Source organism: Xenopus laevis, chromosome 7L (genome assembly GCF_017654675.1).
Source record: "Xenopus laevis strain J_2021 chromosome 7L, Xenopus_laevis_v10.1, whole genome shotgun sequence".
Lineage (NCBI taxonomy): Eukaryota > Metazoa > Chordata > Amphibia > Anura > Pipidae > Xenopus > Xenopus laevis.
The window spans coordinates 114,815,279-114,885,774 of NC_054383.1; the positions used below are offsets into that span (position 1 = coordinate 114,815,279).

The 70,496-nt window shown below is 41.8% G+C and overlaps 1 protein-coding gene across 1 annotated transcript; it reads left to right on the forward strand.

The window, feature by feature from the left end:
• Nucleotides 1-11,689: 11,689 nt before the first annotated feature.
• nectin2.L (nectin cell adhesion molecule 2 L homeolog) lies at nt 11,690-43,160 on the forward strand (the record flags this gene model as incomplete). The annotated part of the gene is given in 6 exon segments (NM_001094175.1): nt 11,690-11,900; nt 30,880-31,206; nt 32,080-32,367; nt 33,687-33,804; nt 34,371-34,522; nt 41,954-43,160. Coding segments are annotated over 6 exon segments (1,392 nt in total). The 3' UTR covers nt 42,421-43,160.
• Between the last annotated feature and the right edge of the window lie 27,336 nt (nt 43,161-70,496).

Below are 70,496 nucleotides of genomic sequence, written 5' to 3' on the forward strand. Positions count from 1 at the left end.
GAAGCAGAATTTTAGGGGTACCGCTCCCCTGGGCCCACCCAGATCCTGCTGCTGGGGTTGCCACCTTTTATGGAAAAAAAATACTGGCCTTTGTATATGTTTACCTTTCTTTCCTATTAATAACTTTGGGTGCAAACTTCATTTTTATCCACCAGGCCAGTAAAATAACAGCAAGGTGGCAACCCTAGATGTTTTAGATGTGCCCAATAATAAGCCTGGACAGCTGTGGTAGCAAAAGACTGGGTTACAATTAAATTTTGCCTCATATAACAGCAGATACATCTGAATATGTGTCTGTTACAATAATCATAAATCAGGGACAGGCTGGGGATATGTCTTAATATGATCGACTAATAAAGATTTTGGATTTTAACTATTTTCAGTGTGCGGAAACTCCATTCTCCTCTCTTGTGATTCAATACGGCGTGGGACGCCAAGGGACTCCAGCACCCGATACTACATCCATGGGCAGCCTTAGTGCGAAAAAGACCTGCGGTGAGTCTGAGCGGTATTCTTCTTTAATGAGCCCAGACCACAATGTTGCCTCATGGTAGAACTATAGTCTGAAATGTCCTTGTGATGCATTTTGTCTCTGAATTCACTGACAAGTGAATAGAGCTGGTCATGCAATATCAGCCAACTGGGCCAATTTTGACCAAGTCACCAGCTTATTGACCCATGTATATTTGATCAGGGCTCAGCCAGATATCAACCAGACTATCTATAAATTCAGATTTCAGAATTCATTATCAGGCAAAAACATGGCCAAGCAAAGATCAAACCAAAGATCTGTACATGATCTGCCTACCCTGATAATGGGTAAACAATTAATACAAATGTTTTGGGCTTCTGTACCAGCCCAAGGCAACCACAGCCCTTTAGCAGTAAAGATCTGTGTCTCCAAAGATGCCCCAGTAGCTCCCCATCTTCTTTTCTGCTGATTCACTGCACATGCTCTGTGCTGCTGTCACTTACTGAGCTTAGGGACCCACTCACAATATACAGTACATATAGAATAGAAATGTCACAATATAAGGCTGATTAGTAATTAATACAGATAATTACTACATGGCAGCACAGAAACCAGTGCAATTAGCATCAGAATTTAATAATCAGCCCTGTAGCATCAGTTTATATTACAGGCCAACCTCATTTTCTGCTTGATAATTTGTGACGACCCCTAAGCTTAACTTCTCAACAGCTTCTCAGAGCCCACTGAGCACCATCCAAGATGGTGACCCCTGTGTTTGAAGTCCTGGATCATTGCTGCTATTGAGAAGCTGAAACTTTAGGCTGGTGAAATAAGTTCAGTATATAAAATATGGCATTTTTAGTCACATAAATATTTAGTTTTCCTTTAAACACGTTAAAAAACACCAATGTATAAGAGCCCTTCCTCTTACTTTTATTGCAATACCCTTGGGAAATTGGGCTTATTGTATATCTGACAAATACTATGGGGCAGATTTATGAACAAAGGTGCTACATTGATAGCAACCAATCATAAAATAGTAATAAACAGGTTGAAAAATGCCTAATTGGTGGATAATGGGAATTGCACTTCTGCAGGTCAACACATATATAGTAATTAAGCCCTTGTGTGCTTATTAACATGCTACCAACCAGAAATAAAACAAGTGAATACCGAAAATGTAGCCATATTTATAAAGGCCGTCAAGGAAATGTGCTGCGGTTGGCCTGCAGGAGGGCAACACTTAGGAATGTGGAAGTGAAATCCCAAGTGATACTTGATATAGACAGGCCTTTTCCAATTCAATTGGATGGAGAGCATCTGTTTGCGGGGAAGGCTGGTCCTTCTCTGTTTTACTTGGGGGAGCACAGTAATCCTAAACATCTTTGACATGAGCCTAAAACTGATCTGTCTAGTGTCACACAATCAGAATGGCAGTTAAGGTGGCCATAGACTCCAAGATCCGCTCGTTTGGCGACATCGCCAAAGGAGCGGATCTTTCCCCGATATGCCACTAAACTGCATGGCTATATCGGGGGTAATTCGAACGTTCGGCCGTATGGCCGAACGATCGAATTACGATGCGCCAAGCGGCTCCGACGGGTCAGTCGGGTAAAAATCCAACCTTCCCGATCGATATCGTGGCCAGATATCGATCGGGAAGACCCGTCGGAAGCCCCCATACACGGGCAGATAAGCTGTCAAATCGGTCCAAACGACCGATATCGGCAGCTTTATCTGCCCGTGTATGGCCACCATTACACTTTTAGCCTTGCCCTTCTTGTACTCACATAGTTCCTCTAACTGCCATCAATCTGATTATCAAGTAACCTGAACAATCACATTGCTGGAAATGTCAAAACCGACTGTACCCCTTCCTCTACCCCAGAACCAGTAAGGCAACAAAAAATGATGTTTCTCTGCTTGAGAAACTGAGCTGGTTGGACGAATGACCAGGATTTAGGAAAGATCAGAAATGTTGGGGGGGGGGGGAGGGTAGGGACAGGTCATGCAACAGTCACATAGAATTTTGGAGGGTGGGAGTATTGCTGCAGTACCCTTGCTTTTTTTCACGGCAATCTAGTTATGTAAACAAATGATAATAATAACATAAACGTCTTCAAGGACCAACTAGAAGGTGACCCCAAAACCATTTTCAGTTTCAGTTTGGATGCCGATAGACTAGAAAGGGGAATTAAAAGGGAACTCCTCCCCCAAAAACTGTGTTTTGCCAAATGAAAGAAAATGTAGATCTCAACAATTTTCCAATATACATTCATTAAAAATGTTCAAAGATTGTTAAGTTATTTGCAAATCTGTCCGTCTCTTCCACTTCCCTTCTCTCCTTCTGATGAAATTCAAAAAACATCAATTCCCATAATGCCTTGCATGTTCCATAACAGACTTGAGAATGAGAAGGATAATGTCTAGCTGAGTTCTGATACATTTGTGTCTGTAACCTGGCAAATTGAGAAGGGAATAGCAAAATAAACACTGATTTTAATTGCCATTTAATTTACAAATACAAGGATGGAATCTGTTATCCGGAAACCTTTTATCCAGAAAGCTCCAAATTACAGGAAGGCCATCTCCTATAGACTCGATTTTAATAATTTTTACAAATGATTTCCTTTTTCTTTGTATTACTATAACAACACCTTGTACTAAATCCTAACTAACATAAAAGGATCCATATTGGAGGCAAAACAATCATATTGGGGTAAATTCATGTTGTTCACTTTTAAATTAGCTTTAAGTATGATGTAGAGAGTGATATTCTAAGACTATTTGCAATTGGTTTTCATTTTTCATTATTTGGGGTTTTTTTTAGCTTTTTATTCAGCAGCTCCCCAGAGACTGTAATATGAATAGGAGAGGTCTGAATAGAAAAATGAATAATAAAAATCAGCAATAACAACACATTTGTGCAACATTTGATGGGGTTAGTGATCCCCATTTGAAAGCTGGAGAGAGTCAGAAGAATAATGCAAATAATTAAAAAAAGACAAAAAAAATAAATAATGAAAACCAATTGAAAAGTATTTTAGAATTAGCCATTCTGTATTATATTAAAAGTTTACTGAAGGGAGCTAGAACACGGGCAGATTGACTTCCCCCTGCCTGCCGCCTGCTATAATGAGAAAACGGCAGCACCAATGTATTCGCGGTGCTTCGATTTCCGACGTTGCCCGAAATTGCCTCACAAGGAAACTTCGGGCAACCTCGGAAATCGAAGCGACGCAAGTGCATTGGCGCTGGGGTTTTCTCATTATAGCAGGGGGAAGGCAGTTCAGGGAGATTGTCGCCCCGCAGAAGAAGCGATTAGTCGCCAGGCGACTAAATCTCCCCGAATGTGCTTAAACCCTAAAGGTGAACCACCCCTTTAAATGTTATTAGAGTAGAGGTATGGAGATCCAAATTACAAAAAGATCCCTTATCCGGAAAACCCCAGGTCCCTAGCATTTTGGATAACAGGTACCATACCTGTATCTTTAAAATGATAGAAAATGTGTAATAAATGTATTTTGGAAACTGGCTTAGAATGACATTTTCTTTCATTTTTGTTTTGACGTCCCCTTTAAATAAAAAGCGCGTATTCTCAGGGTGTCAGTGAAATGTATATATATATATATATCTTGCTTAGGTGAACTCCACTAAGGCACTTATATCATAAACTTCATTATTTCCCAAGTGATTCCAACTGACCTCAGCTGTAAATCTGTATGGAATCAATAGGATTGTACAGGTGGGCCGGTAATATATATGTGACCCTGAACATATTCTTGCAATAAATCAATGACCTTGGCCAATACACGTGACACTAAACAACCCAGCCAACATATAAACAGACTGCATCCTGCATAGGACTGGGGGAACCTCACAAAACGTAAACAGAGAAACACAATGAGGAAATGTATTTATAGGGCCCATTGTGTTCAATGCCCAGACTGGGGCGGCTATTGTTCACTGGGTTTCTGTTGACACTTGTTAATCCCCCAATGGTTGCTCTTAACCCTAGAAATTGAAATAAGTATATGGCGGACAGATAAACTATTGCAATATGTATTGATGTCACAATGATGTGCGTAGGAATGCATGCGTTTGCATGCACTTGCATGTTATAAGTGTGTCTGGTTTTGGTATGTGTGCCCGTGCATCTATTAAACTCTCTGTGTGTTTTTTTCAATCAGTCTCAGTGATACAGAAAGTAAAAGCAGACGGTGAGATTCCCTGGCAGAGACTCCCCTTGACTGGAACAGGATCTCCTGACTATTTGGTAACCTAAAACTATAAGGAGGTATTAATAAAGGTGATGGGGAAATACTCTTCATTCTTGGAACAAGCCTGTGAAGGACACAGTAGAGAGAAAGGAGAACATTGTATTTAAAAGGGCTGGTTCACCTTTAAGTTAACTTTTAGTATATTATAAAATCGCCAATTCTAAGAAACTTTCCAATTGGTCTACATTATTTATTTTTTATCGTTTTTTTTTTTAATTTCTTCTTCTCGCTCTTTCCAGCTTTCAAATTGGGGATCACTGACCGCATCTAAAAATGCTCTGTAAAGGTACAAATTGTTATTGCTCCTTTTTTATTAATTACTCCTCTCTCTATTCTGGTACTCTGCTATTCATATTCCTGTCTCTTATTCAAATTAGTGCATGGTTGCTAGGCTAATTTAGACCCTAGGAACCAGAATGCTGAAATTGCAAACTGGAGAGCTACTGAATAAAAAGCTAAATAACTCAAAAACCTCAAAATATGAAAACCAATTGCAAATTTGTCATAGAATATCACTCTCTACATCATACTAAAAGTTAACTCAAAGGGGAACAAACCCTTTAGGGTAGAACTACACAGATAACTTCTATGCGTTTTTGGCGGATCTGACACTTTGCGCCAAAACGCAGGCGTCAAATCAGAGAATAAGGTAAGAAATAGCAATGTCAGATGTTGTTGCAGCGTTCATCCGACACGACTATCGTATGCAGACACTGCATGCTGCGTCTGCATCCGACAGTCATGTTGTGTCGGATGAACGCTACGATAAGATCTGACATTTGGATTTCTTACCTTATTTTCCATCGCATCCAATTTGACGCCTGCATTTTGGCGCTGTGCGTCAGATCCGACGAAAGTTCATAGAAGTCCGTGTAGTTCTACTCTAAAAATAAACAAAACACCATCTCATATCTTACTTTTTAAGTGTACCCCCTTAATGCCCTCAGCTGCCCAAACTGGCATACATATTAAATATATGACCGAATGATCGTCATGCATGAAACTGACAGCTGGTCAGATATTCTTGCAATTTGCATACTGGGATGGTTCATGACGCACACATACACATACACACACACAAGTTTCTGTCACATACAGCAGCATGACAGATGAATAGCAGCATACAGCATGTTCTGTTATTCAAAATGAAAGTTGAAAACACTTAGGGGTGTAAAACAATTAGAGAAAGTTTGCTGCAGTTCAAGCAGCCCAAGGCAACCAATCAGAATGAGAAGGTGGAGAGTACAATGGACGTTGGTATGAAACAAAGTTCATTGGGAGATATTGCCGTCAGTCCAGTTGTGTTGCATTACTTTAGTTATTATGGAGGTGTCACATAGGGTGATTTGTGATGCTTTAAAAGTTGCATCTGATTTCGCCCAGGCACTTATTTCAAAAGCATTTGAAACATATTGACATCTAGAGAATTGCCTGAAAGCACTTGTGAAAACACAGACTGCTTGTGCAAATGTTTGTCATGTGATGACTAGGCACTATGGATCCAAATGGTTGACCTACTTAAAGATTCAAGATTCAAAGCTTAAGGTCCCCATACATGGGCAGGTACAAGCTGCCGACAGATTTAAGTCAGCAGCTTATTGGGCAGTGTATGGGGCACTCCGACAGGCTTCCCTGATAGATATGTGGCCAAAAGTTGGGCAGATGTTGATTGGGCCGGTTTAAAAATCCCGTCGGATCGAGGGCAGCATTGGTTTATTGATGCAGTCCTCATTCCGACTGCCCATATTCTCCTCGTTGTGATCTAATCGTTGGGCCCTAGGGCCCATGATTGGATCAGCCCAATATGGCCCAGCTCAAGGTGGGCATATCAGACGACCTCGCTAAAATGAGCTGATCTCCGTATGTATGGCCAGCTTTAATGTCATATGTACAGTTCTGTGTACACAATACAATGAATTCCTTACATGAATATACTGTAAATTATATCCTTATAAACAGTGACTAGTGATGTCATCAGTTATAAATGGTGAGTAGTGATGTAATTTTTGTCACATGACTCACTAAAACTTGTGTATTATAATAAATAAAGTACCCCTTGTTGGAAAATATGAGGATATTAGAAGTAACATCAGAATTCCATGGAACTCCTCGATGACTTACAATATCCTTATATTTTACAATAAGGGGTACTTTATTCACTGTATCCTCTTACAAATCCACACAAAGTGCCTCTGTCAAAGCTGCCAATGTATTTCCTACAGCCAATCAATATAATATACAATACAATAGAAAGTGCAACACAAAGAAATAACCAGTACCAGGATCAGGGGGTGTAACTTAAGAGGAAGCTGACCCTGAGGCTGTAGGGGGCCCAGGACGTATAGGGACCCCATGAAGTCCTAATTTATCTACAGTACAATTTAAATTAAATTAAATATTGGTAAAACTGGTCAACCTGGGGGCATGAAAAAGAATCTGCGGTGGGGCCCAGTAATATCTAGTTATGTCACTTACCGGGATGAATATGACCTGGCAGTGGCAGGGCGTAAAAAGAAGCATATTTTGGTAACGCTGCCCTTTTTCCAATCCAAAGGCAAGGCTGTGTTTATTTCTACTACGCTGGCACGTGTGTTTTAGCGCATTCAAGCAAGATTTACGCTCTAGTGGCGACTGATAAAATAAATGCCATTTTATTTGCATAAATTGCTGGTTGTGCATCTGTTTTCCTTGCACTTGTGTTTGACATGAGAGGATATGCCGTCTCCCCTTATATTTGCTGATTGCACTCCTGTCGCTGATTGGAATGCTGCCAACTGGCGAGGGAACCCACCCATAATAATAATAAGGAACGTTGTGCCTACACCCGTTGGCTGTTGTTAAGCTCTAACTGCACACACACACATAGAAACAATGTTTATTCTCACCTATATTATCAGTATTATTTTTTAAAAACACACATTTTAATCAGTCGTGCCATCAAGCAACATCACTAAGCACCAGTGATACAGATAACAGCATTGAGCACTAAGGTAACTCACGGCTCTTGTGTATTATGATGCCATAAATATATTCTGCACTTCTTAAGGCCAGACTACATGAACTGGAATAGCAATAATTCAATAACAAGAGAAAAGGAATTAATGCTTACAGTCTATAGGGTGGATTTCATCTATCCATTCACACGCCATATTAATATCTGATCAGACTCTTGCTGGTACTGACCAGACCTGGGGTCAATAAGGGGGTCATATATATCGTGTGATTTAAAAAGATCCACTTGCTTGGTGACCTATACAAATGAATGCAAAGCACTAGTATAGACACAGCATATAGCGTGCGCTGAAGCTAATCAGATAGGTATTTGCATACATACATGTTCCATTGCAGATTTGTGTTTAGCACCAGGGTGCCCTTCAGACTCTCAGATTAAGCGCACACATTGACAAAAGAAAATCCCGAGATTCCTAGCACCCCGGACCTAGCGATAATTCCAGTTTCCCAACTCAAGTGCCTGTGGAAATTGAGCCATTCCATCTAGTGTCGGACTAGGACACCAGGGGCCCACTGAAAAACCTTTGACTAGGGGCCCACCAATTAATCTTACACCAGGGGCCCACTCTTAGTACTATTATTCGTCCTTTCCTCACTCATCTATTCTCCTTTTCTTTACATACTATAATCTATTATTCCATCTATTTAGCCAATTTGTTCTCATAGAAATAGGGAATGGCCATGAAATAGGCTAAATGTTTAGCAGCATGAGGGGCCCACTGACACCTTGGGCCACTGGGACTTTTCCTGGTATCCCTGTGGGCCAGTCCAACACTGATTCCATAACAAATGCACAGGCCTGATTATTTTTTCGCTGGGGACCCATTTTCTGTGTTAGGGAACCCAGGTGGACAATGAGCAGGGCCATACTTAGCATATAAGAACTGGAGGGCCCATGTCTAGGGTGGCAGCTTTATGGGTAGCCAATATGCATTTAAAAAAACAAGTTTCCCCAGCCCACCATTGCAAGGCATACCTCTAAATTCTACAGCAAAGCTTGACCCCTTGATTCCAGTCCCTTCCCAATTGTTACATGTGCAGTAGAAGCTTTATGCATGTGCCATTCAGGAAGGGAATGCTGGCAGTGCCAGCTCTAATACAAGCCTATTAATGAGCTAATAATTGGGGGCTCCTGGGATAATGGCCCTGTCAACTTATAAGTATGAGCCCCTAAAATTAGTGATGACAGCCCTGGTCCACATTAATGCCCTCATTTATACTACAATACAGACTGCTGATTTGGGTTTGAAAACACACTTTTTTTTTGTCTTTGCATGTATAGTGTTCCCCAGACTCAACTTCTAATCTGCACAGACATAGCGTTCCTTCCAATAAGCTCTCCTGCTCATGTGACATGTGCATTTACCGGAAACGAAAAGAGAAACCCATCTATAAACAGAGCACGACTTCCATTTAATACCTGTCTACAGCTGACAACATTTTATTGGTGCTAAGTCAGTTCAGTTCCGCATGAGTAATGGTGCCAAGGAGCGCCTGTATTTCTGGAGCGCACACATTGCACAGTGTATGAGTAATGAGTGCAAGGAAGTGGGTGTCAACAGAGAGTAATAGTGAGTATCACCCTGTCGAGAGTGAGTAACACACGCAGGCAGAGGTGTATGAGGAAGAGTGTGCAGGTAGGGGAGGTGTCTCAGCAGTTTCTCCCTACATACCGGAAGCTGCACAGAAAGAGAAAAAGTATTTCTTGGTTTTTTTTTTAAATCATCTCAGCAGGGAAAATCCTGCCCTGTCACTTTTCATCTTATCCCAGAGTTAAATGTCTTCTCACTGCCTGGGGCCACAGCAGCCTTTTCTGCTCTTCCCACCCAGTGTTACATTATATCCCACCCAGTGTCACATTATATCCCACCCAGTGTCACATTATATCCCACCCAGTGTCACATTATATCCCACCCAGTGTCACATTATATCCAGGTGAACAGTTCCCAACTGTTATTTTAGCCCCTGCCGTGACCCTTCTTTCCCACGGCCCATTTCTCCCACGGTAGCCACAGACACAATAGGTGGAAAAATAATGAAAATTGAGGATAACGACAGACAGAGATGATTTTTAGCATTTTGTCACCAAAGCAACACATATCGGGCTCTTGCTTGCGACCCCTGTGCAGAAAGGGTGATTTCAAGCCTTTGGCTAAAAATTGCACTCTTAGAAAGGCATAGGCTCCCTAAAAACCCCAAATGCTATATATTCCTGTTCAGGTCTGGACTGGGGGTCAAAATAGGTCCTGGCATTTAAAGCATACAGAGGACCAAACAGCCCCCACCTGCCCACTAAATAACGATTTTCTATGGCCAGTGTCAGACTGGCCCACAGGGATACCAGGAAAACTCCCGGTGGGCCAAGGTGTCAGTGGACCCTCTTGCTTCTAATTCTAACCATTTGCCTATTTCATGGTCATTCTCTATTTCTTTATGGTAAAAAGGAGGCTTAATAATGGAAGAATAAAGAATAGTAAGTAGATATAAAAGACTAGGAGAATAAAGAGCTTGACTGAGGAAAGGAGGAATAATAGTTAGGAAAGTGGTCCCACCGTCAAAGGTTTTCTAATGGGCCCCTGGCATCCCAGTCTGACACTGTCTATGGCACCCCTCTGGCATTTACCAGAACCCACAGATTGCCAGTTCGGGCCTGTTTAATTATAAGTTATCCAATGCAAATCCCATTGGTTGCCTGCCCAAACCAAAAAATGTCACCGTCCTCCCCGGTGTCCACTCCTCATGTGGACTAATCCTCAGATGATTACCGCAGGTGCCATTATCCATAAGTCTAGTATTGATCACTGATCAGCTCAGCTCGTGCTGATTGACTGCCCCACAGGGAGAATTAAAAGGGTCTAAGATATGAGACTCAATTAACATATATGGATTGTTACAATTTAATTTTTTTGCAAGCAACTGGGTGAAAAAGTGCTTATTTGAGTGGGTGCATGGGGGTCTGACTGTATTCAGCTGGGATACACTGTACCTGCAGTCTACAATCATTAGGGATCAAGGGCACCCTAGTATAACCCTTCATTTATACTGCATTGAGGGTCCCAAGTTGGAAAGTGAGAATCCCCACCACCCCTAATGTTTTGCCAACAGTCCTTGATATTATATGGATTAGATTACTGATTACAATTAGTAAGATTTCATTATTCTGCCATGTCCCACAGGAAGGGGAGGGTAATATCTATTTTGTTATTAGCTGCCCTATTTCCCCTTGTTGCTTCCATTCTCTTATCCCTCTAAACCTCCCCAATCTATGCCCCACCACCAGGACCTATAGGTGCCCACATGGGGTGACATATGGGGTGAACACTTGCTATACCGGATACAGTTGAGGCTGATGAATTGGACCATACAGTATTTACACATCTCTGCAGAGTACCTTCTTTAAATATCATAAGGGGGGAATCTGCTGGGGAGGGGGGGAGAAGCTGCTGGGGGGGGTGACCAACTGTTGGACCACTAAGAGGGCCCCCCAAAAGAATAAAAACCTCTGATTTAGATTGTAAGCTCTTGTGCGCAAGGGTCTCATATTTTATATCCATACAATAGTCTATTATATCTACCCTACTTGTATTGATAGCAGCATGCTAGTGTATTCCAGTGCAACTGTATTTGTGTTGCAGGCAGTAACATAGAGGCAGTAACATAGAGGCAGTAACAAAGCGAATCGTTATCCCCAAGCCTAGCGCCGATTTTAATTCGCACAGTCGCAGTGATATCCCTCATTTCCATTCACCTCGCGTTGCACTAACCTCCCCCCCACCTTGGTGGTTTGCTCCGGCCCAGGAACGGGTTAATTCTGCTGGAACAGGTGAACGGTGGGCGGGTCCCCGTATGCTAATTGAGGAATGATGTCACCAGCTGGGAGCAGTGGGGCGAGCGAAACCAGAGCTAGAGGCAGGGAGTCGGGAGAGAGAAGGGGAGCGGAGACAGTGCGCGGGGCACACGGAGCGGAGCAACAGATATCGGAATACGCGACTTGGTTGCACGTTCTATTGCTGAGACGCAAGGGAAGAACAAGGGGCCCCAGGGAAACGAGCGACGGATAAGAGGATCGGGGTAAATGGTGATTGGAGCCCGCAGGATGCACCGCCTTTGGTCTTTTCTCTTGGTGCTGTGCCCAGGTAAGTGCCAGCCTTGTGCCTCTCTCAATATTAACCCCTCGCTGAACGCTGATATCCTAGGGGGGATTGTGTTCCTCTCCTGAATTATTTAGTCACAGTCATTCTCTGCGGCTCAACTGGTGTCTCCAAACCCAGGAGCAGCTGTGCAATATGGCCTCTCCCGTGCCCTGCCCTATCCGCATTGGTGTGCTGAGACTCACCTGGATCACTAGTACACAGTCCCCTGGATCACTAGTACACAGTCCCCTGGATCACTAGTACACAGTCCCCTGGATCACTAGTACACAGTCCCCTGGATCACTAGTACACAGTCCCCTGGATCACTAGGATCACTAGTACACAGTCCCCTGGATCACTAGTACACAGTCCCCTGGATCACTAGTACACAGTCCCCTGGATCACTAGTACACAGTCCCCTGGATCACTAGTACACAGTCCCCTGGATCACTAGTACACAGTCCCCTGGATCACTAGTACACAGTCCCCTGGATCACTAGTACACAGTCCCCTGGATCACTAGTACACAGTCCCCTGGATCACTAGTACACAGACCCCTGGATCACTAGTACACAGTCACCTGGGCTGGGCTGTAGTGACCTTGTCATCTGCTCACTAGCGCCCATGTACTCATACTCCCCTATTGACTCCCACACCCCCCTGTATGTTAGCTGCCCTCATGTACCCTATATTTATGTATAATTCACCCCATCTGTTTATTACACTGTGTGTACTTTACCCCCATCTATTCATTACACTTTGTATAGTTCACCCCATCCATGTATTATTCTGTGTGTAGTTTACCCCCATCCATTTATTACACTATGTATAGTTTACCCCATCCATTTATTATTCTGTGTGTACTTCACCCCATCCATTCATTACACTGTGTATATTCCACCCCATCCATGTATTATTCTGTGTGTAGTCTACCCCCATCCATTTATTACACTATGTATAGTTCACCCCCATCTATGTATTATTCTGTGTATAGTTCACCCCCATCCATTTATTACACTATGTATTGTTCACCCCCATCTATGTATTATTCTGTGTATAGTTCACCCCCATCCATTCATTACACTGTGTATAGATCACCCCCATCTATGTATTATTCTGTGTATAGTTTACCCCCATCCATTTATTACACTGTGTATTATTCACTCCCAGCCATTCAAACCGAATGTGGCAAAATAAGTAATATTGCTGCTACCTGGCGTGCCCATCCACTCATTCATTAATATCTGGCATAGAGAGCTGATGTGTTCTGCCCTCATTTCAATTGAAGGGAAAAAGCGAGGAGATAAAGGAGCTAATGCAAAAGGTAATAGTTAATTCACCCTCCTTGTTTGTAAGAGTGACAACGGAGCAGTGTGATGTATATGTTCTCTATATTTCGGCTGTCAAATATGCAGATATTGTTGAACATTAAGGCCCTGCATTGGCTGGCAGGGGGTTGTGGGACCTAGAGTTGGAGGTTCAGGGTGGACATTGCTGCTTTGTATAGGTCATGAAATATCACTTGCTATTGGCCCTTGAGCTTCTATTGAACGTCGCAATCATTATTTTCTAATTTGCTTTGGAGGGGGGTGGGTAGGTTCTGGAGTTAGGGTTCAATAACAGCTACAAGTCCATGTGTAGGATGAGCCCGAGTCTTTTGTGTTCAATGTTGGGGGTTCATGAGTAGGATAAGCCTGAGACTGTGTATGCCCTAGTTACCAATGCCAGGGATATGAAGGTAGAATAAAGTTTGAGTATATCAGAGCATCCAAATTATCTCATCCAGTTTTAGATGCAGATCAATATTAAATTAACCCCTTTCTGGTCACACCCTGTTCCTCACTATATGTTTGCACAAAGTATGGCTCTTTCTTGGTAGATAGGGGTGGGTACTACTCTACACACATGTATTTGCTCACTTTAGACATTATATCTGCTTTCCATTGTTGTTGTCTTTAATAGCCCTACTACCAGTCCAGGAGCAGCCAACTGCTGTAGACTCTTTTGCTTTTATGTTCATTGGTTTTTGGAACCCCCATGAGTTGGTACTGTCTATATTATACATATCTGTAATATATTGAATAAAGTACTAGCTTTTGTATAATATAAGGATTATAAGCCGCCAAGTCTTTCCATGACTGTATTCGGCCAAGTACTTTTATAATACAGGACTTGAAACTCATGTTTTTCAACAGGGAGTACTTTTTTTATATTGCACACGTTTCAGTGAGTCATGTGATAGGAGTTACATCACTGAGAACTGTCTATAAGCATATAATTTACAGGCTATTCAGGGCACTTGTGTATTATATAGTGAATAAAGTACCCCCTCTTGTAAATTATAAGGATACTATTAGTTACCGAGGAGTTTCATGTTTTTATACAGGTCATGGAACTCTGAGGTAACTTCTAATATCCTCATATTTTGCAACAGGGGGTACTTTATTTATTATAATACACAAGTTTCAGGGAGTCATGTGACAGAAATGACATCAGAACTCACCGTTTATAATTGATGACATCAGAACTCACCGTTTATAAGGATATAATTTTCAAGATATTCATGGCTTTTGTGTATTATACCAATATAAACCTTGCTCAATGATATCTGTTAAAACTGATGTTGGGTGATGTTTGTGTCCCATGACAGAGTCTTGGTTAGTATAAGAAATATTATACAGCTGTTCTAGAATGTTCGGCTCTGAGTTTTGTGATGTGAAACTCCCTATGGGCTGTTATCTCTTTGTGGCCCTGGGGCTTCTCCGTGTAAAGTGCAAAAAAAAAAAAAAAAAAATAAGATTACACTGAACTGGGTTTTTTCTTAATTCTTTGTAATACAAATATTTGTAGTTATAGAGTGTAGGGCAGATCCTCATGCCACTGGCCTTGTACAGAAGTATAATGGCCATTCTGCTGCCTTTCCATATGGGACCCTAACACTGCCTCAGTTACAGGTATGAGACCTGCTATCCAGAATTCTCAGCACCGGGGGTTTTCGCTTTCCGAAATTTGAAACTTCATACCTTAAGTCTACTTGAAAATCTTGTAAACATTAAATAAACCCAACAGGCTGGTTTTGCTTCCAATAAGGATTAATTATATTTTATAATCCAATAATTTGGATAAAATGTAGTATGTTGGGGATGGTCTTTCCGTAATTAGGAGATTTCTGAATAATGGGTTTCCAGATAATGGATCCCTGTGCTTCAGGGTTGGTTTTTGAGCCCTACAAGGACGCACTCACCAATGAGCAGACAAGTAGCATTTTGGCTCAGGGTCTCTATATCTCCGTTCATATAACACAGTGATCCCCAACCAGTAGCTCGTGAGCAACATGTTGCTCTCCAACCCCTTGGATGTTGCTCCCAGTTGCCTCAAAGCAGGTGATTATTTTTGAATTCTAGTCTTGGAAAAAGTTTTAATTGCATAAAACCAAAGTATAGTACCAAAAAGAGCCTCCTGTAGGCTGCCAGACCACATAGGGTCTACCAAATAGCCCTTATTTGTTACCCTAAGGGACTTTTTCATGTTTGTGTTGCTCCCTAAATCTTTTTGCATTTGAATGTGGCTCACGGGTAAAAAAGGTTGGGGAACCCTGATATAACACATAGAAACCATGGTGAATAGTGATGGGCGAATCTGACCCATTTTGCTTCAAGAAAATTCACTGAAATGCATTGAAGTCTAAGTTTTTTTACCGCACTACATATTTTTTAAACTAGTGGAGTCTATTAGTGATGTGCGGGTCTGGGGTCCTTTTATAGACCCGCCCCGCCGATGACGTCACAAAAGGGTTGGGCGAGCAGACGGGAGGCTATAAAACCGGAAGTCGGATGCCAGCATTTGAAGGTGGCGGGAGGCAGTGTGGGACTGGCCCACCGGGATACCAGGAAAACTCCCAGCGGGCCCTTTTGCTTCTAACTATGTGGCCAATTTCATTGTCATTCCTTATTTCTTTATGGGGAAAAAATGCATAATAATGGAAGAATTGGCTAAGTAAATATAAAAGACTAGAATAATAAAGACATTGAGTGAGGAGCGAAGGCATAATAATTTGGAAAGTAGGCCCACGGTCTAAGGATTTCTGGTGGGCCCCTGGCATCCCAGTCAGACATTGGCGGGAGGGGAGAGCAGGAGAAGAGCTCAACCCGCATCCGCCCGCCACCCTCGAGGAGCAGTGCGAGGTCGACCCGAACACGGGGCCCGCGGGTATCGGGTCAGCCCGCACATCACTAGAGTCTATGGGCGGCATTTGGTGAATAATATTGCACATGATTAAAGTTCTTTGCATGTTGTGTTTTGGTAGCCATTTTACAACTTCATGTGCAGCACTCACATCTTAGTAGTCGGACCACTCACACACATCCAGCACCTGTTGCATCTACTAATTTATTTAAATGACTGCCCTGTCTCGGCCTGTATGCCCTTGCGCCCCTACTTCTGCCGTCACCCAGTTTCTTTCCTCCCCCTGGTCGCCCTATTTCTTCATTGACCTGTTTCTGGTGTGCTGGTGTTGGGCCTGGTCTGTGATGAGTTAGTTGAGGAATTCTGGGAATGTGTGTGTAATAATTAGATGGGGGAGGTGAGGCCTGGCTGGCATTAGGGAGGGGGGAGGTTATTGTATAGGAGAAAGAGGGATAGAAGGTTAGAGTCCCACTTTTCAAACTGTCACACCCCAACTGGGGGGGGATGCTCTGCTTTTCAAACTGTTGTGTTTCCCCACCCCTCAGGGCTCTCTACTCTCTCACCGATACTGGATAATATTGGCCCTCTTTGTTTTCAGACAAAAGTGAAGTTGGAGAGGAGTTTTGCAGGACTGAATAGCCGCCCGGATCATCTCTCCAGTTTGTCGCTGTTAACCCCTTGGTAGCCATGCAGCTGCAGTACAGTCACATTCCAGCGGAGAAATCACACCCAAATAAGTTTGTCTAGTGACCTCTTGTAACATATTTGGCATTCGGCGGGTGTGGCAGGCCCTGTTTCCAGCGAAGCACGTATAACAAAATGACGTGTGTATTGCTGCTCCTTTCTGGTGAAACTGGTGGCCTATAAAATCCCACATGCTGCATGTCTGATAAACAAGACCATAATGGCAACCAATACCTGATCATGTGTGAGCACTAGCGCTGGGCGAATTTGCGGCAAATAAATGCACAAAATTGCTGTCGTCAACAAAAGTTTTGATGCCAGTGTCAAAATTCAAGTTTGGCAAATTTTTCACGAAACGGGAGGAATACGCCCATCACTAGTGAGCACTGTAAAGGGGTAGTTCAACTTTGAGTTATGTTTTTATATTATAGACTTTATTATTCTTAGCAACTTTTCAATTGGTCTTATTTTTTTAATTAGGTTTTTTTTATTTTTTATTTGTCCTCTTCTGTATTTTTTCCGCTCTTAAAGAAGGGTCACAGACCCCAGCAGCCAAAAAAAAAAAACTATTGCTCTTTGAGGCAATAACAATACATTTGTAGCGAGAACATTTGTTTTTTTAGATTGAGTCAGTGACCCTCATATGAAAGCTGGAAAGAGTCTGAAAAAAGGGGCATGTTATAAAAAAAAAACTATAAAAAATAAATCATGTGTAGATCAATAGAAACGTTGCTTAGAATTAGTCATTCCATAAGATACTAAAAGTTAACTTAAAGATAAACCACTCCTTTAATGTTATTTCTGTCCTATTCAGGTCCACTCCTGTTAACCTTCCAGGATCTCATTCAAACAACTGCCTGGTTGCTAGGGTGACTTTGACCCTAGCAACCAGGTAACTGCCAACATTCCAAACTGGAGAGCTGCTGAACATAAAGCTAAATCATTCCAAAACCATAAAAATGATGACCAAGTGCAAATGATACCAGAATATAACTGCACTGTACCATTGTTGCCAAGTTAAAGGGACATGGTCCTTTTCATGAAAGATATTGGCATGGTCAGTGGGGAGGGTGGCAAAGAATTCATTTTTTGCTAAATTTCTGAAATTAAGCAGAAAAATAGCTGAAGGCATGCTTTTATCTGCCAACAGATCCTGTATTTCTGCACAGAGCAAAGTTAGTTGTGACAAACCGAGAAATCTGGAAAATCTTGCTGATTAGTAAACCTCAAGGGCTGAGCTGGACAGCAATGGGATTGATGATTCAGTAGTGCTGTGCTGTGTCATATGGGGGGGGGAGAAGCATGACTAAGGAGAAGGTTTTGGGTGGGTGTAGAATTAGATTTGCAGAGAAGGGTACAATTTATCAGTGTTGCTCAATCTGCAACCCTTTAGTTGCCAATTCCCTCCTAATAACCTTCCAATCTGCAAACCTTCAGCACCCGGGAGCAACATTTGTAGTTCAACAACAACCCTACTTTTGTTTTACTTGATAAAATAATGTGGCCCTGAGAGAGCAGCGGTAAATTCAAGGTCATACCCAAATTGTAGCATATCTACCCCTACTGCCCATTTCTCTGTCCGGATTCTGTCCTTTTCATCTTTCATTCATGTGTCTGCAACAGTATTCTCTCCCAGTTTGTCCCTAATTGGAGGCCGTTCAATGCCAACATTGTGCTTCTGCCCAATTTGGACAATCGCGGGGCACACTGATTAGAGCTTCCAAATCCTGACCCAGCTGTTGAGGGACAACATTTTCTGCAGCCCTATTCATTTTCCATGAAAGCTTGTGTTTGTGATTTTAGGCTGCCAAACAAAGCGATGTATGAGTTGGTAGGTTCCACTTTGTAAGAGCTACTGTGATGTGGCCCCAGGGCCCTTTAGAGAGGCCTCAGAGCTTTATCATTGGAACACTATGGGACCTATTTATCATGCTGTGTAAAAAAAAAAAAGTGAAGTATTACACAGCAGGATAAATAGACCCCTATGTGTAGTAAGGCAAGATGGTTTTAGGGAACAGGGCAGCAATCCTGGGATAGGGTATATAGTAAAATGTATGGACTAAAGCTCCCCATAGACGCAATGATTCTTCTTGCCGAACGACCGATTTTTCGGAAGCCCGACCAATCCTTCGAAATTATCGTGCGGTTAGTGGGATTCGAACGATCGTACATATTTCCATTTTTCGCCCGACATCTGTCAGGAAATTGATTGGCCAGGTCAAAAAATCTTTGTCGGCCCCAGTGCAATCTATCTATGTTTGCAGGGACAAGAAGGCAGCTCCCCTTTGTTTTCCTGGCAAATCGGTCTTTTTAGTTGATGGTCAATTCGTACGATCGTTTCGAGAAAATCGTGGTCTCACGATGAGGATCGGATCTTTTAAAAATCTCAACATCTATGGCCAGCTTAAGGCTAGTGCTACACTGGGGCTGAAAGCTGTTAGCTGAAATCCTCTGGCTGATTTCTGCCCAACCGTGGGTAGTAGCCTCCTCTCCTGCATTGAATTGCCTCATTGCAAACAGACTTTGGCAGATTTTGGTTCAAAATGCAGAAACTTCGAAATCTTCCGAATCTGTTCAAATCAGATTCAGTGCGGAAGAGAGAGAGGAGGCTACTGCCTGCGGTAGGGCTCAAATCAGCCAGAGCATTTCCGCTAATGTTTTTTGGCCCCCGTGTGGCCCTAGCCCAAGACAGCAAGTATAGCCCTGTTTCTTAACCTTATATACCCAAGTGTTGCAGTAATACAACTCCCAGCATGCTTTAAAGCTTAGTTGTATGTTCATGAAAGCAACACTAGGGAACCCAAGGTCAATAATTAAGGATGCACAGTCCCCCTTTGGTAAGATGCTATTGAGAGAAGGGACTACAAAATGTGCGATAATGTGTATAACAAATGAGGTATAATTTCCCTTCAAATAATGCAGAATGAAATACACATGCTATACCAAGATTCTATACCTGCCTCTTTAATTCTTTAATGCACAATGCATCGCGTCTTTGTTCCTTTAAAGCCCCTCTTACATATTTCCCTCTACCCCCACCTCATGCAAATCATCTGTATCCTACCCACAGTACTACATATATAGCTTTAACTCCCTTTGTATTGCCTGACCTCCAAAATTCTTCTCCTTTCCCTCTACCATTTATTTGGTCAAACCCCCTACCCATTCCCTCTTGCCATTCTCTGCATGTGTGTCCCGGTGCTCTCCTCCTCATCATCATCATCAGCCCCATACCTCCCCTTTGCTCTGCGTGTGCCTAATTTTGCTGCCTTGGCTTACGCTCTGTTGCGCTTGTTCTCGGCCCCTTTGCAGTGACAGAAAGAGAAGGGGGTAAAACAGGGGGATTGGAGGAGGGATTAACTCAATCCTGGGCTCCGCAGCAGTAAGCAAGATGTGTTTTTGTAACAAGGTTGGGTAACATAATAACACGTTATTGGCACATCGCTTTGCCAGTGTTGTCAAATCATAATGAGATGTGAATGTATCTTTGTACTGCACCATCTGTGTGTATTGCTCTGCACAACGAGATGCAGCACAGCAGCAGCAACCGCAGATAGGGATGAGTGAATGAGACGTGGAAGCCTAAAGAGCAAGTAGAAGGGAGAAAAGGAAACTATAAGAGAATCCAGGGCAGAAAGGGTTACATTGGTCTAACATCAGCCAGTCCCATAGAGTGCCTCATACAATATGTATCACAACGTGCAATGGGCCAAATGAGAGCCATTGTCTTTGCTCCATAGATAGGAATGGGCGGTGTGCATGAATGTATGTGCTGTATTATCATGGCCGATGTTCTAAGCAGTGCTACACCATGGTGATCATTGGACCTCTTGGACCCTGTCTTTCCTATACAACAGCACTTTCCTTATACAACTCCAACTTCATACCCCAGCCCCTGTCTGTGGGATTGTGGCCCTACTTAGACTGATCATTTCACAGGTTTGGTTTATTCCCGGCTAAACTGTAAAATCATGGGCCCTAGAAAAAAAATCTGAATGCTGAAACTTAAAGGCCAATATGGAAAGCGGATCCTGTCAGTACATGAATAGGGTTGTAGGCTGACCAGCAAGTGCATGTGACCCACTCTGTCCCCCTGGTTTGAGTGGAGGTTTCATAATTTATAGGAGCGACACCCTTTAAACTGGCCCATGGGAAACCTCTCTCTCAAGTGCTGTATATAGTACAATTTCTTATTATGGCCCATGTTTCAGTGGTTAGTAGCTGCAAACTGTAGCCTGGCACAATAAGTTGTACTGCTTGCACCATAAATAATGTTAAAACTTTATCCAGCCCACTACAATTATGTCTCCTTGTATGATTACATAGTAAGAGATCCTTTTTCACCTGAAATATTGTCCAGTTGGTCAGTACAGGGTAATATATTTAATGATATAATCAATGGGTGCACATACACAAACAGCTCTCGTGTTACAGACCTCTGAGTGCCGCTGGCAAATCCCTAAAGCGGTTTATTGTACTGTCATTATGTGGCAATAAGTTATTCTATGGAAACCAGCACGCCAATTCAATAAACAGTTAGGGACTTGTCTCACTGCGTTACACAGGAATGGGATTAGTGTTATTGAGCTGGGCTCCTGTATAAATAAGGGAATGCGGGAGTGCTGCCCGTACCTAATGGATCCCCTTTATACTTAATTGCCTTAAATAAATGCCCCGTTTCATCTTACCTTTGCACTTGGGTGGTCTGTGGCTGGCAGGGTGCTGAGTGGTAACAGAACTGCTTATATAGATGTGCAAAAGCAGAACTGCTCTCCATAAGACTTTTGTATATTAGCATCCCCTGTGGTCACTATATAAATGGTCTGGTCTTATTACAGCTATAATTTGGAAGAAAGCCTAGGATACAAGGATGATATCTATAAATGCGTGTATATTAGTGCTGGATCTGAAGGGAAAAAAATAACTCCGCTTGGTTTATATACCCTTTAAATGGACAGTAAGGGTAGGGTCACACCTGGAGATTCCGTTAGATTTAGTTGCCCGGCGACGAATCACCTCTTCTTTGGGGGCGACTAATCTCCTTGTGAGGCAACTTCAGAAAACGGCCATGCCGCAGGCGTTTTTTCATTATAGCAGGCGGAAGACAGGGGGAAGCTGTTCGGGGAGATTAGTTGCCCCAAAGAAGAGGCGATTAGTCACCGGGTGACTAAATCTCCCAGAATCTCCAGGTGTGACCTTAACTTAAAAGTATGAAGAGAGAGTTGGTTTTGTGCCAAGAGCATAGCACATACTGCCTCTTCTATTTAACTGAAGGAGGAGGATTAGCCCTGCTACTAAATTGTTTATGTTCCCCCTGCAAAGCCTGTTGTCAGAGCTGCAGATTTGCCCTTTCATTACTAACAGCAGGACTGTGTGTATGTTGTCGGTGTGGGATTGTGGCATATCAAGCGGATGATTAGATAACCTGATAACCTTAGCTGACCCACAATGAAAGGTGTTCTGGATTCTCCTGTCCTGCTTTGCTCTGGTTGTCTGGCTCTGCACCATGTGACGTGTCTAATGTCAGCAGGGGGTAATCAGCCTGATGAAGGGGCCCCTTATGTCCTGAAAGCCTTCATGGATTATCTGTTTAACTGGCCAATATAGATATCACTCACTGGTGGAGCTTTGTTGCTTTTGATATTACAGGATTTGAATTCCTATCTCTATAGTCTGTACGTCCCTATGCAAAGGAAAGTTAAATCATTATTCTCAGCTGGGCCGTCTATATGAATAGAAGGGGCATTACTGTTCAAAGTGGCTATATCACTTGCAAATAGAACCCAGGTCAGAATCGAACCTAGAACCCTAGGCCTTTTATGCTAAAGATTGTGCTGCCTGTGTCATTTTTTTGTTGATTGTCCAGACTGAGAGTAAGGAGAATTGCCCCGTGTTGCTTCTAACTAACTGCAATGGAAAGTGCCACAGGCAAACCATTGTATGCAACTGCCACCTGAAATTGCCAGCTTGAGATGCATTTTTATGAATGACCACTTTAGCCAATGGGTAAAAAGCAGCACTCCCTTGCTGGCAGTGGCAGGACTAAGTGGTGCTCCCTGGTTACTTTTGGATCTAAGTTGGGTCCCTGGCCAAACAAGCAGAGGACAAGGGCTTTTTCCCATTTGTGACCCTTAAAAGCGGTGGTTCACCTTTAAGTTAACTTTTAGTATGTAATAGAACAGCCAGTTCTAAGAAACTTTTCAATTGGTCTTTATTATTTTTGTGTATATTTTTTTTATTATTATTATTATTTGCCTTCCTCTTCTGACTCTTTCCAGCTTTCAAATGGGGGTCGCAGACCCCATCTAAAAGACGAATGCTCTGTAAAGCTACATATTTATTGTTATTGCTACTTTCATCTTTCTATTCAGGCCCTCTCCTGTGTATATTCCAGTCTCTTATTCAAATCTTTGCATGGTTGCTAGGTGGACCCTAGCAACCAGATGGCCGAAACTGCTAACTGGAGAGCTGCTGAATAAAAAGCAAAATAATTCAAAAACCACAAATAAAAAAAAATGAAACCCAACTGCAAATTGTCTCAGAATATAACTCTCTACATCATACTAAGAGTTAACTCAAAGGTGAACAACCCCTTTTAGGCAGGACATCTCTCTCCCTATCCCACTATATATATCCAACTACATATCCCATTTTATATATATATATTAATTAAAGTTTTGTGTATTCCAGGATGTGATGGTGCCTGCGAGTCTGTGTATAGTTTGTAGTAATTATTCTTGGACACTGCCTGTGGTTAATGAAGTGTCTCCTTATTTTATTTCTTGTTGTTCATCCCAGCAGCCTGCGGTTTCTGTGGTCATACCGAGCATTGTAATGGCTGTAGCACCAAGTATCCATTGACACTCCTCTGAGCACTGCTCAACTGCAGCTCCCAGCCTCCTCCCCGCATGGCTGCTGTTAAAAACTGAACCTTGTAGTGCAGCAGCCAAGCTCTCTTGGTTTTATGTGTTTTGGCTACAAAGAGGCAGGCTGTTTTTATGTATTGTGTGGTTCCTTCTTCTGTGTAAATATTTTCTTATTTTGGTAAAGTGTGATCTATTTGCTGTTTGTCAACATATTCTTTGTGTGTTGCTCACTTCCTGCTCAGGGGATGATAGAGATGTGGCAACATGCTGCACCTTAAATGGGTGGTTCACCTTTAAGTTAACTTTTAGTATGTTATAGTTTGGCTAAAGCTGGCCCTAGATGTAAAGATTTTTAAAAGATCCGATCGTCATCGTGAGACCACGATTATCTCGAAACGATTGTACGAATTGTCCATCAACTAAAAAGACCATTACAGGCGATATTTCCAGGAAAACAAAGGGTAACTGCCTGCTTGTCCCTGCAGACATAGATAGACTGCACTGGGACCGATAAAGATTTTTTTAACCTGGCCGATCAATTTTCGGAGAGATGTCGGGCGAAAAATCGTAAGATGTACGATCTTCGAAACCCACTAACCGCACGATAATTTCGAAGGATTGGTCGGACTTTGCTAAAATCGGTCGTTTGGCAATGGGGACCTTTATTCTAAGCAACTTTTCAATTGGTCTTCAGGATTTCTTTTTATAGTTTTTAAATAATTTCTTTTGACTCTTTCCAGCTTTTAGGGCTATTCCACACGGGGAGATAGCCTTGCGTTTGCGGTCGCGGCGACAAAGCGCCGCGCCAGTCGCCGCGACCGGCGCAGGCGACAGTTTTGTATGGGCGCCTATGTAAAAACGCCTGTGCTAACCACACGAGGCGATGCGCTTTTCAACAGTCGCCTGAAAAAGCCTGGCGAGGCATTTTCAGGCGACTGTTGAAAAGCGCATCGCCTCGTGTGGTTAGCACAGGCGTTTTTACATAGGCGCCCATACAAAACTGTCGCCTGCGCCGGTCGCGGCGACTGGCGCGGCGCTTTGTCGCCGCGACCGCAAACGCAGGGCTATCTCCCCGTGTGGACTAGCCCTTAAACACGGAGTCACTGACCCCATGTAAAAACAAATGCTCTATAAGGCTACAAATGTATTGTTATTGCTACTTTTTATTATTCCGCTTTCTGATCAGGCCACTTATATTCATATTCTAGTCCCTTATTCCCATCAATGCATGGTTATTAGGGTAATTTGGACCCTAGCAACCAGATTGCTGAAACTGCAGACAGGAGAACTGCTGAATAAAAAGCTAAATAACTCCAAAACCACAAATAAAATGAAAACCAATTGCAAATTGTCTCCGAATATCACTCTCTACATCATACTAAAAGTTAATTTAAAGGTGAACAACCCCTTTTGGGTAAAGCAGCTCCTTGGTGCCCCAGGGGTTCATCCTTTTGGGAATAGGCTCTAATAGTGTCAGCGTTTTTGGGTGTAGTTCCCCTTTAAACTAAAAGAGCGTGGAAGAAACACACACACAGTTCTGTAAGGGCTTGTTTGCTTGTGCCGTATGACTGTCCATCAATCCACCCTCTTTAAATTGCTGCTTCAGCCAACATCTGCTCCGGATCTGCCGCTCCCTTATGTTCACGGCTAGAAATAGGGAATGTGCCCGGTGGGTCATCAGCCGGTACCACGTGAGCCCTGTAGTAAGTCAGCTGCTGGTGAAGGCATTTGCCCCGGGTTAGATTAATGTCCCCCTGCAACAGCTCCAGCAAGTGTCATTGGGCCCTGTCACTCAGCGGCAGCTAATCACTCATGTCAGGAAAGCCTTGGGCCGAGACATTTACATTTGGGGCAAACCACAAATGCTGATGTGTAAACTGGCACAGACACATACATTCCCAGTTTAGTTTCCTGCTGGTGGCCTTGGGCATTGCAACTCTCTGCTTATCCACCCAGCACTGCTCCAACGTGTAATGGGGAATTTGTTCCGTAGGGGCAATTAATCATCTGCCGGTGCCAATATACATGATTTCCTCAAATGGAATTTTTCTTCACTGATTCAGTTTGTTTCCATATTATCTATGGGGAAGTCAACTCCCTCCTCCTTTCTTTGATCTCGTGGCGCTTAATCTTTCTTACTATATATTTATGTATTGCTCTGTTTGTTTGGTTCCCTGTACCATTAATATACCGTACATATACATTCTGCATAGGGAGGCACTGGCTTTAGCTGTTAGTATTCAGATGCTTGCAGAATGCAAAGAGCAATCAGTGCTAAGTATGGCTGCATGGGATATTCATACTTCTGGTAATGGGGCTTTGTGGGACTCTGTCCATATATCGGTGCTTAAAGGGACCCTTTCCTTCTATCAGTGCTTAGAGGGACCCTTTCCTTCTATCAGTGCTTAGAGGGACCCTTTCCTTCTGTCGGTGCTTAGAGGGACCCTTTCCTTCTATCAGTGCTTAGAGGGACCCTTTCCTTCTGTCGGTGCTTAGAGGGACTTTTTCCTTCTATCAGTGCTTAGAGGGACCCTTTCCTTCTATCAGTGCTTAGAGGGACCCTTTCCTTCTATCTGTGCTTAGAGGAACCCTTACCTTCTATCGGTGATTAGAGTGACCTTCTCCATCTATCTGTGTTTAGAGGGACCATCTCCATCTATCGGTGCTTAGAGGGACCCTCTTCATCTATCGGTGCTTAGAGGGACCCTCTCCATCTATCGGTGCTTAGAGGGAACCTCTCCATCTATCGGTGCTTAGAGGGACCCTCTCCATCTATCGGTGCCGCCTTTAATCTATCCAGTCATGGCAGACCTACCTTATTCTAGGCCACTGCAGGGATTTCAAGTCTGTACACCCTACTGTGGACCAGTGGCCACTTCCAAAACCCCACTTAGCCTTTTGAAAACAGCCTCTTAAGTGCATCTGGAGGGCCATTAAGGTCACACATATACAGTATTGAAGTTGACCACTACAGCCTACTATCCTTCTATCACCAGCATCATTTTGTAGTAGGGACCAGTAGGTGCAGTTATTGTACCCAAGCATGCAAAATGGTATCTCCACATAGGCTGACCATAAATGGGCATTTAGTTGGCCCACCCGATGGATTTCCCAGACAGATTATCTGGTAGGTTTGAAAATCCTATCAGACAAGAAGCATATCTTTGCATTGAAGAGGTCCTTTACCAATGTGTCTCAGTAGGCTCTAGGGTCAATGTAGGTGACCAGATCAGGCCCAGATCCCCTCGTTCAGTGGCCTCGCCAAGAGAGCTGATATGCCTGTGCATGCATGCTGTCTCTAATCCCTGCATTGTTGCACTTGTATATCATTCACAATAGTTGGTGTAGGAGAGCAAGGTGCATTTTTTTATGGCATAATTGTGTGTGCAAAATGCACTTTTTTGGTGCCTTGCGGCACAAGGCAACTTTGATACCTGGAGTGTTGAATGCACAGTCATGTCGTGGCTTTCCCCTTGCACATTTATTTTTTCAGTGCCTGAAGTACTCTGAGTGCATTGACCGTGTATTGACAGTGTATCCTAGTGATGTTTGTGAGTCGCCACATTTTCCAACAGGAAAATCAGGCTGGGCGAATGCTTTACAGGTGACTATATAGACATTCTTTAATCTCGTGGAAACCGCTGAGGAATTGGAGTGTTTTTATGGGCTTTCAGCTTTTGTCTGCTGAACAATACAGCCTTTTTCTTTTTTAGGTTTCCTTGCGGAGAGGCCACAATCCGCTGTTAAGTTTAAACACTCCGGAATCCTTTATACTGCAGGAGATACAATTACATTCATCAGGAAATGGCTGGGCTCTTGGCAGGCTGGGCTTCAGTCAATTATGGGCTGGGAAGGTTGTAATGATGGCCTATATGGTGCTTTTAACTTTTTGCAGGGGAAGAATTTTACATTGCCTTGTATATATTTCTCTAAGGAGGATAAAAAGGAATGTCGGGCAATTAACAGATGGTGCAGTAAATCAGATTTGCTTTCATCATTTTAACTGCCTAAGTCCAGAAAAGGCTACATGCTGATTGGTTAGTGCCCTGGGTCCCATATAGTGTGAGGATATCTTATATTTTTGTATTAAACAATCCCCTCTCCCAATGACTGTGTATTTTTTTTAAAGGGGTTGTTCACCTTCCAATGCTTTTTTCAGTTCAGTTGGTTTCAGATAGATCACCAGAAATAACTACTTTTTCCAATTACTTTTTATTTTCTGTGTCACCGTTTTTCTAATATTGAAGTGTAAATCAAAAATTTCACCTCTCTAAAAACCCTCTAAACTGTTCTTAATTGATACATTTAGTTGACAAATGTCTTATCTTTAGCCCTGCTGAGCAGAACCCCTGGATTTTAGTGATGTGCGGGCCGACCCGAGGCCCGCGGGTCGGGCGGGTTTGGGCCGACCCCTGGTCGTAATGCGACCTAGCATTGCCGCCTTCCGGCACCGGAATTTATAGACTCCCGCCTGCCCCGCTCGGGTCTATAAATAAAGGGGAGCAGCGGGCCCGGGTTGGATGCGGGTAGGGAGCAGGCGGGTTAGGGTCGGGTGCTGGTCGAGAAATTCTCGACCCGCACATCACTACTGGGTTTCATTAAAGACAGCTGTTAAAATTGATACAATTGTTGTTAATACTGCTGAGAAATGTATCCACCAAATGTTGCAAAATTGTAACAGTTTAGATTCTGCAAGACCACAGACATTCAAACATTCAACTCTAAACTTAGATTTTGGAAAAACAGTTAAAAATAAATAATGAAAAGCATTTGAAAAAGTATTTATAATTCTGGAGAACTATCTGGAAACAACTCAACCCTTTTAAGCATGCCCAATTTAATTGCCTTCCTTATTTTTCTACCCACATCCCATCCCCAATGCGATACCTTTCTTGTGCAAGCTAATGGGATGCCTAGGTGATATTACTCCATAATTACACCAATTTGAGGGGTGCAGATGTTTGGTGTTCTGGGTGGTGGTTAGTTTACTGCAGTGTTGCAAACTCCCCCATGTTTAGATATATTAATATAGACTGTATAACATTTTTGGGTGATTTGCGACAGTTACATGGTGGCTTTCGCCATTGAGTAGCGGCAAATCATTGATTCCTTTTGACAGGGCTATTATCTATAAAGAAATCGAGGACGTCTGATTGCAATAAAGAACTGTGAATCATAGAGGAGATTATTGCCTTTTTGTCTAGTTTAAAATTTTGGGAGAGCTATATGAAAACCTTATCATGGTAGTTTCCCTTTTTATTGCTGTCGGAGAATGCAGAACATGTAATCACGCATATCAAATCTTACCCGCCTATCTACCCCTTAAGCCCCCTAGGGGAGGCAGGCCCATATTTTGATGGAAACTCTTGACTGGGGTGTTGATGTTTGGCTTCATCTCCCTCTCACCCTTTTATGTGTACATATATTGCTGTCCTTGCTCCTGGTTTATAGTTATATAGACATTGTATCCTGGCTAGATACATTACCCTTGGTTGCTAGTGCAAAGCCACTCACACTGTATCTGTTGTTGTTTCCCTTGCGAGTGATACAATGTTATGCATTATGCAGGGATGCTGTAAGCTGCTGGCACACGGCTGCACATACTGTGCCCTTCTTTCCCAGATTTATAGTATCCACCTTGAATCATCTCAGGAAGGTCTCCTTGTCCCAGACTGTGATTTATTTCTGCCACATCCCCGCTCTGGTCTCCGAATCTGTATGCGCATTAAATACCCATCACTTTGTCCTCCAAGTGCCTTTCCTTGTAAATCTTTTTATTGTTTGCCGTCGCTCTGCTCTCTGCCCTGCATTTTCTTTGTGCTCAGCTCCTGTTTTCACCATTGGCAATACTCCATCCTTACTGCAGTCTACTAAGCACCCAGCCTCAACCTCTCCTCTCTGCAAGCTTTTACGACAATGCAACTTTGAGCATTTGTTCTTTGTTAAAAATGCAGAAATCATGCTGTGTGCCATTGCCCTTTGATTATCCCAAGCCTTCGTAACTCGGAGTTAATCTCTTGAACACATATTGAACAGTAGTATCAGAACTGGGTTTTAAGCACCCATGCTGTGTGTGTATATGTATGTGTGTGTGTGTGTATATATATATATATATATATATATATATATATATATATATATATATATATATATATATATATATATATATATATATATATATATATATATATATATATATATATATATATATATATATATATATATATATATATATAGTGAATAAAGTACCCCTCTTGTAAATTATAAGGATATTACAAGTTACCGAGGAGTTTCATGACCATATAAAGGTTTTTATAAAGGTCATGAAACTCCGAGGTAACTTCTAATATCCTCATATTTTGCAACTGGGGGTACTTTATTTATTATAATACACAAATTTCAGCGAGTCATGTGACAGAAATGGCATCAGAACTCACCGTTTATAACTGATGACATCAGAACCGTTTATAAGGATATAATTTACAAGATATTCACACACACACAGCGCACACCATTAGCCAAAAATAGAAACTGGGTGCTAGTCCGAATATAAATAGATAGGAGGACTTGATGAAGGCCCTAATGTGGGCCGACACGTTGAATGCACAAGTTATGTATATGTGTGGGACCGGTTATCTAGAATGCTCGGGACCTGGGGGTTTTCCAGATAACAGATCTTTTAGTAATTTGGATCTTGGTACCTTAAGGGTAAGGTCACACTGGGCAATTTGGGGAGATTTAGTCGCCTGGCGACTAATCGCCTCGTCTTTGCGGCGACCAATCTCCCCAAATGCCTTACCTCTGTCTTGCGCCGGCTAAAATGAAAAATCGCCTGCAGGATGGCACGCGCGTCGATTCGGATACCGAAGTTGCCTACTCTACTAGTCTACTAGAAAATCATGTACACATTAAATAAACCCAATTGCCTGGTTTAAGTATTCATTATACCTTAGTGATACTGTTTTATTATTACAGAGAAAAAGGAAATCATTTTTAAACATTTGAAGAAAAAGCAGTCTATGGGAGATGGCCTTTCTGTAATTCTGAGCTTTCAGGATAACGGATCCCATACCTGTGTGTGTATACCATGCAAATAGAGGGGCAGGCGCATAGCTGAAGCTTCTTTAGGTATAAAGATGTTTAATAGCAGGACAACTTATGAGTGCTGATAACCTTGCACCCTATTTTTGGTTGGTTTGAACCTTTGTGGGCTCTCAGCCTAATCAATTGCTTCCATTTCCTTTCAGTTTTGCAGGCACAACAGATTACTGTCAACGAGAAGATGACTGGTACCTTGGGCCAGCAAGTCACCCTGCCCTGCACATTTACCAGCAGTGTCGACATGCAAGTGACTCAGATAATGTGGATGAAGGACAGTACCAACATTGCTACCTACAGCCCCCAGTTTGGCATACACGTGCAGAACAAGAATGATTTCAATCTGACTGCCAGCCCGAGCAGCGCCACGCTCCTCATAAAGCTGCTGCGGGCTTCTGACGAGGGCAACTATGTCTGTGAGGTCACCACCTTCCCCGGTGGAAACCGCAAGGGCACTACATATCTCAGCGTGAAAGGTAAGTAAGTGAAAATGAAAAGTGATTTTTGGGTCTGTTTCCACTTATAACTGAAGTCTGGTCCAGTCTACACTGATACATATGCACCTTCCTTAAAAGCAGAGGGAATGCGAGCCTTAGCTTTTTACCGTATGCATGTTGTGTGCTCAGGTTGACAAACACAGAAATAATGTGTGATACAGCTCGTAACTAAAGCTAGGCATATAAAGCAAGGTTTCTGAAGAACATCTCTTTGCCTGATATTGGCCACCCGCGAGCTGCAACAAATTGGGCTGATTTGACTGTGTGGCCCCCAGGTCAACCATTGAACCATAATGAAAGCTTAAAGGGGTGGTTTACCTTTAAGTTAACTTTTAGGACAGAGGCACACGGTCAGATTTGGGGAGATTAGTCACCCGGCAACAAATCTCCTCTTCTTCGGGGTCGACTAATCTCCCCAAACTGCCTTCCCCTGCCTTCAAGCTAGCTAGAATGTAAATTGCTTTGTTTTCCGAAGTAGCCCGAAGTTTCCTCACTTTGGAAAATGAAGCGCTCAGAGTGCCATCCCATTGACTAATTAAATTGTAGCCAGCGGGAAGGCAGTTTGGGGAGATTAGCCGCCCCGAAGAATTTGTCTTGGAATATCACTCTCTACTGTAGTTAACGCAAAGCTGAGTTAAGCAGAATTTTAAAGAGATCGCTAAACCTGCCTGATAGAATTGGGCAAGAATGGGGGAAGAACCTTTACATGGGCCAATAAGCTGCCAATTTATGGCCAGTTTTACATGGTTATGGAACTTGCACTGCCCCCCTACAGATATCTCTTTGTACTGTTTCGCTCCGCACAACTCTCTGCACTAGATACTCATGTCCTGTTTGTCTTTCTCTCTGTAGCTGATCCAAAAAACTCAGCTGAAGCTATTCCTGTAGTGGCCGGTGACATAGAGGTTCCGGTAGCAAAATGTGCATCAGCCAATGGCAAGCCTCCTTCCCAGATCACTTGGAGGTCGACACTCCCTGGCAATTTCGACATGACTGTAAATAATAACACTGATGGTACATATACGGTGGTGAGCAGCTTCAAGCTCATCCCAACCTGGACTGCTGACAAGCAAGAAGTCATCTGCGTGATTTCCTACGACTCTAAAGAGACGCCGATCCCCGTCACCCTGTCTGTGCAATGTGAGTATATTTGGTTTGCGTGCTGAGATGGTGCCAAGCATGCAATGGAATTCACTTTGTTGTATTATGTAAATATTCAAATTCTGCATCCTGTAACATGGGCTCTTGCTCAGCACACGTACCTCAATTAATACCAGTCTGTGACCCGCTACTAATGATAGTTTGTTGGCCCAAACCCACCTGACACGGATAAACCCAGGGCTCCTCTCGGTTTGGGGACAGTTTGTACTACTGTAAAATTATCCCCAGTTCATTCTAATGCATCTGCATGCCATCTCACTCCCTTGTTGTGGTTCACCTAAAGGTGGCCATAGACGCAAAGAACCGCTCGTTTGGCAACATCGCCAAACGAGCGGATCTTTCCCGATATGCCATTAACAGGCATGGCTATATCAGATTACGATGTGCCATGGGCTCCGGCGGGATCGGTCGGGTCATAATCAAACCTGACCGATCGACCAAACGACCGATCTCCGCCGGACGAAAGATGTCGGCACACGCCACACACGATCCAAAAATCGTACGAATCCTTGATTCGTACGATAGGATCTGTGTGTCTATTGCCACCGTTATTTTCATATATTCTAGAATGGCTAATGCTAAACTTTTCAATTGGTCTTTGTTGATTCCTTTTAATATTTGTCTTCTTCTGACTCTCTTCAGCTTTCAAATGGGGGTCAGTGACCCACCCATCTAAAAAGCAGGTGCTCTAAGGGCAGGGACACACGCTGAGATTCAGGGATATTAGTCGCCTGCGAAATCTCCCCGAACTGCCTTTCCTTGCCTCGAGAAAACTTCAGGCAAAAACTTCAAAAACAAATCTCTCTTGAGGACCCCCCAACCTGTGATTTACATTCTAGCCAGCGGGAAGGAAGTTCGGGGGGATTAGTCGTCCCAAAGAAGAGGAGATTTGTCACCAGGCTACAAATCTCCCAGGATCTCAGCATGTGTCTCTGCCCTTAGGCTACAAATTTATTGTTATTGCTACTTTTTTTTATTACTCATCTTTCTATTCAGGTCCTCTACTATTTATATTCCAGTCTGTTATGCAAATAAGTGCACAGTTGCTAGGGTTGTTGGACCCTTGCAACCAGATTGCTGAAATTGAAAACTGCAGAGCTGCGAATAAAAAGATAACTCATAAACGACAATTAAAATAAAATGAAAACCAATTGCAAATTGTCTGTCTCTACTTCATACTAAAAGTTAATTGAAAGGTGAACAACCCCTTTTAATAGTGTTTGTATGTCTGTCTGTCCTCATGCTATAGCATTTCCCAGGCATCTGATTTTTTCTTTTTGACCATTGCCTCCTTGCAGACAGCCCGATTGTTGCCATTGAAGGATACGATAACAATTGGTACCTGAAACGGACTGGGGCCTCTCTTACCTGCAATGCTCATGGAAACCCCCAGCCTACAGTATACACCTGGAAAACGTGAGTGCGATGCTATATGCCGCTGTTGCCTGCATCCTTGATTTTAGAACCATAAAGACAAGCCTGAAAGGCACATAGCTTATAAATGCTGGAATAATGGCCTTGGTAAATAAATCCCTGCAGCAGTATAAGCTTATTGGAAATATAGATGAGACCCCATTTGTCCATGAGTGGAAACGCACAGCAACCATTCTGTCATTTGTTTCCATTGTTCGATTGCAGCAGTTGAGTCAATTCTAACTGCCCCTTGGTTGCTATGGGTTACGAGATCTGGGCAAACTTTGCCTGTTATTACATGCAGGTTACCTAGAATTGGCCCTTTTTTTCAAATGCTATGTCCCCTAAGTAACAGAACAAAAGGCTAATGATCTGACAATTTCCTTTCTTCTCTTTTTCCTTATTTCCTTTACCTTTCAACCCCAAAAATAGCCACAGCAGTTATTTACCAGTTTATACTGTGGCTCTGTGTATCCAACAAACATGTTCTTGTGCCTTTATTCATGATTATTGGCATTAAATATACATATATCTAAAGATCACCTGATTAACTGCTTTTCTCTTTGCAGGGCTGATGGCTCGCCGCTGCCTAACTCGGTGAAAGCCAAAAATAATGTGCTGTATGTGGAGGAAGTGGATGAGCGAGTAAATACAACAATAGTTTGCGAGGTGACCAATGCCCTCGGGAGCCGAGCATCCCAACAGGAGGTGCTAGTGAGAGGTGAGCCCCTGAATGCTGCATGAGTGGAGTGCTGAGCGGGAGTGTGTACTGGGTTTTTGGATGAAGGGTGAGACCACTGTGACAAGACCCATGTCATCATATGGGAGGGGACAGGGCTTCTCCGGACATTACCGCCATCCCATTCTGGTTATAGCCAACATTACTTCCATCTTATGACTGAGTCTGTTACTCTTCAGCTGAGGTTTGGAGTGTCTAGAGTGTATTAAATGAATACTATACCCCGCAAACAATGTAGGTCTCTATAAAAAGATATTGCATAAAACAGCTCATATGTAAAACCCTGCTTCATGTAAATAAACTATTTTCATAATCATATACTTTTTTAGTAGCATGTGCCATTGGGTAATTATAAATAGTAAACTGCCATTTTAAAAATTAAGGGCCTCCCCTTGGAATCCTACGATTCACACAAACTTGTTAGGTCACATGAGCCAATTAACAGACAGAGTTCTGTCTTTTGCTTCAACACTTCTTCCTGTTACAGTTAGAGTTGAAGTATTTCTGGTCAGGTGATCTCTGAGGCAGCACACAGACCATCACAAAATGGTGGTTCAAGGCAAGAGATGTAAAAGGGCAATATTTGCTTAAATATATATTCCAGTTTGGTAAGATTTTTTAATATGACATTTAATTTGGCATATTAAAGAATCTTACCAAACTGGTATATATTTAAGTAAATATTGCCCTTTTACATCTCTTGTCTTGAACCACCATTTTGTGATGGTCTGTGTGCTGCCTCAGAGATCACCTGACCAGAAATACTACAACTCTGTTACCTATAATTATGAAAATGGTTTGTTTACATGAAGCAGTTTTTTACACATGAGCTGTTTTATGCAATATCTTTTTATAGAGACCTACATAGTTTGGGGGGTATAGTTTTCCATTAAGAATTCAACATAGTTTGGGGGGTATAGTTTTCCATTAAGAATTCATTTTCTGGGTATAGTTTTCCTTAAAGTGATGCGCAGAATGTATGTGACAGATGTGAGTGACAAACCTTGTGTTAGAGACTGAATAGCTGGTGTTGCCATGCTACTTCCATACATGTTACAAGCAGTGGTCAAACTTCCCTGTTCAGACTTTCTGCAGTGCACTAATCAAGTCCAGCATTTCCATAAAACCAGTTCCTTTTTAAAAGGGAAAATGTACCCTATTTAAATGTACAGTAAACATGTTGACCTGGGTTATTCTGCCTGCTGATTGGTTGCTGTGGATTACAAGAAATGGAGGACGGTTTGCTCTTCCTTAACCCTATTAATAGACCCACGTTCCAACTAAATTTCCTTAAAGGAGAAGTAAAGTAATTTTTACTTGGGGTGCCATAAGTTAGGCACCCCCAACTGATTGTATTTACTTACCAGACACCCCGGTCCTGTGCACTGATCAAGAGAAAACTGCACCTGCCCTAGTTTATTCCAGCGTGCACCAAAGAACAATCATTTTCCTGCTTCTTCTTTATTCAAATGTCCCGGAGCAGACACATGCGCAGTAGAACAAAATCGTGGCTTTTTCGTTAAAGTTCATTCTACTGCCCATACACAACCGTGAGAAGAAAAAAAAAGCCAGAAGACAATCGGTCCGTGGTGCTCGCGGGAACAATTTGGTGCAGTGCAGTTTTCTCCTAAATGGAGCACCAGTGGTTACCCGAGATGTCGGCTAAGTAAATGCGATCATTTGGGGGTACCTAACTTTTGGCACCCCAAAAAGGACTTTGCTTCTCCTTTAAAGGGGTGGTTCACATTCATGTTAACTTTAAGTATGTTCTGGAATGGGCAATTTTAAGCAACTTTTCAATTGGTCTTCATATTTTTTTCATGTTTTTTTTTTTTTTTTTTTTTTTTTATTCATTGACGCCTTTTTCTTACTACATCCAGCTTTCAAATTGGGGGTCACTGACCCCATTTAAACAGCAAATGGTCTGAAAGGCTACAAATGTATTGTAACTGCTACATTGTATTGCTCTTCTTTACTTTCAGACCCCCTCCTATTCATATTCCAGTCTCTCATTTAAACCAATGCATGGTTGCTATGATTATTTGGATCCTAGCAACCAGATAGCTGAAACTGCAAACTGGAGAGCTGCTGAATAAAAAGCGAACTAACTCAAAAACCGCAAATAATAAAAACCAACTGCACATTGTCTCAGAATATCACTCTCTACATCATACTAAAAGTTAATACAAAGGTGAACAACCCCTATAAGATTTCAGACAGGGTATAGTGTTTTTTCTAGTAGTTCTAGTTCTGCAACAACTGTGTCCCTGTCCCTGCCATAAGGTTTGCGTATTTAGGGTAGCACTTTTAGACTTTTCCATTGATGAGTCCAGGGCCCCCTTAGTTCACAGCAATATTACAGATATCAGTAATCATTGGGTATAAAATATAAATCTCACCATAAATGACCTTTAAAAACAAGTATTTTACCCATATTTCTTCTAAGTAACCTTCAGAACGGAGGTGGAAATGTGCCACAATTTGGGAACCACATTTGTCAGCAGCCACATAACTAATTAGGGGACATTTGATCCCTATTCCTACACCTATACCGGAGTTTACACCTTCTGATCATTTGCCCTAGATTCCCAAGGGGTAAGCACAATAAGTTTGGTGGAGCAAAACAAGTCTTGTATTTGTAAACATGCAGCTGTCAGTTATACCAAGTATAATCCCAGTACTATTGGCTCTTTATTTTGTAACTTCTACAAATCTCACATTTTTTACATTTGTATTTGAGTGAAACGTAATTTATGGCTAGTAATGTGTTTGTCCTGTTAAATTGTTTCCTCGCTCTGTTTTGGCTTTGTGTGGGTACATTTTGTCCCCTTTCTTTGATGCTTGATATGAATTTTTGTTTGTGCCAGATTTTGTTCTGAACTGCCCCTATGACAGTGAAAAATATTACTATTTGTAGAAAGGGTTTTATCAGTTTATTCTCCACATAGGCATAGTGTTCCCTGAAAAGAGAAGCTTGTCACATTTCAGCAAATTTGTGTATTAGCTGCCATACAGCTGTTCTTGCCAAGGTTACAGATCTACTTATCGCTTCTTGTCATATAGTGCCCCCAGTGGCCAAATAAGTATGACAATAGGAAATATTTTGGCTGTTCCAAGTAGTAGTTTGTTTGATTGTTTGTTTTTAACAAAATGGACTGGTAGAAAGCAGAATTAATATCTGAATCTATTACTGACATTAGATGTGCTGTTTGCGATATCTGGCGACAGCAGCCAGGAAAAGAATCCAGCAACAATGGCTACTTAATTTGTCTATAGCAGCAAAGGCTACAGACCAAGCCACCTAAGCTGAATAAAGGTCAACATAACCAGTAATAATTGTTTATTGAGAACAGTGCTTTTCAGACTTTTTTGGTTTTAAAATCTGTTTTATAGTCCAACATTGGCCTCACCCATCACACCCCACCCCCCGCCCCCCCGTAGCTCGTAACTTGGTTACAGATATATAGAAACTATGAATGAACTGAATCCAGGATTCGGTTCGGTATTCGGCCATTTTCAGCAGGATTCAGATTCGGCTGAATCCTTGTGCCTGGCCGAACCGAATCCTTAAAATCATGTGGCTTTTTGTCACAAAACACGGAAGTAAAACCATTTTTAGTGCGTGGCTCTCTTTTTCCCTCCCCCTCGCTGATTTGCATATGCAAATTAGGGTTTAGGTTCGGTATTCGGTATTTCACAAAGGATTCGGCCAAGTCCAAAAAAGTGGATTAGGTGCATCCCTAATAGAAACATTAGGGTAACCGTCACCTAGCTATAGTTTCGGCAAAATCTCATCCTAACTGGCCTTCAGGCTGGGCCCCCTTAGCTCATAACAAGGTTACAGATATATAAACACTGGGGTAACTGACCCTGCTATAGTTCCAGGGGTACCCAGACCATGAATAAGCACTTACCCCAAATATCATCCTAACTGGCCTTCAGGCTGGGTTTCTCAACTCATAAGGTTACCTATATAAAGAAACTTTGGTGTAATAGTCACCCTGCTATAGTTCCAGGAGTTCCCAGAGTAGCAGTAGCACTTACCCCAAATCTCACTCTAATTGGCCTTTACACTGGGCCCCCTTAGCTCATAACAAGGTTACAGATATCTAGAAATATTGGGGTAACAGTCACCCTGTTATAGTTCCAGGGGTTCCCAGAGCAGCAGACAAGCACTCACCCCACATCATACCCTCTGTCCTTAAAGGAGAAACAAACCCTTTACCAAAAAAAACCCTACACCCCACGTAGACCCCCCCGGGGAAATGCCCATAACTTTTGACTTACCCCTCGGTGCAGAGTCACAGCATCTGAGTTCACCGCAGCCATCTTCCGGGTCTTCGTGTCTTCCGGTGATTTGGCAATTTGGCGCATGAGCAGTTGTAGCTATCCAGTAAATTGCTCCAACTGTGCATTCGCCAGTCTCCGTCTCGGCTTACCGAAGACCTGGAAGATGGCTGCAATGAACTCCGATGCTGTGACTCTGCACCGAGGGGCAAGTACAAAGTTAGGGGCATTTCCGCAGGGGGGGCAGCTAGGCTGTAGGGGAGGAGGGAGGGGGGTCTATGTGGCGTGGGGGCAGGGTTTTTTTGGTAAAGGGTTTGTTTCTCCTTTAAGGATGCACCCCATATAGTGCCAGCCGCTGCTGCAGCTCACAGGAGCCAGCATTACACAATGTACGATCTACAGCCTAGGAAAGTTCCCTTGGATCAATAACAAGTTCTGCTTCGCTTTCTAATTGGGGAAACTCTTCCCCTGTTGCCAATGTTTTCATTACTCTTTTATTTGGTGTCTCCACGCACATTTGTATTATGCTTTCTTTCGGCACACCCAAAAAAAACCTGCTTCCTTTCCCGTAGGTGTAAAATATCCCTATATTGGCCCCAATTATCCAAATAACTCTCAAGTCACAACTGAAACACCCTGAATTTAGGGTGTTTCCCAGTGAGATGGGTCTGTGTTTGGCACAGATGTTTAGAGCAGTGTGATCCAGCCCAAGGCTCACGCTCTATGTTATTGCAGGATGTTCCAGAGCAGAGAGCACACGCCGAGCTCAAAAATTATGTTTTAACGCATCCGCCTGCCCCAAGGGATAGACTAAAAGGAGCACTGAACCATAAAAGTTATTGTTAATGAACATAGACATACTGTTATTCTTACTAGAAATACACATTTTTTTTTGTGTACATGTATCTATAGATGTATAGATCCAGTAATGTTGAATATTACTATATAAACTGTCAATACAGGAAATATTGCTGTAGAGGAGGTGGGAAGCTCCCTGTCTATGGCACATGGATGAAACTATAGCAGGAACCCCCCCTGCATTTACTCAAAATGTTCCCTTCATTCTCAGCCCTACATGCAATAAACTGTACTCTACAGCCTGTTTCCCAAAATGTATTTAAGGGAAGGTAAATAGAAGATAAAGAGGTCTATTTTCTCTTTAGTCAACACTGTTCCAGGTGGTAGTGTTCCACAAATGCCACCCGAGCCTGACTATCATTATAATCAATAAGTAGTACTTGCCAAGCTTGAGTTAGACAATTGGCTTTAAAAAGGGAAATTTGCCTATTGATTTAAAAACATTCTTGTTTGAAACATAATCTATTGAGATGTTCCTGTGCAGGTTATTAGGTGCTGCTGGGGCCGTTTAATTCAGGGGTCACCGCCACGGGCCGCCAAATTTGGCTCTACACCAGTCTCCGGGCCAAAAAACGTTGGGGACCGCTAGTTTAATTGAATACTTGCTGCCATTAGTGGTGGGAAGTGGTACTGCAGGTCATAGCATAAGGATGCAAGGTGTAAAAGTTTGCTTTTTAAGGAGCAGTTGACCTTGAAATTAACTTTTTAGCAAAATGTAGACCGTGCTGTTCATAAGCAGTTCATTTGTGGTTTATAATCATTTCCAGATCCTCGGGTTGATGCCCCACTTATCCGAGCAACCAGGCTGTTGTTGAAATCGCAGGCTGCAAGATAAATAGGGTTAAAGGGGTTGTTCACCTTCAAATTACATTTAAGTATGATGTACAGATTGATATTCTGAGACAATTTTGCAGTTGGTCTTCACTTTTTTTATGTTCAGTGGCTTTTGAATATTTGGCTTTTTATTCGGCAGATCTCCAGTTTGGAATTTCAACAGGTATTTGGTAGCTAGGGTCCAAATTACCCCAGCAACTCGGCATTGATTGGAATAAGAAACTGGAGTATGAGTAGGAGAGGCCTGAATAGAAAGTTAAGTAGCAATAAGAATACATTTGTAGACTTACAGAGCACTTAGTGTTTTTTTTTAGATGGGGTCAGTAGTTTGAATGGGAGGCTGGAATATTAAAAGAGTGTTCGAAGAGAAAGAGAAGTAATAAAAAGTAGCAATAACCGTAAAAGAGTAGCCTCACAGAGCAACATTTATTGGCTGCTGGAAAGAAGGCTGGAAAGAATCAGAAGGCAAATAATTAAACTATTAAAAAAAAAGACCAATTGAAACTTTCCTATGATTTGGCACTTTTGTAACATACTAAAAATTAACAAGAAGGTGAACTACCCCTTTACGTATTAGTATAGTAAAAGTAAATACCTGGCCTGCAGTTTGTTGGGGTCAGTGACCCCCGACAACCAGGTAGCATTTTAAATTTCAGGTTAGTGAAAGGCGAACTGTTTACAAATTAACTAAAGTAATAAAATAAACCTCCATTATTTTAGAATATAATTTTAATGTGAACTCCCCTTTTATTTGTGCACGAGTGACATGGAACTGGATGCTGTTTTTATTAAAGAGAATGTCAACCCAAAAAAAATGTTTTGCCTAATAATAAAAAACACACGTGCATTACACATTTTCTCTGGTTTTTAATTTATATGTATATGTATTGCTATTGACAGCAGTGTTTGTCCCTTTGTAGTCTCTGCCCTGATGGCTCAGACTGTTGATACAATTTAAGACAAGGCAGCTGATTAACAGACCTGTCTGTGCTTGGGAACCAAGACTTTTATAACATTGTTTAAAAAGTAACAACCAGGAGTTAAGCCAATGCTGCTTTCAATAGCAATTGTTTTTACAAATACATTTCAAAGCATTGAAAATGTTTAGTGTATATTGGAAACATTGCTTAGAATTATGTATTCTTTTATTAGTCAAATTTTTATTTTAGGGTTGACTTGCCCTTTAAAGTTTAACCAAATCTGCCCAACGTTTAGTATAAATCATTATACTTTCATCCCTGCATGAGAATGCTATGTAATTGCAGCACTATTGTGTGGTGTCTTGTTTGTGCATGTCCCTGTGTTTATGTGTGTGCATGACCTGTATGTATATACACAGACGAATCTTGCAGTGCACCTTACTGGGGGTGGGTTGGGATCTGCTATTGTGTGCTTGGGCAGCCAGTAGAATTGCTGTGTTTCTCTCATATCTAGAACGTGCGCTCGAGACGCAGACAAACAACGCAGGAGCCATTGCCGGGGGTGTCATTGGGGGGGTCCTGGTTGTGCTCCTTCTGGCTGCTGTCATCTTCATCGTCATCCGGAGGGGAGGGGTGCACAAGAAAGAACGGGCTTCTTACAACCCCAAGACCCGAATTTTCGGCAGTGGGAAACCCTCCCAGGAATTTACCTACCAGGATGACTCTGAGATGGGAAAACCTCTGAAAGCCTCTGGTCCATTGAGAGACAGTGGGTTGAGCCCCTCGCTGGCAGAAGAAGAGGAGGACGAATCTGAAGAAAGGATGAAGTACGATGTTCTGGAGGATGACGATGAAGAAGAGAAATTCAACGAGGTGGGGCCCATGCTGCAACTTAGACCTCACCATGACCCCTACCTGGATGATGACATGGAGTCTCAGACTGATGGATCAATCATCTCCAGGACTGCAGTGTATGTGTAATGCTCCACATTTAAGCACCACCAAGCTCACAGTGACTGCAGGGCCTGTAGCACTCCCACCACATGGACTGCAGTGTATCCATCCACCCTCATCCCAACAATAATCCGGATTGCTGGTGTCTATGTACAAAATGTTCTCATCCACCCACCATATGGACTTCATTGTGTGTCCTCACCACCACTATAGCTCCACTCTCCTTCTCTGCAGTGTGCCATTACCTTGCATCTCGTACACACTGGCCTCCACGCTCCTATTTCTAATGGACATGGCAAAAACAAATGTGATCTTTCTTAATTCACCAGGAGTGCTATGGTCTTCTAATACCCATTCCCAACACTGCAATGTTCCTCATTTCCCACCCACCCCTAAACCACTCGGACTTTATGAGGGCAGAATATGAACAGACTCTTACCTGTGTCACTGTGCATCTCAGGGCCCTATTGATGACTGGGGACTAAAGAAGGGGTGGCTGTTCTCCACTCACAGGGGAGGGGGGGGCATTTATTCATCACGTAATGGATGACTTTTTTATTTTCTCTGGACTACAAAGTGAGTGTGCCTCAGGAAATAACAACATGAAGGAGGATGCACAATGAAAGCAAAACATGTGAAGAATTGACTGATAAAGGGTTCATATGAAGTAGGGAGCAGTGAATAGGAAATGTTCCCTTCCCTTAAAAATCTTTTTTTATATATATTTCTGTAAGATAAGAATTTTAATAAAAAATAATTGTAAAAAAGATTCCTGTTGTGAATGGGAAGATGCATCAATCACAATAATCATCTGATCCTCACTCTTGTCTCCAGCAGTGGGCTTGGTGACACATCTATGTATCTGTCTATTGTTCTGTGTTTAGTGTTCAAGATGGGCCCTGTCACTAGCATTCTGATTAAGGGTTTATAAGTGAGGGACTTGTTGCTAGGATTATGATCATTTAGGGCCCTGGCTGTAGAATTCTAGTAGGGTTTATAAGTAAGGGGCTTGTCGCTAGGATTCTAGAGGGGTTTATAAGTGAGGGCCTTGTTACTAGGATCATGATAATTTAAGGCCCCAACGCTAGGATTCTAGAAGGGTTTATAAGTAAGGGGCTTGTCGCTAGGATTCTAGTGGGGTTCATAAGTAAGGGGCTTGTCGCTAGGATTCTAGTAGGGTTTATAAGTAAGGAGCTTGTCTCTAGGATTCTAGAAGGGTTTATAAGTAAGGGGCTTGTTGCAAGGATTCTAGAAGGGTTTATAAGTAAGGAGCTTGTCGCAAGGATTCTAGAAGGGTTTATAAGTAAGGGGCTTGTCGCAAGGATTCTAGAAGGGTTTATAAGTAAGAGCCTTGTCGCTAGGATTCTAGTGGAGTTTATAAATAAGGGGCTTGTCGCTAGGGTTCTAGTGGGGTTTATAATTAAGGGGCTTGTCACTAGGATTCTAGAAGGGTTTATAAGTGAGGGCCCTGCCGCTAACATCCTGATGGGGTTTATAAATCGGGGTCCTGGTGCTAGGATTATATTGGGTTTATAATTTAGGGTCATGTCGCTAGGATTCTAGCGGGGTTTTATAAGCGAGGCCCTGTCCCTGGGATTATTTTGGGGTTTGCTCTGTCACTAGGATTCTAGTTTTATAATTTAGGTCCCTGTTGCTAGGATTCTAGGGGGTTGTTGTAGTTTATCAGCAGACACAGACTAGATATTGATGGTAACATTCCCACTCAAGGTTTGACATTTAATAGCTAAAAACTAACTGTTGATACAGCTCCAGGAATATCGTCCATGTATATCTCTTAGTTAGTCAATACTAACTAACACTAACTGCTTTTTATTGAAGAAACAAAAATGTCCGTTCTGCCCACCATATACTATTGTACTGATTATAGAATGAGGACAAAACCATTTGTGTATAAGACATTCAAGGCTATGAGTCGTAACAGTCCTATAGCGATTGTTATATCCAGCCTTAAGTCTACTTCTCAATGGCCGGTGGGGTCTGAGACAACTGCAAAATTGAATATTGTCACATTTTGTCAATTCCAGAATAGTTTTCTAAATACACTATTAAGGATTCATTAGGGTAATAAAGTGTTCAGATGTTTTTTTGGTATATGCCTGAATTTGGCCCCAGTACAGGTTTGGGATCTTTACTCTGAAAAGCTCCAAATTAGGGGGAAGGCCATCTCCCATAGACTCTATTATAATAATTAAATAATTCTAATGTTTTAAAAATGATCCATAAAAATAAAACAGTACCTTGTGCAGGTATGGGATCTGTTATCCGGAAACCCATCATCCAGAAAGATCTGCGTTACGGAAAGGCCATCTCCCATAGACTCCCATTTTATCCAAATAATCCAGATTTTAAAAAAAATTATTCCCCTTTTCTCTGTAATAATAAAACAGTACCTTGTACTTAATCCAAACTAAGATATAATTAATCCTTATTGGAAGCAAAACCAGCCTATTGGGTTTGTTTAACCTTTACATGATTTTAAAGTAGACTTAAGGTGCAAAGATCCAAATTACAGAAAGATCTGTTATACGGAAAGCCCCAGGTCCCGAGCAGGTTCCATACCCATACTTGATCCCAACAAAGATATAATTAATCCTTATTGGAAGCAATCTATGTAGGGTTTGTTATTTTGTGCGGTACAATACAAAGAGACGGACCGCTTGTAGCTTATATGGAACATCTAGCTTCTTTATACATACAAGTGGGAGCTACCATAATGTTTGCTCTGAGGTAAGCCTTACAGTTCTCCATAGACTGCAGTGTCTGTGGCACCATCTAATGATGGCCGCTTGGTAAATGCCTCTTGTTGAATCAATGACTCTTGTAGCCAAGAACATCTATATATTATTCTCTGGGTCTTTTTATAAGCTTTATGTACATTGTGCTGCTAGATTCAGATCAGTGGCTGCTTTACCAGTATCATTCTCCTTGCTGTGTTCTGATTGCTGCCACGTGGGACTTTAGGAGTTAATGTCTGTGTACACAGAGACCACAGTGTTTGGGAACCCTATTTCCCTTACATAGTCTGTATATAAATATAAATGGTATATTTTTCCACTCACACCTATGAGTGCTTTAGGCTTAAATTCTGTAGCCGCTGAAGAGCTACAGGGGACAGACTTCTAATAAAAGCGCTGTACCGGAGGTCTGTGAATTTGCTTTGCTTCTGTGCAGCAAACTGTTTATCAGGCACATTGCAGTTCAACTATAACATCCAGCATTCCCCTTACAAAAATTATGTCCAGCTTGCAGCCATGCAGTGTTTTAGAACAGCTGCTGACAGCTCTTTTTCTCTATAAAACTGCCATGCTTTTCATTCCCCTAGCCTTTGCACAGCTTTTCGTTCTTCGCTTCTCTGCTATTTATGCTACTATGGTACAAGTTGTATGGGAAGTCTACTACGATGATGCTTTTTGCTGTGTTGTGCATGGGCGGGTTGGCTTTTGACTTTAATGTAAGCATACTTGCTCCCCTTGAGTTATTACCACTTTTCTATATTCTGTATTTGATGTGCCACAATTCTATGTGATCTGGGTTAAGGAGGGGGGTCCAAGAAAGAGTTTCTGGAATGGTAAAATCCATAGGTGGACAATATATTTACTTATGTTGAGCTGCTTTAGTTCCAGGTATGTACAGCAGCCACATGACCGCAGTGCATTCCCTTCAGCAACAATGAATAATATAGTAATAATATATCCAACTTGCTCTCTTAGTAATGCTAAATCACAACAGCCGCACCCCCAAATGGATGCAGGGCTGCGGTTAATCCTGCACTAAACAAACGGCAAGCCTCTTCTGAATCTTCTTGGCATTGCCATTGCTTGTCTCTATCATTATAAAATGTCTGGGAGCACTCTCGTAAAACTAGCCTAAACTTGGGTTGCCACCTTCAAAGGCTTCATGATAGAACATTGCTCTGTTGGCATTTTGCTGCCTTGTCATCATTGAACATGAAATAAGCTCGGAGGCTGACAGTGCAAATAATTTATGGGGACAGTAAACACTGAATTCCAGCCAATTATCTTTAAAGGAGCTTAAATCCCCATACACATGCTCATGCAGAGCTTAAAAACATAATGAATCATTGCACAGGGTGTATTTACAGTCCTAGGCCATTAGTCAACATGGCTCCCCCCTGCCGTCAGGGAAACCTGCCATTCTTTAGAATGTTTTCCCGTACCTGAGTTAACAGCTCTAGACACCGTCTCTGTTTGTTTAGGATAGCAGCTGCCATATTAGCTTGCTGTGACATCACTTTAAGTCTCATTCTGCTCGTTCATAGCTCTGAGCTCAGATTACAGCAGGGAGGGGAGGAGGACAGGAGCAAACTGAGCATACTCAAGCCCAAGCCCTGGAGGTTTATGCTGAAACAGGAAGTCTGAAACAGGAAGTCTGATACAGAAGTCCATGTGTACACAATCGAAGGAAAGACATGTGGTGTTTCTTTTGACAGAGGACTCAGAGCAGCATTGCTTTGAGGGTTTACTAGTGTATTTAGTTAGACTTTCTGATAAAGCTTACACAGGGCTTGAGCCCAGGCAGAAAACCGGTGAATAGAAGTATTTTGACAACAGCTGTCACCATGTTCCATAGAGATATATGGGAAATGGTGACGAAAGCAAATATATGATTGCTTTACCTTTTCGGAGCTGTGGTCAACTTGTCCATGCCGTGTCTGTCAGCCAAGGATGTTTAAACCACAGGGTTGTTTTCTGCCTTAGCACAAGACTGGTCAAAAACACTATTGTTAGGGTGGCACACCAAACGTGAAAAAGCGGGGGACTATCTGGACTCCCCCCAAAACAAATAAACATATACTAAAAGCAGGCTACTCCTTTAAAAAAAAAAGTAACTATCTTAGTAATGCATAAAAACCCAACGCGTTTCGGTACCCATTATGGGTACCGAAACGCGTTGGGTTTTTATGCATTACTAAGATAAATAAATTCCCTTTTTAAATCAATGTCCTGCTTTTTGTATATTTGTTTTTACACAACTCTGGTCAAGATCCCTCGTATATCCTTAGCCTTAGAAGGCAAGACTGGTTCAGCAAGTTTATAGCTGTGATGTGGCTAAGGCAATTCAGTTATTTAAAGCATTTTTTATTTTGTTCAGTTCCTGGTTGAGCGAGGGTCATCCTGATTTGACCTGTGTAGTTGTCCATCATGTGCTGCACAGATTTTGATGACCAAACCTATTCAGTCTATAAAATACAGCCATCGGGACCTGGGCCGCCCGCCAAACCCAGGGCCACAATTGCTGCCAAACGCTACATTGCAACTCATTTGTATAAAAATAGGGCAGATCGCCAACGCTTTGTACGTGATTGAGTCAAGAAAGTGTATTGGATTTCAAGTGTATTGCATTGCAACTTATGTTAGGCTGTCTTTCTTCTTCTTCTTCTTCTTTCAAAGCAAAAATGCTAAGAGTCATGTCTTTTCGTTTCCTGAGAGCAAGTTCTTGGCCAGTCCAATGGTCTAGCTCTGTACTCAACAGCAGTCTCTTCCTACTCACATTGACTGCGATGCAGATTAGATGCAGATGTATGTGGGATATCCAAAGTAAGCAATATTTCGGGCTACATTTGCTGTTGCCTAGATAAGAAAGTCTTTACTTACTGGTCTGCATTACAGGATGTTGCTTCTGGGCCCTTATGGTAAGGCAATTGTTCCAAAGATAAAACTGTCAGACACGCAGTTAGGAGCATCACATATTTCAAATATGTATATGAATAAGTTATGGTAGTGTATGAAGAGTCTCTGCTCAGTTCTACTGAGCAATAGAACTGAAGACAGGATTGACCTTGCCCACCTGGGCACCAGGAAAAATCCCAGTGGGCCTTGGTTTCCCGCACTAACTGCCACTAGTCTGTGGGCGAGAGGTCGACAACAGTCGTCAGTGAGCCCTAGTGGTCCTGTATCCACAGGGCCCCCATACTTCATTCCAATGCTGGAGTAAGGCATTATCAGACGATGCTTACTTCATCAGTAAATTAGGTTTCTTTCCATTCTGGCTGGCTCTCCTGGACAGAACAGCAAAGACCTCTCCTGTAAAGTGTAAAAACTGCTGATATCATGAAACATGAGAGGATCTGAAAAATGACCCTTATTACAATACAAGTTACAATAAAACTTTTAGAAATGTTAAAAAGCAATTTATTGTGGTGTAAGCAGAGTTGTTATGGGATGTCAAGGTCCCACCAGAAAAACCATGGGCCTTTCTCTTCACTCAGCCTCTTTATTCTCCTCTTTTCTTTACACACTATAATTTATCATCAATTGCTCCTCAGTCCTTTGCATTCACACAAGATGGGACATTCAATTTTCTTTGCAGAGTTAGACTAATGGATTCCAGGCTAGACCAGATTTACGGAATTTTTGTAATGGTTTCCTATTTGTACAAGTCTGGTTAAACATGACTGATAATAACAGCACCTATGACCTTTCCTAATGTCTTCCTTTTAGTGAGTGAGCTCACCTGCAGGGCGTTGGGGCTGTCCTGTGCATTCTACATCATGGTTTGTTCTCAAAGATCACTACTTCCTTCCTTTTTAATGGCTGTTCCCATAAAATACCTCTTGTTACGGGCCAAGGTAAACATGACATGTTTCATGCTACTTCTGACTTAGCTGGGTCCTTATCTTCTTTATCCAGGGTGTTTTAACACAGGCACCTGCCAATTTTCCTGTAGCTGGAAGCCTTAACCTGTTGTCCTTTCATGCAGAAAAACCAAACACTTCTGGAGCAGGTGCCACCGGTGGAATCATTGGAGGAATCATTGCAGCCATTGTGGGTATAGCCGTTATTGCCACAGTAATTATGATTTGCAGACAACAGCGCAAGAACCAGACAGCCGAAGATGACGAGTAAGTGTCTATGAAACTTATACTTCTTAGTGATATATGTAGAAGAAAGCTCCCCCTCTCAGTGAGAGGTCCTAGTGGTCCGTCCAACGGGAGGGAAAAACATTTTGTGAAGCCCTTCAGTAGGCTGTGGGTCACAAAAACTTTGGAAGGTCACTTTCGGCCCTTGGGCATCTAGCTTTAAATATTTGCCCATGAAAAAAGTCATGGGCTGAACATTTGGTGGGAAACCAGAAAGATATCAAGTAAACTGGCATCATGATTTATGGAAGGTTGGGTCACTTATGGCCAGACCAGTTGGTTGGCTAAGATATCAACTTGAGTCTAGTTTTCCCTGGATAAGTGCAAGCTGATCAGATCATTTGGTGCAATGGCAGACTAATCGGAACAGAAGGACGTAATGGTCACGTATGGACGTTTTTCACATGTAACAGTGTAAAAGTAACATGGTCCTCACAGACCTTCTGTGATCCCATTAGGATAGAATGGCATAGTGGTCTTTCAAAATTAACTTTCTCCAAAATTTTGACATGGACCTCTTTGGTCCAGGTGTACCCAGATTTACTCATTGTTCTATCTTCTTCCAGCTTAGAGGGGCCTCCAGCATATAAACCTCCTCCTCCATCTGTAAAGACACATGAAGAAAAGGTAATGTTACATTCTATATCCCTGCAACCCCCTTAACTATTCCCACTTTCAGCACCTTCTTAGCATTTGACAATGATTTATACCAGTTTGTAGATGTCTAGCTCTACAGAATGTGAACATTTGAGCCCCATCTGGTTTGTAACAGACCCTCCTCACAATTTTTGAGACTGTAATCTAAAAGGCACTGATATTAAGAGAAGATTTATAAGAGGAGCAATTTCAGTTTAATCCCTAATTTTAGTTGAACCACTAAATGTTTCTGCACAAGACTTTTACAATAACTCTGGAATAGATCAGGTTACTTTACATTATGAAGTCTATATAAGTAGCTGAGCCCTACAGATAACAATGTTCTTTTGTGCCAGACTAAAAACATGGCATGAGAGTGCTGACCCAGCACAGTGTGCTTATATTAAGTCAGAGATGTTTATGTATATGCACAGTGAGTTTATATTGTACTGGAGGTATATGGAGAAACCAAGAAGCACTATGATATAAATAGGCAGTAACAAAGATGAAGGTAAATATTTAATTTAGGAGACAAGGGCTACATAAATGTTGATTTTGTTCTAACATAATTTCTTTTTAAAGCGGTACAGGCACTTCTTTAATGGCAGCAGTTAGGTTCAGCAGTTATTACTTCTACGTGCGGTGTGTGCCTTCTGCTCTGTAGTGTGTCAGGAGGTCAGTGTGATCTGTGTTTAGAACTAACTAATTGCATATCCTCTGTTGCATATATCTATTTAGATGCACTGCCCTGCAGCTATAGGGGGCAGAAACTACCAGCAGCTCCATACACTGCCACAGGGTTGGCAGCTGTGGGTAGGGGTTGCAATTCTACAGCTGGAGCTCTGATTTACAAGTTGTAGAAGCTCCAGCTCTTGGTTTATGGAATGCATGTCTTCATAGACCAGAAATCAGTTTTTATACTAAATAAGTTGTTGTCTTATAGTTTCCTCAGATTCAAGGCGAAGAGATGCTTCCACTAAAAGCTCCTCTGGAGCATACAGACACCATGGAAGATCCTGATATGGTAAGTGCGTCCTCTTTTATGTATCTATAGTTAAGACCTTAGAAGAAGATTGTGCATTCAGAATGATGACATCACTGCACCTCAGACTTTGGCTTCTAAAGACAGCAATGGGGCAACATGACCTTCTGTTAAGATTTCACAAATAGTCCCGGGGAAATTCAATTACCAGAGATCACTTGAAGTGAAAAACAAAGTTTATTTAACACAAGCACTGTGGATTCTGAACTCAAAAAGAACCCTGAACAAAGGAATCCGAATTTTTACTTGTAAAAGTGGAGTTAATGGTGGGGGAACATAGAGATGATGCTACACAGCACAGAAAATCAATGAACTGCTCTTACAGCCAAACAGGTGGCTCTGCCCTCAAGGCCAGGGTAGTAGTGAACACAGCTAACTTGAGAACAGAATCCACCCAAATCAGAAAGGCTCATGGAGGTATCTGCATGCACAGGATGTGATTCTCTTTCAATAGAGTGTGACTAAAGAATAGTAAGTCATGCAGAAGAAGGTTCTGTCCTAAGCTTTTCAAGGTGGACATTCCAAAGTAACGTGGAACTATCGCTACATGATAATTTTATATAAGCTTCCTCACATCGAAGTAAGAAACTTTCTAACTACAATCAATTAAAAAATCTGCATTGTTTATATTCACTGTTCCTCTCTCAGCATATGTTTCTCATATCATTCTGTCTTCATGCAGCAGTTCAGATGAATCATCCAATATATCTTATAGGGGGGCTACCTTTTCCTAGCAGATGAATTAGAGCTCACTCAAATAACTGATTTCAGTACAAACAAAATCTAACAAAATAACTGCCTTTTGCACAAATCCTGCATGTAGAGAGACGTCATGTCTGGTGATTTTAATAGACTGAGCTCTAATACATCTTCTAGGCAAAAGGAGCCCCCTAGAAGATATATTGGACCATTCATCTGACACCCATTTCCCGAATGATGACAGAATTAAGAGAAACAAATGCTGAGAGAGGAATAGTGAAGATAAACTTGATTATTTCAGAAACGGTACAGAATTTATAATTGTATTTAGAAGGTTTCTTATTTCAGTATGCTGCAGCTAAATATTACATTTTCGTGATAATTCCCCTTTAAGTTTCCAGTAGATATTACATTTGAGTATTAGAAGGAGTGAGAGTATAGTGACTATCTGACAAATTGGTGTGAATATCCATCACAGAGTTTAGAAAATCCTGTTGAATGAGGTCCACATTGGTGTGTAGATGCTGTCCTCACCCAAAGGGTGCACCACTGGAATATACAGTATAAGGGATGGTTGCAGTGTCGGACTGGCCCACAGGGATACCAGGAAAAGTCCCGGTGGGCCAAGGTGTCAGTGGGCCCTTATGCTGCTAGACATTTGGCCTATTTCATGGCCATTCCCTATTTCTATGTGAACAAAGTGGCTAAATAGATGGAATAATAGATTATAGTATGTAAAGAAAAGGAGAATAGATGATTGAGGAAAGGAAGAATAATAGTACTAAGAGTGGCCCCTGGTCTAAGATTAATTGGTGGGCCCCTAATCAAAGGTTTTTGGTTGGGCCCCTGGTGTCCCAGTCCTACACTGGATGGTTGGAAAGGGTAAAGATGTGCTAATCTATGTTTCCTTAGCTCTGCCAAAGGGTCTCCATAGACTTCATTATGACCTGATAGTTGATTTTGGGGCCAGCCTGTTGGTGGCCAAATAAGGTACAGATGTTTGTGGCCTCATTATTATATAAATTATGACTTTGTACATCTTATATCTTTGTTTTTTTCCCCTTAGACACCCCCCAAATACTGGTCACCCACCGGATCCCAGAACACAGCTACGTTAGAGGATGACTACCTTGAACAGATCAATCCCATATACAGTGAACTGTCTATACCAGAATCTGGTTCCCATAGAGATGACCAAGGCTTAATGATGTCTCCTGCCGTGTATGTGTGAGATGCAAGAACCCAGCACAGGACCAAACTATGTCACTCAAACAAGAGACAAATCGATACTTGGCATGGAACCATCTTATTGAGCGCTACTTCATTTAGTCTTAAACGTGCTACTACGTGCTGTGAGCTTTTGGGTTAGATCTGCAGTCGCATTTGCAGTGCTGTTAGATATGAACTTGTTTATATGGATTCAGTGTTCTGTAAAAGATCACCCTGTGAATGCAGCTCTATGTGATGTATATCTGCAGTGCTGGGGTGGGGGTCAGACATGTTTATAGATGTCTATCCTTCTTCACAGAGAAGTGGATCTACGAACTTGCAAAGTCAGGCACTTATTTATGAAAGGGAACACTCCAACTGTAGCAGACGCCTGTAAATTCTTCTCTGCACTTTATTTGCTGTGGCTATCTTTCATGTATAGATGGCAAGCCAATGAGGGAGAGATGCTACCAACTGCTTTAGTCTTTTAATCAACTCCATTCCTGTTCTTTATGCTTTCCACTTTTATACCTGTAAATGAATAATACAAGGAAATCAATAGCCTTTTTTTTAAACTGAATTTGAAAATGTGACCTGAAAAATCATTTGCCATTGTGTCTATTATGCCCAGAATCCCATCATTCCTCCTATACCTTTCTTGTCATTTGCATGTTCGTGTGCACAGTGGGTAGTCGGACGTGGAGGCGCCTAGTACACAACTGGGCATATTCATGATGTCAGCCGGATTTGGGCTGGCCATGAGAACGATACATCCTAATGACTGCTGTGTATGAGAAACCCCTCTGCCTTTGAACATACTATATGATAATAGTTCTGTTAAAGCAATTAACACACAATATTTAGATTTGGATACATGGAGCGCTGTGAAATTTGTGATGTTATTGCTACGTATGGTTCCAAGTACATGCTGCAAAGTGAGTTGTGGATTGACACACAGACTCTGGTGATACATTGATTCCTATACAAGAAGCAGTTGGGGAATTTCATTTTAACATACCCGGCACTTTGAGTTAGGGAGGAACTCCACGGGCTGTGCAAAAACACAGACGTCACGTCGGATGCAACGGAAATAAGGTAAGAGATGGAAATGTTGGATGTTCATGCGATTGCAGTGTTCATGCGATTGCATCCGACAGTCGTGACGCGTCAGAAAAACACAGCAACACCATCCGACGTTCCTGTTGCTTACCTTATTTCCGTTGCATCCGACGTGACGCCTGCGTTTTTGCGGCGGATCACGCCGAAATCGTCCATGGAGTATAGATTTGCACTCAGAGCTGTGGGTTTATACAGACATTGCAGTATAAGAGTTCTGTAAGATAGGTTTAATAAATACATATGTACAGGCAATGTGTCATTTTGCAGGAGGGTATTGAATGTGTCTTTGGATGCCTATAAATTTACTATGCTGCAGAAGAGGACAGTCCTGGTATGTCTATGCACTGATATGCTGAGAGAGGGTACTAAATGGGTCCTAGGATGTCTGTGGATTGCTGTGTTGTGGGAAAGTTCAAAATGTGTCCTGGTATGCCTATAAATTGTTATGCTGGGGAGGGGGTAATACTAAATTTGTTTAGGTATGGCTATGACTTTTTATGCTGCGGGATGATATTGAATGTGTTAAGGTATGGATATGAATTGTTATACTGCAGAAGGATGCTGAATGTGTTCAGGTACGGATATGAATTGTTATGCTGCGGGATGATACTTAATGTGTTTAGGTATGGCTATGAATAGTTATACTGCGGGATGATATTGAATGTGTTCAGGTATGGATATGACTTACTGCAGGATGTTACTAAATGTGTCCTAGTATGCAGGGGCTGCTGTAAGATGCCATAGACAGTCATTATTTTTTGGGCTGGTAGGGCCTGTTTGAGCCTCTGTGAACTTGATTTGCCAGGGTCTATTTTAAATCCCAGTCCAGACCTGCTGGTATGCTTATGGATTGTTATGCTGTGAGATGATACTGAGTGTGTACTGATATGTCTATGAATAGTTATGCTGTGGGTAATACTGAATGTGTCCTGGTATGCCTATGAGTTGTTACTATGGCACAGATTGGAGTGATGATGACCGGGTTTGCTACAAGTCTTGTACTAATACTGTGATTGGACACTACAGTTCTGCAGTTTATAGCAGTGAATCTGCTTTCTATTTTTGATAAATTGTTAATAAACTTTTTTTTTTCATATCACTGTGTACATTGTGGTCATTCATTTGTCATTGTAGTTGCAGAAGAGCAGATTTTAGCTCAAGGAGCAACTCCTGTCTTTTTTTTAATGCTCTGTGTTTGCAATCTGCTTTGCTGATTTTCACATGAATCTTGCTTTTAAAAAAAAAACAACTAAATCCTAAAATCAGCCAAACCCACAAAGTATAAAAGACCACATTGGGCAGCCTTGTAAATCTTCTTTTTCTACCATCCCTGACTATTGCATGGGAGACTGACTGTCACATTCATGAAGCAACAGATGGAATAGGCTGCACTGCCACATATGTGGTACCAAGGGACTATTTTACCTCCCCCATCTCTGCGTCTGGAAAGGTATAACTTACAGTTTATTGGAAACAGAGCTGTGTAGGAAGGAATGTGGAGGAGAAAACAGTTGTACATACAAGCACCTTGCCTATCACATTACATTATGTGGAGTAATAGGGAGAAGCACAGCTGGCAGAGAAAGACGTGTTCTTTTGATTTCATGCCAGTTCGTGCTGCAATTGCAGTTGCACAGAAATCACAGGAGAAACCAGTGGCATCATTATATGTGCATCAGATGGAGGAGACTCGGGTCGGGTAACTCCAGAATTCCCATGCAGTGGAACGCACAAAAATGTCTGCTGAATGGGGGCGAGGGGGTGAACTGACCCCATTCTTTTAACAGCAGCTCTAGTATTATGGGTGCATGCTGAGCAGAAATGAAAAGCGCAAAAAAGCCACAACACAAGGACCCAATTAAAAGCAACATGGATGGAAACCACACAGCTGACCGCCTTATTACAACACACTTATGCTGATCTCATTCCGGCCCACCCTAGAATCATGTAGGCAATGGCTTGGGCTGAAGCCTCTGGATTTAACCCCAGTGACTGTTCCCTGCAAGAACCATGGCTGTGAAGAGAGCTAAGCATCTCATCTTATGTCATCTACATTGCACTGAAATCTTAAAGTGAGGGACAGTCCCCTCTAGTGTGCAGCCATAATGACTCCGGAAATGCCTTGGGAAGTGAAAGGAATAGAAGAGGCTTGTAGTGCAACATTTGCATCTAGGTTCATGGGGCCTAGCCCTGTCACTGGCACACACATCCATAGTCTACTGAGAAGTAGAACTATTTAAAGGAGAGCTAAACCCTAAAAATGAATAGGACAAAAATGCCATGTTTTTTATACTGAACTTATTGCACCAGCCTAAAGTGTCAGCTTGTCAATAGCAGCAGTGATCTAGGACTTCAAACTTGTCACAGGGGGTCACCATCTTGGAAAGTGTCTGTGACACTCACATGCTCAGTGGGCTCTGAGCAGCTGTTGAGAAGCTAAGCTTAGGGGTTGTCACTAATTATCAAGCAGAAAATGAGGTTGGTCTGTAATATAAGCTGATGCTACAGGGCTGATTATTAAATTCTGATGCTAATTGCTCTGGTTTCTGTGCTGCCATGTAGTAATTATCTGTATTAATTGTTAATCAGCCTTATACTGTGACATTTCTATTCTATGTGTACTATATATTGTGAGTGGGTCCCTAAGTTAAGTAAGTGACAGCACCACAGAGCATGTGCAGTGAATCAGCAGAAAAAAAGATGGGGAGCTACTGGGGCATCTTTGGAGACACAGATTTTTACTGCTAAAGGGCTCTGGTTGCCTTGGGCTGGTACAGAAGGCCAAAACATAATGTACAACATTTCTAGCTACTGCTTTAGTTTAACTTTCCTTGTCTTTTAAGAGAATTATTTTATATAATAACAGACTGCCTAATTGCCCTGTAGTTTCCTTGTTTTTGTACAGGGGAACATATTATATATTATATATATATATTAGTTCAGTGGTCCCCATCTAGCGATGACTCATGGCCAACATGTTACTCACCAACCCCTTGTATGTTGCTCCCAGTGGCCACAAAGCAGGTGCTTATTTTTATATTTCTGGCTTGGAGGCAAGTTTTGGTTGCATAAGAACCAGGTGTACTGCCAAAAACAGACTCCTATAGACTGGCAGTCCAGATACAGGCTACCAAATAGGCAATCACAGGCCTTATTTTGCATCCCCAGGAACATATTCCATGCTTGTGTTGCTCCCCAACTCATCTGAATATGGCTCATGGGTGAATAAAGTTTGGGAACCCCTGCGTAAGTTATTTGGGTACAAGATATGCCCTATACTAGTTGCTGGTAATTGTAGGAACCAGTATAGGATAACTGTAAAATAACTCCAGCTAAATTTTATCCAGATGTTAACAATGCATATTTTAGGGGTTGTTCTGCGACAGGATCAATGTTTCATATTTGGTGGATGTGTCCCATAGCTGTGAGATTCTGGATTTACACTCTTATCTTCTCTGTATTACATCTCAATTTAAAAAGAGACCCATATGTTGCTTTGTTGGGAGCAGTCCCTAGTGACGTCCCTAGGAAACAGGTCCGCTTACTTAATCATATATTCTTAGCTGCCAGATAGGTTATTGCCAAAGCATGGAAATCACCTTATTTGCAGTATACCATGGTAAAAACTAAACTAGATTGGATTCTCGTTAATGAAAAGTATACACCTTGATAAGTACCAGACCTTTGCAGATATATGGCAACCCTGGATAGATTACAGATTCTAAGGCACTCTACCAGTTTCCATGCTTTCACTGTAGGAGCTCCAACAGACAACCCCTTTCAATACAGGCTCCCCTTACCAGGCCTGGGCTGGGAGTCAAAATAGGCCCTGCCATTCCAAGTACGCAGAGGCCCAAACAGCCCCCTACCAGCCCAAACAGCCCCCAACCAGCCCACTCTATGGTAACTTTCAATGGAACCATACAGCAGCCCCTCTGGCATTTGCCAGAACCCACCGATTGCCAGTCCGGGCCTGCCCCTTACAATAAGATCTAGTTCTAATTGACAAGGTACACTTTTGTGGAAGTCAGCCACAGTTGTAATACTAGTATCTTGATACTGCTCAATGTTTTGTATGATGTAACTCACATTTGGTATACCTTACCTCTCAATACTTGTGACGAATATTTGGTCTAACCTACTTTCTTTATCCTCTTTCTATATTTTTATTTATTTTTCCTTTACTATCTGTCTTTAATTTATTTTTCTTTGTATTGTCATATATTATAAATAATACTGTTGTGTTCTGTTCTCAATACAAAATAAAAGATAGACAAGCAATCTGTATTATCATCATGATATATTTATGGTATCCCTTTTATATACACTCTGTACAACGTCATTCATATTGATATGTATGGTCTATTACTTTCCATGTTAATAAAAATATTGAAACAGGATAAGTGTAAATTAAGCCATCTGGGACTACTTTTGAGTTACTACACTGTATAAAATATTTATTTTTCTTCTTAAGCATACCCAGTGTCTGACTCTGGTCACCAGGGACCCCGCCAAAAAACTTACGACCAGGGGCTCACCCTAAGTACTATTTTGTTTCTCTCCCCACTTAACCTCTACTCCCTTGTCTCTTTTCTTTACATACTATAATCTATTATTCCATCTATTTATAAGGAATGGCCATAAAATCACAATAGTTCCACAAAATAAAAATAATTAAAACAATTCATTTAGAGCACCTTTAATAAATGTGTTGGATACTTCGGGACACTGGACAGTTAAGGTCCCCATAGACGCAAAGATTTCTCTTACCGATTTTAGCGAAGTCTGACCAATGCTTCGAAATTATCGTGCGGTTAGTGGGTTAGTAGTGCTTAAGCAATGCAGATGAGCATAGCATGGTTGTGTAATTCTCCACTTAATGGCAAAGTTGTTAATAGCTATATAAAATATTGGCCAAATAGTCATCAGTTACACTCAGGAAAGGCATTGGAGTTTTTTTTACACATGACAGTTGCTATGGCTCGTGTAAAATTCACTAAAATTTGTCTGGGGTCTGGGGTCTGGAATTTGCTGCTCCAGTTAGCTGCGACAATGATGTGATTCGGCTGGAGAGATTGTTAAGAGTCCTTCTGTCCTGACCATTATTCCCAGAGAAAGAAATGACAAGTTTACAGAGCTCCCGACTTGACTGTTATCCAGTGTACGGCCTTGATGTGCAGAATGCACCGCTACACATTTATATATACCTTGAAGATGCTAGACCAAACAACAAATAGTGTTTTCAGTATTCCCCTGAAATTTAGGCAATATATCTATTTTATACACATACATTAAACCAGGGTGTTTCTACTGACATGCACCTAGCAACACAGGAACGTGAGACATTGTTACATTTATTTAGTGCTGGGATTTTGGCTAGAATTTCACCACAAAGGACACTCCTATATGCCAGTTAATCTGTATTAAAAGGAGAGATTGCATCCTACATGTCGCTTGTCTAAAAGTAATGGAACCAAAATAAAAATGTGATGTGAAAGCTACAAGATTTGCCTCCCGACACAACAGGACTGCTGGAAAGGAACGCTGCTTTTCCACTTGATCTGATTTAATTTTGTAGCATCCCACAAAACCCTGTGCTGTTGCCTACTATTGCATGACAACATTTTGCTAATTTGACTAACATTCATTTGTCGACTAATCTCCCCAAATCTGAGCGTGTCTCTGCCCAGCAGGCCTGGATCTGTATATTCTGTATATCAAATGCCAAAGGGGCTGCTTTAAAATGTCGTCACTATTTATAGGGCATGTGGGAGATTAAGGGGCCTCTATGTAATTGACATTCTATAGCCTATTTTGAACTTCAGATTTGACCTACCTAAGGGCCTGTGCTTAGAGCAGCTGTCTCTTGCCCAAATATGTGGAGATGGAATGTTGTGTGGTCTCAGGCCTGGGCTGGCAATCTGTGGAGGGGCTGCTGTAAAATGCCATAGGCACTGACTATTGAGCTTTGGGGGGGGGGGCTGTTTGCACCTCTGTGTACTTGAAATGCCATGCATAACATACAATTACAGTACTATTTTCCTGCTGCAGTACTCAAAGGCTTTGTCATACCTTTATGTTCTACTTCTCTCTCCATCGATCATCTCTTTCTAAGGAGGTGTCAGTAACATATATTAACTCCATGTCACCAGGGAAGATGATCTATTCCTGGGCATTTTTACAACCTAATTCCGTGATTCTATATGGTGCAATGTAAAAAACGGTTTAAAAAGTGTCAGGCCTGTATCATTATCTCCCTGGTGACAGTATGCTTAGTATGCTTACTGTGCATTTATAGATGTAAGTATGTGCGTTTGTATAATTCTGTATGTGTGGGGATGTGTGCATATGTTAGTGTGGGTGTCTGTATGTTCCTAAACATTTTAGAGGCATTATTTACAAATGAACGCACTGCCACCAATAAGAATTTCACAATTGTTAGCAGATAATGTTGACACCCTAGGTTTTTACTGTGAAGTTTAGCCTGGCTTTTCCATGTAGGAAGTCATTGTATACATTAATAATTACAAAATGTATGATAATTCATATTGTAATAGGGGTTCAGGCTTTCAAGGGATGGGTCACCTTTAAGTTAACTTTTAGTATGTTGTAGGATGGCCAGTTTTCAAATGGTCTTCATTACTAATTTTTATTGTTTTTTTTAATTATTTGCCTTCTTCTTCTGACTCTATCCAGCTTTGAAATAGGAGTCACTGACCCCATCTTAAAACAAATGCTCTGTAAGGCTACAAATCTACTGTTATCTATTTAGACCCCCCTCCTTTCAATATTCCAGTGTCTTGTTCAAATCGGTGCATGGTTGCTAGGACCCTAGCAACCAGATTGCTGTAATTGCAAACTGAAAGCGGCTGAATAAAAAGCTAAATAGCTAACAAACCACAAGTAATAACAAATTAAAACCAATTGCAAATTGTCTCAGAATATAACTCTCTATATTATACTAAAGGTTAATTTAAAGGGGAACAACCCCTGTAAGCTATGCACAAGCTTTGACTAAGTGTTCTGGTCTCTTTGCTTGGTGCATCTTCTCAAGGAAAAAATATTCCCAACTGCTCCATCTAGTGGCCCCAAAGGCTCTTTACAGGCTTTTTATAAGGACAATCAAGCTGCTGAGTCAGTGGGGGTCTGTGCCCTAAGCTTAAAGGGCATGTACAGGCAAAAAAAAAAAAAATCTAATTTTTACTTTCTTTAATTAAAAAGAAACCTATCTCCAATATACTTTAATTAAAAAATCTGTACCTTTTTATAAGAAACCTGACTATATGCAGTGAAATTCTCCCTTCATTTACTGCTGTGGATAGGACAGTCCCTAACTGCTGAGCAGGAAACAATCATACTTATGAACAGCAGGGGGATCCCCCGTCTTACTTCCCAGCCATGCAGAACTCAAGCAGCTTTGTTTATGATAATCCCTAAGCAGCCCAGACCACACTGAGCATGTGCACAGTCTTGGTCCTGCAAAGATGTTTAACAAAGTTACAAGATGGTGACCCCCTGTAGCCAACTTTGAAAGTATAAATTATTTGTTTGATTAGACTTGTAGTGCAGTAAGTTCATGTTTATATTTAGTATACAAAATACAGCATTTCTAGCCTTATTCTATTTTAGACTTTACATGCCCTTTAAGCAGCAGAAGATAATTATCAGTGAGGATAAAGTTTCCCCAGAAATTAGTGTTGCCACATCATGGATATCCTGTAAATAATTACTATAGAAATGATTTTAACTTTTAAAAACAAATGAAGTAAATTATCTTTTCCATTCCATTTTCAGACACAATCACAATTATTTTATTTGGCAACAGCAGGGGTCATACACAAAGTGAATTAAAATAAATAATAATAATAAATAATTATAGCTAGAAATGCTGTAATTAGATATTTGGCTTAATATAACAGCCCAGTGGTTCAGTAGCTCTATATCTGTAATGATCCAGACCTAGAAAGTTGTGCACAGGAGCTCCTCATCTTGGACTATTCTAAGAGTGTCTGTGGCACTGCACATGCTCAGTGTGCTCAGGGCAGCTGTTGAGCTATGATTAGTGGTCTTTGCAAATCATCCAGCAGAAACAAGGTTTGTCTGTTATAGAAGCGGATGTTAGAATGGTCATTTTTAAATTTTGATACAGAATTTGCTGGGTAGTGATTGGAGAACTTTTTCGTCAGGTTCCACTGCAAATAAAAACATAAACTCCAATCTAATTGTAAAAAAAAAGCAGGTTACCAAGCAGGTTGGGTGGCAAAAAGCTGCTCTTGGTACCTTTAAGAGCTGAATTTCCATTTTTTAAACTGGATATTTGGCTTTTCTAATGAGAGAGAGTGCAATTACCCCCCTGTGCAGGAAAGATAAGTCCTGGGAGGGGAGGCATTGCAGGAGCCTCTTCAGGTTGTATCTGTATATATATATATATATATATATATATATATATATATATATATATATATATATATATATATATATATATATATATATAGTTCATAGGACAGCACCACATTTAATTAGCTACCTTGTAGCTGCCCCGTGCACGGAAAACCAATATATAGTGAACAAATTACCCCTCTTGTAAAATATAAGGATATTACGGTATACTGTAAGTTACCAAGGAGTTCCATGACCATATAAAAGCACAAGGCTGAAGACCGAGTGTTTTTATACAGGTCGTGGAACTTCCGAGGTGATGTCTAATAGCCTCATATTTTGTAACAGATGACATCACTAAGCTCCAATTATAACCAACGACATCACTAAGCACGATTTATATAGTGAATAAAGTACCCTCTTGTAAATTATAAGGAAATTATAAGTTACTGAGGAGTTTCACGATCATATAAAAACACAAGGCCGAAGTTCATGGAACTCCGAGGTAACTTCTAATATCCTCATATTTATTATAATACATAAGTTTCAGTGAGTCATGTGACAAGAATGACATCACTACTCACCCTTTATAACTGATGACATCAGAACTCCCCTTTATGAGGATATAATTTACAAGAAATTCATGGCTTTTGTGTATTATAAGGATATAATTTATAGGATATTCTTGACTCGTGTATTATATGCAAATATAAATCAAAAGGCAGCGCCAAGGGTTCCAATGGGGACCGAAATGTCGGTTGTACATACTATGCAATGATATATAATTTACACACACACAATACCTCCCGATTGTCCCAGTATTTGTTAGCTCAGCCCGATGGCTATTTGTAATGTTTTTGATTTCCTGGGCTGACAGAAAAAGTGAAACTTAATTAAGTAAGAGGCTTTTGGCAGAGAGCCCAAAATACTCAGCACCTGCACTTAGATACTATTGTAACTAATAAGATAAGCAGGTGTCTTGGGAACTGAGACTTGCAGCTTAAAGGGCAATTTCACCTTAATTTTCAAAACTATAATAACACATAAAACATTGCCCTAAAACTCCCAGAAATGTGTTCACACTTTCTGCAGATGATAGAGGGAAGGTGACAGAGGTGGGAAAGCGATGGAGGAGAGGAAATCGACAGAGGGTAGGGAACGAAGGGTGAATGCTAAAGAGGGCTGGGAAAACGGAATAGGGGAAGGAGGAAGACAATTTAAAAGGTACCTGCCTAGCCCTAGACAGGTACCTTTTCTGCCTACCCCTAGTTGACAGGATGCCCTGACTGACAGTAGCCCAGATAATGTGCTGTGAATCAGCCCCCAGTGATTAAATCGCTAACCTCAGACTCTGGGCTGGTGCTCTTCTTTACACCTGGCCAGTGTATAGTCCTATCTATGCCACTGTTTAGCCAAATGCCCATGCCCGGATTTCTCAGACGGGCGCCCCTAGGCCGCGTGGTCCTAGCGCCCACCCGCACTCCCCCCTGTGCCCCGCGAGCGCACGCTCGCCTGCACGTAAACGCAGGCAAACGGCTCAATTGAATAGGGATGCATAGGTCCCCATAATGCGGCTGGGCGGCATGCCACCCCTAATTTTTTGCCGCCCTAGGCCCGGGCCTATGTGGCCTGGCCACAAATCCGGGCCTGCACATGCCAATGGCCCCTTACTGCGCACAGGCCAGGGCAGCCTTTAAAGGATCATTGTGAAGCTGCTGAATATCAGTATCATAACTACAGGACAGTTGGTCCCCTGAAAAAAAATTGGAGGGGCCCAGTGCAAACCTCTATGCCTAACTGCCCATTCCCCAACAACCAACCCACCCGAATCCCCTATTTCCAGCCTGGTTGCTCGAGAGGAGAAATGGAGAGGGGGTTTTTCTACAGGTATAAATGAAACACACCCTACGGTCCAGGTCTATAATTACGCCACTGACCCAAATGCATTTTTCAACTAAAAGGAATACCGTCCCAGGGTACAAGGTTAGCCATGAGCAGCAGGTCTGATCTGTTTGCACCTCTGTGTATTTGAAATGCCAGGGCCTTTTATGATTCTCAGTCTGGACCTGCTGAAAAGCGCCTGATAAATTTACATTTGAAAATTTGTAATTAATATATATAGGAAACTTGCATACAATTATTTAATTTAATTAGACAAAATGTTATTTTTTAGTTTACATACCCTGCCTGCAAGAGAAAAGCTATAAGGCCTTAAATGCTTGTATAAAAATTACATGCGCCTCTCTCCATCAGCGGTGGACACTTGTAACCCCTCATCAGGGGTGCTTCACCAATGAGGCAAGTTGAGGCTGTCGCCTCAGACGGCAGCGAATTTCCAGGTGGGGGGGCAGCAGCAACGGCTGCTGCCTCAGGCGGCGGAGGGGCCAGGATCGCCCCTGCCCCTCATGTCCACGTTTCTGTCTCTGATGCATAAGAACCCATATAAGAATCATCTTGTAGGTAGGCAGGGGAGATCCTGGGGCCTCTCCAACTCTGTGCTTAAAAAAAGGGGGGCTGCATCGCTAGTGCAATGAGCACTATAGGCTCTCGCACTAGCGGAGATAAATTTTAAAAAAACAGAAATTCTGTTCTTCATTTTGCATTGGTATCTTGGTCTGGTGCTAATCTAACCCTATGTTGGTTCTAACACCAGGGGCGCTCCGCCAATGAGGCGAGCTGAGCCGCTCGCCTCAGGCGGCAGCGCCAGACAGGATTCCAGGGGCGGCAAAAAGCCGCTCCTGCACCTTTAAGAGCCGAATTTCCGGTTTTTAAACCGGACATTCGGGTGCGCTATTGCGAGAGAGCGCAATTGCGCTCTCCGCAATCGTGTTCCTGCCTCCCCTCGCCGACAGGTAAGTCGGTGCGGGGGGCGGCATTGCAGGAGCCTCAGGCGGCTCCTTCCCCAGAAACGGCGCTGTCTAACACCTACTTGAGTATTAGGATTGAACTACAGGTATGGGACCTGTTATTCACAATGCTTGGGACCTTGGGTATTCAGGATAATGGATCTACTAGAACATCATATAAACCCAATATTGCTTCAACTAAAGATTGTAGTTTGGATCATGTACAAGGTGCTGCTTTGTTACAGAGAAAAAATAAATAATTTCTAAAAAATTTAGATTATTTGAAGTCTATGGGAGATGGCCTTTCCGAAATTTGGAGCTTTCTGGATAACTATCATTTCTGCTCTTATTCTCACCTTCCTGACCTTCACCTCGCTTCTCCTCTCATCACTTCTGCCCGTTCACATCTACAAGACTTCTCTCGGGCTTCTGCTTTTCTCTGAAACTCTCTGTCTCGAGCTGTCAGACTTCCGCCGTCTTTCCAAGCTTTCGCTCCTTTAAGACCTGTTTAAAGAAACGTATTCAATGTACCTTAATCAATCAATCATTGCTGTATCATAAATCACAATGTCTTAATTGTAGCCTAACCTTTAAATTCTTACGTGTAGGGCCCGCTAATCCTATTGTACTCAGTAACCTTGTTTGTTATCCACCATTTATTTCCCGTTAGGTATCATGAAGGTAAAGCACTGCTTAACTTGTCAGTGCTATATATAAAAAAAATGATGATGATGATTTTCTGCTACCTCTCCGCAGTGTATTTTTCACCCTGATTTTTCCACATGAGCCCTAATCGTTATGCCACATTGAGCCCCCTCTTTCCCCTCTTCCCCCCACATTTTTTTCTCATCTCAGCCTCCTCTGACATATATATTCCAGGCAAATTTTTAAGGACATCCTATAATGAACTCAGGGGGTAGTTAATCTCTAGAAGGCTCATTAAACCGCAGTAGATCCACATTTATTAGGGAAAGTCCCCATTGGGCGCGTGACTAGAGATGGGAGCCTTGCATATACATCAAAGACTCGTAGCTCCAATCTGGAGCAATCACATGACACACGCTGGATTTGGGAGCCTTTGATGTACAGAATAATTCAGCACCATGGGGCGGCTTATTAGGACAAAATACTTACAGGCTCATTATTGTAGCCTATGCTATGGCAAAACATTTGGCCCTCAGTGAAGATTAGCTAAGCACCTTGTGTTTGATTAGGGTCAAAGATAGGAAAGAGGGGAAAAGCTAATTGTTGTTGTTAAACTGCAGCTTTCAGCTCCCCTTGACAATATTAAGCAGAGATTCGATGCTGTACAGCTGCTGGGGAGCTGTAGGTTTAACATTAATAATGTACGGATGGAGCAGACTTCACTGATGCTATTTTGCCATCTAATGCCACCATCGTATAGAGAATTGTCAACTTATGTCTCATGCTATTGGTTTGTGGTAGGATGAATGGGAAGTAGAATTCCTCATTAAACAAACTCACTGCATGCAAAGTTTCTTATTTAAATTCAGACTGATCTTCCTATAACATGACGAGCTGCAGGAAGCTGCAGGAAGCAGGAAGCTGCAGGAAGATTGAAAGACTCATTCCAACCAGTTACGAAATGTACCTTGTTAGCAAAGATATGCATTAACGTTAATTAAAGACTCAATGACTCAGAGAAATCGCTTGTTATATCAGTTAATAAAAGGCATGGTGATTACCTCGGAGGAGGCATTGTATAGCTGGCTACTACTGGCACATAGGGTTTTTCCGGAAAAAATGCCGGCCTTCCTATATATTTATCATTTTTTCCCTATTAATAACATTGGGATCAACCATCATTTCTACCGGCCAGGCCGGTAAAATACCGGCCAGGTGGCAACCCTACTGGCCAGAGCTGCAATTAGAAATAATGGGACTCACACAGGCCCGGACAGTGGGTTCCGGCAAATGCCACAAGAGATGCCATAAGATGCCATAGAAAAGAACTAATTAGTGGGCTGGTGGAGGCTGTTTTGGCCTCAATGTACTTGGAATGTCAGGGCCTATTTTGTCTCCCAGACCAGACCTGCCCACACTAATTATTTAACAGGGTGCTCACCCCAGGATCCCGATACCATTGGCCATTCACCACCAGAGCCACCTCCCACTATAGGGTTGCAATCTGGGTGGTATTTCACTGGCTTAGCCAGCAAAACACCTGCTAATGCAGGACCATATTAAATTATACATTTGTCATAGCATTTTGTTGTAAGCCTGGCTGTCGATTGAAACCCTGACTTGGCCCTAATTCTTACCCCTTCTCTTTCCTGATCCTACTCGTCCCTGCCTACAAACCACCCATTTGGTCATTGCACCTCCATCATCACTCTGCCCCTTTACATCACTGATACACCCCCTTCGGGTCACCACTAGGGATGAGTGAATTTTTTTGCCATGCATGGATTTGTGGCAAAATACTGCATGTTGCATTTTTTTTTTGCAAAACCACAAAAAATTTGCTTCAGCTTTTTGCCTCAAGAAAAAATGCACATTGACTTTAAAGCATTTTTAGTGAGAAATAACTTGAGAAAAAAACGCCCATTGACTTTAAAGGGGACCTGTCACCCGAATAAAATATTCCAAATCCTATTTTATCACATTAGTCTAGCAAAATAAACTTTAATTACACTGTATAAAGTATTTGACTCTTGTTTCCTTCGGTCTGGTAATTCATAATTATATCAATCAGGCAGGAGCCATATTGTGAAGCCTTGCATCATCTCAAAATCATCTCAAATTCTTGTTTGTGCATCAGAATGGGGGACCTGATGTCCATCCCCATGCCCTGGCTACACAATTAAATGGTAAAGAGAGTGGGGGAATGTGTGGAGAGCGGTGACATCTAATAAGTGTTGAATGGAAAGTAAAGGCATAGAGGAGGGGCAGGAAATTTTTGATTGACAGCTGATATTTTTAAATGAGTTTACAACAGTTATGAATACATTAATAAAAAAAGAATTTGGATTTCACGTTTAACTTGGAAAGGACTTTTATTATACAGATTTTTATGTCTGGGTGACAGGTCCCCTTTAATGCATTTGGACAAAAAGTCAACAAGAAAAAAAAGTTGCAAAGACAAAACAGTCGCCGCATAAAAAACACCCATTGACTTTAATGCATTTGGAGGGAGAAAAAAAGTTGTGCATGTAAAAAATGGTCGATCGTCAAAAAAAATGTTGTTGCCTAATGACTTACATGAGTTCTGCAAATTTGTTGCCGTTTTATGATTTTTTTTGCAGTTTTGCTCATCACTAGTCATCACCACACTCAGATGGCAGTGATGTGCCGGTGACCCAATACCCATGGTGACCCCGTCAGTTGACCACTGATTGGGCAGGTTCGGGTTGAAATTTGCCCGACCATTGCGGGTTAGAGTGAGACTGGGGAAGTACACTCCTCCACTGCTCCTGAAGATTCCCTCTCTTGGAATCAGAGCCATGCGCACAAGCAATGTACAGAGTGACAAGACGTGGGTACGATTTTTGTGCAGGTCCTACAATGGCAATGTTTTGCTGGTTAGGGTCGGGTGTGGGTTGAGTTTTTCCTGACCAGTACATCACTATTTCGAAGATAATTTTCAAAAGGTGGTAATGCAAGATGTTACAGACCACCACAAAATTCAGTGATGCATATTTAATCAATAAAGGTAACTTGCACAAAGAAATTGTGTGATGTTGCTGGATTATTAACGCACATCTGACAAGCCTCAGCAAATAAGAGATGGTACAACACATAAGCAAAATTGAATATATTATGCTGTCCATTCACTTGCATGTGCAGGGGAGACCTAAAAACTGTTTTTTTGCAATGCTCCCATTGCTGCTGCAACACACTGGAGACACTGCCTTTTGCTAGTACAGGTATGGGACCTGTTATCCAGAATGCTCGGGACCTGGGGTTTTCCAGATAACGGATCTTTCTGTAATTTGTGTCTTCATGCCTTAAGTCTACTAGAAATTCATTTAAACATTAAATAAACCCAATAGGCTGGTTTTGCTTCCAATAAGGATTAATTATATCTTAGTTGGGATCAAGTACAAGGTCCTGTTTTATTATTACAGAGAAAAAGGTAATCATTTTTAAAAATTTGGATTATTTGGATAAAATGGAGTCTATGGGAGACAGCCATTCCGTAATTCAGAGCTTTCTGGATATCGGGTTTCCGGATAAGGGATCCTATACCTGTACTATATAACTCCATCCTACAGAGCCTTTGCGCTATCAGCAAACCAAAACACACCCCAGCTGCAGCAGCAGTAGGAAAAAGCATACTGGAGTCTGCTAGGTTAGTAACACTGAACAGAATATGTGAAATGCACTAAAATGGGGTTTTAATATACCATAATGTGTATTTGCCATGCCAGATGTACCTGAAAACCTAGTTGAAAGGTTAGTGAGGGTAAGATTTGGGGCGATTATTTGCTCCCCTAGATATTATGAATATTATGAATCATTGATACACAGATATTTTCTTGTAAACTTGGCTGGTTAAAATATTGTTTGATGCCAGGGTTATTAAAGAGGAGGTTCACCTTTAATTTAACTTTCTTTATGTTATTATTTATGCTAATTCTAAGCAACTTTTCAATTGGCCTTCGATCTTTCTTTTCTTTTTTTTTATAGTTTTTGAATGATCTTCTTCTTCTCGCTCCTTTAGATTTCAAATGGGGGTCACTGACCCCTATCTAGAAACAAATGCTCTGTAAGGCTACACATGTATTATTATTGCTACTTTTTATTACTCATCGTTCTCTTCAGGCTTCTCCTATTCATTTTCCAGCTCAAATAAGTGCATGGTTGCTGGGATAATTCGGACCCTAGCAACAAGTTTGCTGCGCTGTAAAGTGAAGAGCGGCCGAATAAAAAGCTAAATAACTCAAAAACCACAATTAATAGTAAAAAATGAAGGCCAATTGCAAACTGTCTCAGTATATTACACTGTACATCATACTAAAAATGTATTCAAATATGAAAAACCCTCTTTTCCAGAAAAAGGTGGCAAAACCCTAACCAATCGTTTTATACAGAAAAAAAACACAATCACTGACACAACATTACAGGAATTCCTTTATTTGAGGCAGACAATATATAGGGTTGGGAGCTGACTGGCTCTACATGGGAAGATACTGCTCAAAATGCTGGTTTTGGCAAAGGCTGGTCTTAAAGTTGAAGTCAGTCCATTCTGTGGATAAATGTAGGCCCATCCATTGGCAGAATACTATCTAAAGGCATAATATTCAATCAG